The sequence below is a fragment of the Amborella trichopoda genome, chromosome 4 (genome assembly GCF_054954075.1).
Source record: "Amborella trichopoda isolate Santa Cruz 75 chromosome 4, AtrichopodaSantaCruz75HAP2 v2.0, whole genome shotgun sequence".
NCBI lineage: Eukaryota > Viridiplantae > Streptophyta > Magnoliopsida > Amborellales > Amborellaceae > Amborella > Amborella trichopoda.
The window spans coordinates 603,512-675,600 of NC_142339.1; the positions used below are offsets into that span (position 1 = coordinate 603,512).

The 72,089-nt window shown below is 34.6% G+C and overlaps 4 protein-coding genes across 7 annotated transcripts; all 4 read right to left on the bottom strand.

The window, feature by feature from the left end:
• Positions 1–6,567: 6,567 nt before the first annotated feature.
• On the bottom strand, positions 6,568–13,120 carry LOC18439514 (P-loop containing nucleoside triphosphate hydrolases superfamily protein). Of its 3 annotated transcripts, none has more exons than XM_020670517.2 (5): positions 13,056–13,120; positions 8,450–10,726; positions 8,073–8,162; positions 7,097–7,155; positions 6,568–6,999 (listed from the first exon to the last, which is right to left on the bottom strand). In XM_020670517.2, the coding sequence occupies exon 2, from the start codon at positions 10,660–10,662 to the stop codon at positions 8,632–8,634; it is 2,031 nt and encodes a 676-aa protein (XP_020526176.2). In that variant the 5' UTR covers positions 10,663–10,726; positions 13,056–13,120; the 3' UTR covers positions 6,568–6,999; positions 7,097–7,155; positions 8,073–8,162; positions 8,450–8,631. The 3 variants fall into 3 exon arrangements, with proteins under 3 accessions (XP_020526176.2, XP_088720306.1, XP_011625330.2); XM_088864180.1 differs by having other exon boundaries at positions 7,726–8,162; XM_011627028.3 differs by lacking the exon at positions 8,073–8,162.
• A 3,247-nt stretch (positions 13,121–16,367) lies between these two features.
• Positions 16,368–19,071, bottom strand: LOC18439513 (benzyl alcohol O-benzoyltransferase). Its single transcript, XM_006849677.3, has 2 exons — positions 18,619–19,071; positions 16,368–17,388 (listed from the first exon to the last, which is right to left on the bottom strand). Exons 1-2 carry the CDS (start codon positions 19,069–19,071, stop codon positions 16,501–16,503), a joined length of 1,341 nt encoding a protein of 446 aa, XP_006849740.2. The 3' UTR covers positions 16,368–16,500.
• Positions 19,072–24,089: 5,018 nt separating this feature from the next.
• On the bottom strand, positions 24,090–28,353 carry LOC18439512 (putative LRR receptor-like serine/threonine-protein kinase At2g16250). Its single transcript, XM_011627027.3, has 2 exons — positions 27,750–28,353; positions 24,090–24,990 (listed from the first exon to the last, which is right to left on the bottom strand). The coding sequence occupies exons 1-2, from the start codon at positions 28,316–28,318 to the stop codon at positions 24,543–24,545; spliced, it is 1,017 nt and encodes a 338-aa protein (XP_011625329.1). The 5' UTR covers positions 28,319–28,353; the 3' UTR covers positions 24,090–24,542.
• A 4,115-nt stretch (positions 28,354–32,468) lies between these two features.
• Positions 32,469–48,902, bottom strand: LOC18439511 (double-stranded RNA-binding protein 2). 2 transcript variants are annotated; one of them, XM_088864184.1, is made up of 4 exons: positions 48,667–48,902; positions 45,915–46,174; positions 35,529–35,751; positions 32,469–33,201 (listed from the first exon to the last, which is right to left on the bottom strand). In XM_088864184.1, exons 2-4 carry the CDS (start codon positions 46,170–46,172, stop codon positions 32,678–32,680), a joined length of 1,005 nt encoding a protein of 334 aa, XP_088720310.1. In that variant the 5' UTR covers positions 46,173–46,174; positions 48,667–48,902; the 3' UTR covers positions 32,469–32,677. The 2 variants fall into 2 exon arrangements, with proteins under 2 accessions (XP_088720310.1, XP_011625327.1); XM_011627025.3 differs by lacking the exon at positions 48,667–48,902 and adding an exon at positions 47,971–48,636.
• Positions 48,903–72,089: the final 23,187 nt, after the last annotated feature.

Here is a 72,089-nt window from a genome sequence, read left to right on the forward strand (position 1 = left end):
GCTTTTTCCCGATTAATGTTGCCTAACGCCCAATAACTTTACAAAATAATAGTTTCCTCCCAAAAAGAAGTCAAAGCCATAGCTAAGATCGAAACCTTTGATATAGTCAAAACTTATACTACCACCAATCGGACTGGATTTTAAAAAATTATAAAAAAAAAATAACAATAAAAAAATACGTAATATATTAAAAAACAAGTTGCCCGTATTCTTTGGCCGATTGAACCAGTCGAAACTGAACGATAGAAGTGGCCAAAACTGATCAAACACTGATTTTGACCGATTTTTTTTACCAAACTCGGTTTTTATTCTAGACCAGACCAGCCAAGGCACCAGTCGGTGTTTCAACTACTAGTTCGATCATGTCTTGATAACGATGGTTATTAAGAATAGACCAAACCAGTGATCCAGTCCAACCGATGCTTTAACTGGCTTGGTCCAGAATAAAAACCAGATTTAGTAAAAATCAATCAAAACCAATATTTGACTGATTTTGATCAATTGAACCGACCGATTTTAACTAGTTCAGCTAGCTAAATGAAGTTGGCAAAAAAATTCTAATATAATTTGTATTTTTAAATTTTTCTATTTACTTTTCTTTATTATCCCTTTTTTTAAAACAAAATCTAGCCCATTGACTTTGACTAGTGGCTAGAGGATTTTGAAAAATCCAACCCTGATTCCATGGCCGGCATGGTCAGGATAACACTGGTTAAACCATTCCATTGCCCATTTAATACTAGGATCATCATCTTTTAAATTTCATCCTCGTATACATCCTTAAAAAAAAATACGAACAAAATAACCAAATTGTCTTGTTCATGATTGAAATCCTAGACAAGTAAGGAATACATGTGAATACTTTATTGTCCCCTAAGGGGTACCCCCATGTTTCAAGATTAGCAGCATAGAAATTGGCAAGTGATGATAATGGCCTTGGTTATTCAGAGTTAACAACACGTCACTCATTTTTCATTCACCCTTGTTATTCAAGGTGAGCAAAACAAAACTCACTTTCTTCATTATAAATCCTGGTTCCATGTCGCTAATGATCAAGGTATTAATGACAACGTATTTTCTACCCTTGGCTTGAGCCATTTATGTGGGCCAAATTACCAAAATACCCCTACTAATTTAGGGTTATCAAATACTAAGAAGGCCAATTAAATCAATTTTTACTTTTCCTAAAGAGGCACCTAAGTGAAATGAAATTTAAACAATAACAATCAAAATATTAAAATGGGATGATTAGACCATCTAAATGATTTTGTAAGATAATTTGACCAATTAATTGATATTTTCTATTTCCATTATTGAGTCATTTTGTGCATGGGTCATCTTAAACAAATATATAAACCTTTCACCTTCATATAACATAATAGGAAGGGGGTGTTAGTGTTATAAGAACTGTTATTTCTATAACTATTTTATAAACCATCTACTTATTTCTGAAAGGTAGTATAGTCATTCTCTCTCTCTCGCAAATCTCTCCAGAAACCCAAAATCACCAAACAAGGGATTTGTAAGAAAGCATGTTGCTAAATGCATCCCTAATTGAAATCTTTCAATATAAGCATAAAAAATCATCCTTTCCTAATAGACCTTCAATAGCAATGCAATATTAGGATTATCTAAAGCAACATTGATCTAAGCCCTAATTGAGAGATAGAGATATTCTCAAGTCACTACAGAAATACTGAAACACTATGAAAGTGTACAAGGTAAGAACATTCTAGAGAGAGTAACAAAGTCCCCTGACCATTGGGCCAACAGGTACTAGCCTTTAGAAATTTTTTTTTTAATGACTCGCTCAAGGGCTTCCAAGTTGTATTATGATCAACCTGGGTTTTCCGTGTTTAGAGCTTTCAATTAAATTTAAAAGAATTAACAAGCTTGTGTTTGGGCTTTCTATCTTTTTCACTTTTTTTAAATGGCTTTATTATCATTAGATTAGATGAACGACGTTAAAAAAGAAAAACATGATTTTGAATTTGTAAAGGTTAATACCTTGATTTTCACCAAATGAATGGTCTAGATTCGTTGTTGGAGGGGATTCATTTTGACCATTTCTAAAGTTCAAATTAAACTTTTTTTTTTTTTTTCGGATTGATTATTGAGATAAAAAGCGTGTATACGCAAACTTTTGAGCTAGACAAATACCGCAAACATGGTTTTCTAAGAGTGTGGTTGCATTTTACTATGATACAACCGTTATATTAGATCATTGCCCAAAACATTAGGGCAGTATATTAACCACGTGGCACCAATTTGTAAGCTGCTCAAGAATCTAAAAAAACACCTAGAACCACCCAATAACTTTACAAAGTAACAGTTATGATCCAATCAAAACTGCTGATTGAATCGGTTTGAGCAGATTTATAAAGAATTGAAGAAAAATCGATATCAAGTTTAAAATTATGAAATATATTAGAAAAAGAGTTGCCCCTTAACCAATTGAACAATCAAACCCATCGATCAAACTGGCCAAAACCGGTCAAACATTGATTTTAACTGATTTTTTAACAAACCCAATTTTTATTGTAGACTAGACCAACCAAAGTACAATTGACAGACCGATTGCCAATTTGATTGACTTGAACAAACTAGTGATCCAACCGGTTGTCTTGAACAAACCAAACTAGTGATCCAACCGGTTGTCTTGAACAAACCAAACTAGTGATCCAACTGATTGGACTACCGACTGGTACCTTGAATGATCTGGTATCGAATCATAACTAGATTTCGTCGAAAACCAGTCAAAATTAATGTTTGACATGTTTTGACCTGTTGGACCAACTGATTTTAATCGATTCAACCAACTAAATGAAATTGGCAAAAATAATTCTAATATATTTTATATTTTAAAAGTATTATATATATTTTTATTGTCTTTTTAAAATACTGTCCATTTGGTTTGACCAATAGCCAAAAAATTGTGACTAAATTGATCCCCTCTCCAATGTTGAGTCCTAATAATTGTAACTGAATCAAACCTCTTACCAATTTGCTGGCTGGTTAGGTCATGATAACACTGGTCAAACCATCCCATTTCCCATTTAACACCAGATCATTGTCTTTTAAATTTCGTTCTTAAATACCTCCTTATAAAATATGATAAAATAACCTAATTGGCATAGACATGATTGGAAACCTGAACAATAAGGGAGACATTTTATTTTGTGGCTACCTAAGGGGCCCTAATTAAATGATGAAAATGCCCCAATTTTTTAGCAAACATAGAATTAGTAAGTGATGATACTGGCATTGATTAATCAGAGATAAACACGTCACTCTATTTTTTGAACATTGAGATGAAAATATCCTTCTCGTTCAAGGTCAGCAAAACAAAACGCACTTTTTTCATTATAAACCCATGTCCTATATTTCTGGAGTGTTTTCGACCCTTGGTTAGAACTACTGAAGCCAAATTACCAAAATTCCCCAATTATTTACGTTATTTTCTATTTCCTTTATTAAAAAGGTTTGGCTTCTATAGGGTTGCAACTTTAAACAATCCAATTAAGGCACACCACCAAATTTTACCATAACATATAATTTTGGTGAAAAGATTTCTTAGAATTATCTTAAAATCTATTTTTAGATCTAATTATAAAATTTTAAATTCCAAAAATTGTTAAAATCAAATAGATCTATAAACATATGAAAGTCTTGAAAATGGACAACCTAACTAATGTGTAGCAAGATGCACTTTTCTTGAGACTCAAATCTTTTTTTTTTTTCCATATTCATATATCTCGATGTCGGACGTCGAGATGATCAATTAGAGGATTTTTAATATTAAAATAACATTTTCTGACGAATTTTTAAGGTGGATATGTAATTCTACATTTTAAGGTTGCAACCTCATATAAACTCTTTCCTTATTTAAAAGTCCTTACTTTGTGCGCGGGTCATTTTAAATTTTAAACTCATTCGGACCTTTTACCTTCATGTAACATAATAGGAAGGGGGTGTTAGTGTTATAACAGCAGTAAATTACGTCCAGCAGTAAATTACGTACGGACACAAAAACAAATATAGAAAATACAAAAAAATTCCAATTTATCCAAAAATTACACCAAACGACAGCCCCCTCATAATTTTTATTTTTCCAATAATGCCCCTCAATCGGATCATAGTATCCTTGGACTGGGTTTTTTTTTATTTTTTAGTTTTTTTCGATAGTAGATCTGTGTCATTTAATTTAGAGCATTTGACAACCGGTCCAATATCAAGAATACCAGACTGGTTAGGAAATGCAGTCTAATACCACATTGATGGCGGTTTGAGGATAGAGACCTCGGACAACTCATAAGGTTGAACAAATCTCAGTCCATGCCGATGGTCTCTGTGGTGGTCCGAAATCCCCATCCTCAGACTGTATCTATTGTGATTTGATACCACATTAGTAGCGTTATGAAGATGGGGACCTCAGACCAGTTGTCTAAAATAAAGGACATCCCCCAACTGTCGAAGTTGACTAAAAAGAAATTATTAAAGGCCAGTCTGATGATGGTATAATTGGACTAAGGACATTATAGAAAAAATAAAAAACCGTAACACCGACCTGCAACATAATTTTTATGCAAATTGGACTATTTTTGTATTCTTTTTATTATTTTCGTATCCATCCGTAATACCATTATATTTGTCACAACGGCTATTTACAAACCATGTAATTCTTTCTAAAAAGTAGTGTATGGGAACTTCTGATGCTACTTGACTCTCTCTCTCTCTCTCTCTCTCACTCTCTTAGAGAGAGAATTCTCTCAAAAAACCCAAAGCCACCTAACATCAAAGGAATTGGTAAGAGGGCACATTGATAAATGCATCCCTAATTTAGTTCTTTCAATATTGTCGAAAGAATCATTCTTTTCTAATGGACCTTCAACAGAAAATGAGATATGACATTATATAAAGCAACATTGATCCCAGCTCTAATTGAAATCCTGAAACACTATGAAAGAATCCAAGGTAAGAAGAACATTCTTGAGAGAGCAACAAAGTCCCTGACCATTGGGCCAACAGGTGCTCTTGTTTAGATTTTTTTCATTTTTTGACTCATTTGAGGGCTGCCAAGTTCTATTATGATCCAACTTAGTTTGCAGTGTTCGGAGTTTTCAATTAAATTTACAAGAATTAATAACAGAACATATTTATCAGACGAATGAAAAACATATAGGAAGTTTTTGGTTGATATACGTTTTCCTATTTAGGCCTGCTGCAGCTGAGTTCAAGTTCCTAAATAATGTGTCCAACCAGAAGCTCTCTAGTTATCAACCACTGAACCAGAGAAAGAGAAAATATTTAAAGGACATGCCTATCTCAATATCAGTAGGAGAGGAAGATAAAACATTAAGGGACTATCAACCATGTGGCATGGCCGCTCAAAAATCTAGAAAACCCCTAAAATCACCCAATAATTTTACAAAATAATAGTTTCCTTCCTAAACGATGTAATCACCCTATGATTCAAGCACTCGCTCACTGTTATGGTACGTTTGGTTCACGTGAAAAAACTCCATCATGTGATTAGGTGTAGGAGTATTTTCACATCAAATGACTGCCAATTGGTGTGAAAAAATACATTGGAACCAATTGATGTGAAAATACTCCCACACCTAATCACATGATATTGTTTTTTCACATGTAAATGCTTCCCGAGAAATATTTTCACATGAACCAAACATGCCCTAATAAAAGGAAAACCCACTTAAACGAGTGGGTTCAACCTTCCAAAAGACGACTCCTCAAAAAACATCTCTTTCTACAACCTTTCTACATATCCCCACACATAATTTGCCTCTATAGACATCCAACCCCCATGATTGGATAGTACTAGTCTATAAATGTTCTTGGCCCATTCCTTGCTGTCCCACTCAAAGATTGAACGGCTATGGGTCCTCGGACACATACTGATTATATGTGTGTGGACCATTGTTCGTAAAATCACCTGATCTAACCGCTAACCACCTGGTTAGATCAAACCAGCTAGTGGCCAGTTTTGATTTTGAGCGGTTAGGGGGATCAACCGATATTTAAAAAAAAAATTCAAAAAATTGTATATAAATTCTTAAAAAAATAAGAAATTTGATTTGTAATATATTTTTAAATATTCTTTACATTATGGTAAAGATTAAAAATTGTTTTGATCATTAATACTCAATTTTATATTGTCCCGTCTTTTTTAGAAAATTTTAAAAATAGCCTTTGAAAAATATAAAATAGGTTAAAATCTATTTTTTTTCCATTAATTTTCAACTTCATTTGAATGTGTTTTGTTTTAATCATTCTTTATATGCTTTTCATATTTTAGTAGATTTTTTTTTTGTATATTTTTATTTTTTTTTAAAATTTTCAACACTTTTTTGACTGCCCGGGACTTGCCCGATTAGAGCGGTTGAATAGACCGGTTTACCGATTAGGCCAGTTAAACCACTTCAAGATCCATATCCGGTTAACCGTTCCCGTTCGATTTTGTGAATATGGGTGCGGACACACAGAAAGGCTTCCCTTGTCTAAATCCAAAACGTCCCTTAGATCACTCCCAAACAAGAGACTAAAAGGTGAAGCAAAATCGTTGTTTTAGATTGCTTTAGTTCACCTACAAAGTACCCTCAAACAAGAATTGTGCTCTACATGAAAACACAAACAAGAATTGCGCTCTACATGGAAACACAAACAAGAATTGTGCTCTACATGAAAACACAAACGAGAAAGGGCTTTTTGCTACCTAGCTTAACCTTGCAAAGCCCTCTAGAGTGCTTTGACATTGCATGCCCTTGCAAACAGACAGAGAGAGAGAGAGAGAGAGAGAGAGAGAGAGAACTCAAAAGTGCAGTACCTACAGCATCATAGAGAGAGAGAACTGAAAACTCACAGTTAAGAAGGTGCTGCATCATGGACAGCACTGAAGCTGTTATCCCTGGTTTTGGAAACAACGGACCTTTAACACATTGAACTAAACAATCTAACAGCTACTGTAGCTACCAGAAACTCCTGGAAAAGCACATACAGAAAGAGAAGTAGAGATCAAAGACCCAATGATAAAATAACAAAGGAGTGGACATCACACTAATAACCTTTCTGCATCTACCTCTCAGATAAACACGTACAGCTAGGTTTTTGGGTCTCAGGTCCAGTACATGGCTCTCTCTGTAAAGAAAACACAAGAAGGGTAATGACATGGACATGCTTACGAAACAAGTAAAACAAGATCAAATACTTTGTTTTTTTTCAAAGCAAGTTGTGTATATTCACTTTTAAGTTCTAATTTTAATGCACTACATATTTTTGTCAGTAGGGAAACATGGAATGGAAGTCCATTACACCTATTATAATTATAACATAGAACATGATATTAGAATACTGGAGTATGTGTCATGTAGAGACCATATAAATTAATAAAAGCTAAGGCCAGCAGTAATAAATGTTTACTTCTGATATTGCCGAGGTAATTGTCATTATATTTTCTTTGAGGCTTTCAGATAGCACATTACAGATATGACCAGAAAACAAATAGTAAAAACATGTTCAACATCATAAAGCCTGCCTAAAATAATATCGCAATTGTATAGCAAATGCTGAAGGATAATCATATACATAGCACCAGCATTGATAGGTGACTAAAGGATGCGCTTTTGGCTAACACCTGGTAGATGATGGAAATAAGGTGCACATCATCCTATATAAAAAATAAACAGAACATGTTCACATCATCCTTACATGTGTCATGTGCAACTGTGACAATAAGCAATGTCAAGCAACTGCAGTTTTGTGCAAAGTATTCCATGCAATTTGGCACTTCAAAGCTTGGCACTTGATAATGAGGACTGGTTTATGATTAATCATGGACTCTCTCATGAACCATCACCATTTCCAAGAGGAGCTTAAAAGCAAATCTCTTATTCATTCTGGGCCAAGTTTCTCTATCCCACAGAGAATATGTATGCACTGGATAAGTAAAGAAGGCCCAATCCAGTAAAGATTAGTAGAAGAGCCCAATGGAATTAGAATCCACTGACAGCATAGAGAGATATGTCCAAATAGAGATGAATGTTAAGGGCAGATACCAAGCACAAGCTGCGGTCCTTGTGAGGTTCAAAGTGTTCAAATTTCTTGCCCCCTTAGTAAATTTTGATTAAGACACGCTTCTTGTACCACTGTCAACAAAAGTTAACCAAAGAAGAAATAAAAAAATGAAACACACTGAACCACGCATGAGAGATGATAACTACAAAACTATCAGAACAGCAAATGCCCTTGGATTTCAATTATTCCAAGTTCTGATAATTAAGAATAAAAAGGTTCGTATGAGCGAAATATATCACTGGTACCATTTCCAAGAACAGATCAACTACAGCCCATATATGTCCCATCCAAAATACCAGAAACAATGTTATGAAACCATCAAATGAATTTCTATGAAAATATGCAAGAAAAAGTTTACCTTAATTCCCATGAAATGATATCAGCCCCAGTGATGAGAAATCAGCAGAAAATATCCAAGGGTGATAAAAGAACCAAAACCAACCCCAATTACACAAAACAAGGGATTTGAACCAGCAAAAAAGCCTTCCTTCTGCTCATACTAGGTAGGATTGGATCACAAATCGTTATAACTGATCATCCTCAATGTGTAAACACAGTATCATTACGCCTAGGAGGCCTATCTGGTATGCTCCCAGGCTTAAACTTCGAAGCCTCATGCCTTGCCAACTCAGGAGGCACCGGGCTATTGCTCTGTACAAGCATCTGCTTCAAATCATAGAATACCTCAGTATCACCGAGCGTTAAAAACGTGGTTGCTACACCAGTCTTCCCTGCACGACCAGTACGCCCAATTCTATGAGTGTACATCTCTATGTTTCCTGGCATATCATAGTTAATTACATGGGCAACATCAGGTATATCAATCCCACGCCCTGCGACATCGGTGGCAACCAGCACATTAAACCTCTTCGTCCTGAAACCCTCGAGGCTTATCTCTCTCTGATCTTGACTCTTACCCCCATGCAATATGGTCACCCTATAACCCGACTTATCGAGCTGTTTTGCCAAAGTATCTGCTGCTTTCTTTGTATTGATAAACACAATTGCCGTCTTATCCCCAAGCTCATTGAGAAGCCTTTGCAATCGAAACAATTTCTCTGATTCCTTAAGCATAATCACATGTTGGGTTATGAGTTCGGTGGCCTTACCAGCTGTGCCTATGGTAACCACAACAGGGTTCCTGAGGTATTTTCTTGCAAGCCTTTCAACTGCAGGTGGCATTGTGGCACTAAACATGTACGTGGTTCGATAGATTTTCTTGGCATCAAGCTCTTCATCCTCATTCTCGGGCTTTAGATTGCTTGAGGGCATGGCATCAAGAACACCAACAACCTGGGGCTCAAAACCCATATCGATCATTCGATCTGCCTCATCCAATACAACGTAATTGCACTGGTTCAAAACAGCATACCTTCTTTCCAGGCAATCGATAAGACGACCAGGTGTCGCGATCACAACCTCACATCCTCGTCGTAGCTTGAATCCTTGCTCTTCGATTGATTGACCACCAACAACCGAAACCACCCTAATATCCAAGTAATGAGCAAACTTTATTGTCTCTTCTTCGATTTGTTGGGCGAGCTCTCTAGTGGGTGCCATAACCACAGCATAAGGACCTTCTGCCTCATTTTCTTCAGTCATGGGAGGAAGCCGAGATATATAAGTAAGCATAGGAAGCACAAAAGCAGCTGTTTTACCAGACCCAGTTTCGGCTATGCCTATAACATCTCTCTGTTGAAGCCCTAAGGGGATAGCAGCCATCTGAATTGGCGATGGGGTCTTATAGTTTGCCTTATAAACGGCTTTTAGAAGCTCAGAACTCAAATTACCTTCTTCCCAATTTCGCATGGGTCTTGGGATCTTGGATCCCTTGTAAGAGATATTAAAATCCTCTCTAAAGATCCGCCAGTCTCTCTCTGTCATCTCCTCAAGCTTCTTCTCAGACCAGTGGCGATCAACTCTCATATCAAAAGTATCGTAAAGGTTTGCTGCCTCTTCTTTTTGGCGTTGGGCTAAAGCCTCTTCGGGTTTCTCTTCAACGCCATCTTTTTTGCGAATCTCTTCTCTCAAGTCCTTCTCATTTTTGGCCGCCAATTTCTTTTGTTCTCTCCTATCCATTCCAGCACGAAAGCCACGCCCAAACAAGAGCTGGGCTTCATGAGGGTTTTGGTAAAGGGCATTCATGTCTCGAGAGGTGTCCTCCGTGTTCTCCCAATCAAAAGAGAACCGGAACTTCTCACTAGGCTTTATGACCCGCTTCTTTGGCTTCTTGGTGCCCAAATATTGCTCCTTTATGGATTCGAGCTCCTTCTCGCGTTCTCTCTCTGCTTGCTTCTCGATACGAGCCTTCTCTCTATTCTTTGCTTCCTCATCTCTCTCTCTACGACGATCAAGCTCACGCTCGCGTTCCCTTTCTCTGTCATGGTGGCGATCTGAGGGAGTGGCTTCAGTGGGTCTGGCAAGCAATAGCTTTCGCTGCTCTTCAAGATGCTTCCTTTGCTCTGCTGCTTCTTCCTCTCTCCTCTGCAACGCTAATTGCTCTCTCTGAGCTTTAGTTAAGAAGACTGGCTTCTTGGGTGGAGGTCCAATGTCTTCGAGAGCTCTCTTCATTTCAAAGAGGAGATGTTTCTTTCTGGCTAGTCCAAGTCTCTACCACAAAGATGGATTTGAAATTCTGCAAAAGATACAAAAGAAACGGCATTTTACAAAACCAAAACCGGAAAAGTTGTCTAAGTGAGTTCATTGATGAAGAAATATTTGCATTTTTTTACGAATTGTGACGATTAAATTGCAGATTCAGAAGCAAAGCGCAAACAACTAAATAGGAGGAATGTGAAAAAGAATGGTTTGAACTGAAGAATTAAAGAAGCCAATGCACAATATGAGTACAAAGAGAAATGCGGAAACCAAATATACATGAGGGTGCATGTGCACATATCACATGTTTGTGTGGGTGTGGGTGTGGGTGGGGGTGTGTGTGTGTGTGTGTGTGTGTGTGTGAGAGAGAGAGAGAGAGAGAGAGAGAGAGAGAGAGAGAGATCACAAAACTTTCTTGTTTGTAGTAATAGACAATCAGAAAATACTAGGGGCCGTTTGAGTGCCTGGAAATATATTATCTTCGAAATACATTATTGGCGTAATACATTACCTGGAAATGATTTTTACTGTTTGGGTAGCATCTGGATGCAACCTAAAAATACATTGCTATTGTTTGGCTACGTCTGGAAGAACTTTGAGAAATGCATTACCGCCATTTTGGCTTGGAAATAATGCATGAATTTTACCTGAAGTAATGTGTTTTATTTGTACAGTTCTTAATATTTTTCCTTTTTTGGGATAGAATATCAATTGAAATTATAATTACTGTGTTCAAATATGTGAAGGCAATATCCACATGAGTTTTGATGAAAGGTATAGATGTGGATACAAAAATCCTATTAAGGACAGATTTGTTTCAATTGTTTCTCTTTTTTTGTTTTTGATCATCAAGTTTGATTGTTTGTGTCAGCTTCAACTTCTGAAATAATGGAGTATTCATCATGTATATAGGGAAGCGAATCATGTGGAAAAGAAGGTCATAAGTTTAAAGATAGCTACTGTATGGAGAACATGAGTCCAGAATTTATTCATTATTTCTTGATTTCAATATATCTACTGGCCCTTTAGTTAAGCCTTTTGATCGTATGTAATTTCTTAATTTTTCCGAATTAATGAAAATGGGCAGGGACCGCTTCCCCTGGTTGTTTACTCAAAAAAGAAAAACTACAAAATCCATGCTCCATAAATCCTTTGGTAAGTGAATAGTTTTCAATAGAACTTGTAACATGATAGAACCATTCTTCCTTGACAATGCTATGGGGATAAACATAACCATGAATCATTCTTCCTTGATAATGCTATGGTCGTAAACATCAGGCAGATCCTAATATAACACTCCTTACGAAGTTCATAGAAAAATTAAGCACGTCCAAAGAATATAATATTGATATTTAAGCTAGCAAAGGAACAGATAAAGGATATTGACACATAAAATAGACCAGTCAATCAAGCTGTATCACTATGAATTTTCTCAATACTTTTGAAAAGATGAAGTAGCTGCAGGAACCAAAAGAAGCTTGGTTATAGTTGCTTCACCAAGAAATGAGTAAGAATTTCATAACAACATCAACATTTCCACAAAAGAAGTGCCAAAAAAGACAACATCAAAACAAGGAAAAAAAGAAGGAAGATAATTTGACAACAATAAAACTGTTCAAACTTCAAAATGAGAATGTGAAACAACAAAAATTAAGCAACTCATGCTATTGCAGATGCACAATTCAGCACTTATTTATTACAATTCAACTCCGTCAACCTCAATTCCTCCTAAGTGGAAGAGATCTGCAAGTAAAGGTCTCCTTGAAACCTGATCTCTCCTTGAATCTCAGAGAGAGATGAACAGTTATCATATCTTTTAAACCCCTAATATGACCAAAATGTATAGGAGTCTCCTTATTTATGTTTCCAAGTTAACCAATAACACATGGAGGTTTCAAAGGTTCAGAAGATAACGCGGACCAACAATCCAAAGCCCAAGAGAGTGAGCAGTCACAAAAATCTCAACTTCTTATACTTAAGAAATCAATAACCACTCATCCCTGTACAGAGTTTAAACTCGTGAAAAACTAGAGAGAGACGAATTTTCCAACAATCCAAAACCCTAAACTTATTTTTCAAGCTGAGAAAGCCCCATAGCAATACATGCATGGCTCGAAACACAAAAAAGCTCCACAAAATCCCAAACCCTAACCCCAAAAAAGAAAATAATCATATACCATAGCATCCATGCCCTAGAAGAAGACTCAATTTATTGCAGAAAAAGACCTAGAAAAACCCTAAAAAGCAAGTAAAAATAACTAGAAACCAAAGTAACAAACTTATCCATCAGATTAACAATCTTAATAGAAAAAATAATAGCTAAATAATACCAAAAACAAAAAAAACGTAAAGAAAATCGATCATACCTTCGACGAAGATTAATGGGCTCCTCGCTAGGAAAACTTTGGTGGGAACAAGACTACTTTTTAACGGGAAATGAAAGTGCGCAAAACGGCATTAATGCCCCTCCTACACTAAGCGTAGGACGATAATACCCCTCGTTCTAGAAGTTTACTGATTGCCCAACTGTATGCTCCCGCGGGAGCACTAAAGAAAAATATCATATTGTAAAAACTTTTTATTTCTGGAATAGAGAGACAAAAAGTTAGAAAAAATTTATATAAGGTTGCCACCTTAAAAATCCATTAAAAATATTGTTTTAATATTAAAAAACCTTCAATTGATTATCTCGAAGATGTATAATTATGAAGAAAAAAAAAAGATTTTGAGTAAAAAAATAGAATATCTTGCAACACGTTATCTACATCCGTTATTTTCAAGATTTTCATATGTGGTTTTAACTATTTTTAAAGTTTATAATTTTATACTTAGATATAAAAATAAATTTCAGATAATTTTAAGAATTTTTTACACTAAAATTATATGATGAAATTTAGAGGTGCGCCTTTGGATGGTTTAAGGTGACAACCTTATACAAATCACACCCTAAAAAGTTACCAGAACGGCATAAATACCCCTCCTACAATAAGCGTGTAAGACGATAATACCCCTCGCTCTAGAAGTTTACTGATTGCCTAACTTGTATGCTCCTGCAGGAGCACTAAAGAAAAATACCATATTTTGGAAACTTTTAATTTCTTAAATAGATAGATAAAAAGTTAAAAAAAGTTTATTACCTCAAAAATCTATTGAAAATATTGTTTTAATGTGGAAAAAACCCTCTAATTGATCATACATCGAGATATATGAATATGAAGGAGAGAAAAAGGATTTTGAGTCTCAAAAATAGTGCATCTTACAGCACATTATCTAAACCGTTTATTTTCAAGATTTTTTTATGTGGTTTCAACTAAGGGTGTAGTTTCTATAAGGTTGCAAACTTAAACAATCCAATTAAGGCGCACCTTCAAATTTTATCAAAACATGTAATTTTGATGTAAAACATTATTAGGATTACCCCAAAATCTATTTTCATATTTATACATCTTGTTCTTGATCAATTATATTCAACATTAAAACAACTTTTTATGATGGATTTTTTAGGTGCATATGTAATTCTACGTTTGAAGGTTGCAACCTTATGTAAACTTTTTCCTTTAGATGATCCTAATAATTTTTTACGCCAAAATTACATATTATGATAAACTTTGGAGATGCGCCTCAATGGGATTATTTAAAGTCGCAACCTTATACAAACCGCATACTAAAAAGTTAGGCTATTCATTTTGTGTTTATTGAAAATTGTATTCCTTCCTCTATTGCCTTCTGGATTGCCTTATATCATTGAAGGGAAGATTTATTTTTAGGAATCACTCAAAATAGATCTACCTAATCAGTTAGTATTTTAACTATTTTCAACTATTCCAATTCATTATTATGTATATTTTGGATGGGATTTTTGAGATTTTGTCTTAATTTATTTTTATAAATTTAGGCATATTCACATTAAATATGAATCAGAAAAAGTGAATATTGAGTCTTAAAAATGATTTTGTATTTCTTTGTTGGATAGTTACTTTTAATTCTTTAAAATTGTCAAACACGCATATTTTTTAGCTCCAAATTTATGGATCTAAAGCAAAAAAGATATAAAATGATTTAGAGTATATTTGGTCTTAAATCTTTGGAGAAGTATGTGTCAACTAACTCACCAAATATTTCTCCATTAGTAATTATTACTATATTCCTTGGTGGAAAAATTACATATGGACCAGGTTTCCCCCAATTTTCCTGTTTGATCATTTGCCAAATTTACACGAATATTAGCCCATCCCCAAGCAGGAAATTCAATATTTTATGCTATTTTTTTAGTTTAAAAATTATTTTTTCTATTTATTTTCCATTTTTTTAAAAAAAATTCTTCATTGAATTTTTGAGTTTTTTGAAAAATGACGCCAAATATTAAAAAAATAAATAAAATATCACATGCACGTGTCACTAGATTGTGGGACTTCTATGAAAGGGAGGTTTTTGGGCTTCTTTTGTGGGAGAGAGAAAGGGGGAGAATGGGGCTCCACAGGAGGTGAGAGGTTTTCTATTGAAATTACATATCATATCCTTTTCTAATATAATGAGATGGAATAAATTCATGTAATTAGATTATTTCAAGGGCAACTCATTGTCCAAAATTTTGGATTAGAGTTTTCAAAATTCACCATTAGTACGGTGAATTCTAAAATAACCCATATATATATATATATATATATATTATAGATGCGCTCATCAATACGCACCTAATAAAAATATCAAAAAACTAATTTATACAAAATAAATTGACCAAAATACCCTCAAAACTTTTCGGGGGTATTTTGATCAATTTATTTCATGTAAAATATTTTTTTGATATTTTTATTAGATTTGCCTAACTTTGAAGAACAAACGCCTAAAATTTAAAGTGATTTAGATTTGTGAAAAAAAATTAAAATTTAAACACGAAATGAGGTCGTGACCGTCAAATCGGCCCACATTCAAATCTAGGTTATTAGGCGTTTACTCTAGCAGTACGCATATGGGCGTACACGATCTTTTCCTATATATATATATATATATATATATATTAGCAAGCGATGGTCTACAATGAGACCATTTACCTTTTGTATAGGGACCTGATAGCTTGGGTGTGTCGCAAACTTCAAAAACATATCTTTTAAACTTTGAAATTGGTCAATGAAATAAATATAGCCACTCAATGTAACATCCAATTATCAAGATTAATTGTGATCACCTATTACCAAAGGTAAATGGTCTCATTGTATACTTTCCTTTTTAGCAAAGGGTGTGGTTTGTATAAGTTACGATCCAAGTAGGGTGTACGTCTAAATTTTATCATAAGATGTAATTTTGGTGTAAAAAATTCTTTGGATGGCCATATAATCTATTTTCATATCTAATTGTTAATTTTTAAACTTCAAAAATGGTTCAAATCAAGTAGATCTATAAATACATAAAAATCTTAAAAATAGATGGTCTAGATAATGTGTTGGAAGATGTACTATTTTTTGGAATTGGAATATTTATTTTTTCGCATATTCATACACCTCGATGTCCATATTATCAATTAGAGAGATTTTCAACATCAAAACAACATTTTTCGATGAATTTTTGAGGTGCGTCTTAATTCTACATTTTAAGGTTAGGACTTTATATAAACCTTTTTATTTAGCAAATTTGGATACTTTATTCCCAAACAAATCAAGAGAAACTATACTCTACACATAAATGCAAGTGTAAACATTTATTCATACAGACCTCAAATGTTACTAGCAAACAAATGAAATCAAAGAAAACAATAGTCCTACACACAAACCGTCAAGACCCAATCTCTCTCTCTTCAAGCATATGGAGAGGCCCTTAAAGCTTTGCATCAGGCCTCAAATCTTCTCTCACAGCCTCCTCAAACGCCCCCACCTGCTCTCTCTCCAAGCTCACCAAAGCGACTACTCCCCCATTGTGCCCCACAATGGACGTGACCATGCCCGGTACGGGCCCGGTCCCAGCCCTCGCAGCCCCGGCATAGACCGCTCTCCCCCACCCAAAATCAACTCCCGCAAATGCCAACCTACTTTGATCTGAAACCACGAAAACCCCCTCTCTCCCGAACTCTCTCCTTCCCCTAAGCTCCAAAAGATCGATAACACTCGCCCTGTACTCATCATCCACCTCTCTCTTCGCTCCACTGATCAACCTCGCCGCATTTGCCAGCCCCTCTGGCCTGCATAATGCATTTGCGTCAACACGTGCACACACAAACACGACCGCCGTGCCATAGTAGCCATTGGGCAAAGGAGGACTGCACCTAAGCCTTGTGTCTATTGGGAAGAGGAGGCGCAGGTCGCCCTCGAGGCCTAGAGCCTTGGTGCGTGCACGCCATAGGCATGAGGCGACAGCATCGAAGGTGGGGGCGTTGTGGGCCTTGCGCTTTAGTGTGGAGAGATCAGCTTTTGAGAAGAAGTATGAGTTTTGGACCAAGTGTTTGAAGTGGGCCTCTGAGAAAAGAGGGGGGTTTGTGAGACCTTCATTGGGGTCGTGGTATTCAGGGTGGGGGAGGGTGATGCGGGGTGGGTCTCTGGGGGTGAGGGCCTCACGTGCCCACGTTGGTGAGTTAGAGAGAGAGGGGAGATTCGGGTTTCGGGCGAAGAGAGAGGCAGTTGTCATGAATTGGAGTGCGCCAAATGCATCACACATGCAGTGGTTGAAGGTGTAGGCCAACACGAAGCCACCACACAGGAGGCGGGTCACCTGGAGGCAAAGGACATGCGAGAGTTGGAGGGAGAGAGAGACAGACAGAGAGAGATTTTATTTAGATAGGAGGGACAGAAATTCTATGGGGAAATAAGATGGATAATTCTATTTAGACATGGGAGATAGAAAAGCTCTAGTAGACATGAGAGCGAAAGAAAGATGAGGGCGAGAAATATTAGAGATGGGAGAAGGAAATTTACGTGGAAACTGGGATTTATGGTATTAACTTTCGGTCGAGATTTCAGAAATTTTTAGGGAGGGATTTTTTTTTTCAATTTTGATATTAGTGTGATCTTACAAACATCGAATAACTTTATTTTTCATTTTTTACTTTTTGGCATTTATGGGACAGTCCCGTGGATAAGATATTGGACTGCCCAATATCTTGGACAGTTTGATAATGGCAATGTTAGACCTCACTATGATATATTCTATTATTTTTTATGGAGTAGTGAGATGTTCCAATCATCGGACCGGCACACTTAAAAGGTTAAGTATGGATCATTTTGATGTATGGAACATTGGGCCTAGTGCTTGATTTGGGAAATGCTATTTCCTTGCAAGGGAAAAATTTGGTCGCCTCATTGCATGCCAAAAAAAAAAAAGGATCTTATTCACTTCCCCTTCCATATGTCTGCAATCTATCGGCATTGGTCAGTCCCGCACATGATCGGCGACCCTAGTGCCTGACCTGGGAAATGCTATTTCTATCCATATACAAAAGGGAAATATTGTTGTTGCCATTATCGGCCCCCCTCCCAAAAATGGGGCGGTCCAATAAAATTATCCATTAGACTGTCTGATGCCAAAACAAAAAAAAACAATTTAATGTTTGTGACACCGACCTATGGGCAAAATTAGAAAAAATTTAAAAAGGATCTCAATGTAAAATTTCTGAAAACATCAACAAAGGGTAATTATGTAAATTTTACCTACTATGTAGGTAATTTCCCTGAATTTTATGCATACGTAAGACATGAATTCAATATATAGAGAAATTCTAATAGGCATGAGAGAGATGGAATCTAGTGGGATAGGAAAGAGAGAAATTCTTTTATACATGTGAGACACAGAAACTAATAATGGCATTGAGGATGTGACCCTTAATAGAGCAAAGTGACATAGTAAGATTTATGTAGTCGACTCCAATTAAATAAAAAAAAACTATATGATGAAGGTGATGTGAGATAGAGAAAAGATCCGATAGCGAGAGAGAGAGAGAGTCACCTGCACCCGGAGCAAGGGAGAGTCAGTGATGCAAGAAGGACCCCAGACATCATCCACCAACAACTTATCCAAGCAAGGAAAAGGAGGCTTCAACGTCTCTCCACATGCCGCTGTTATCTCTCTAAGACTCACATTAGCCTCAGCCTCAACAAATCTCACTCCTTCTCCATTGCACTCCACAACCAACTTACCTCTCACCCCATTCCTAAGCCTCCCAGCCAGAGGATAGTAGTAAACAAGAGCTCTCCCTAAGGCTTCTCTAATGGTGATTACAGGGTCTTGGCTTGATAGAGATGGGTTGTGTGAGAAAAAATGAATGAAGGGTATGTGGTTTCTTAGGCCTAACTGGTCATCAATGTTTGATAAGTACTTGAATTCATATGGGGTGGTGGTTTTGGGTTGGATTAACAGGGCTCCATGGACATGCACTGTGAATTTGAATGATTGGGCCATCTCTCTCTCTCGCTCTTTCTAAAGTGTATATTTAATGTCTCTATGGGCTGGTGTGTCTATAGGTGCTCTTATTTCTCACCCTTTGATTGTATATGCATGAGCACTATGACCTCTTCTTCTAAATGGCTTTTGGTCTCTCTCTCTCTTTCAGCTTTTCCTTAGCAAATGGGTGAACCTTGCAAGAACAAGAACAAAAGCACTTGCTATATATAGTTGCCAGTGCATATGGATTAGATAGAGAGAGAAAAGGAGTTTTTAGAGAGAGAAGTGGAAGTTTTGGAAGTGGCCACGTCAAGTTAGTCAGTTGAAAAGTTGGTTTGGTAGAGAGATAGGGTCCAGGCCCTCATCTAATACTAACAGAAAACCTTTTGGCCATGACTCTTTTAAGTCTAAAAGCTACTACTGCGGTTTTAAGTTTCGGCTTTATTTCATAATATCAAATTTCAATTTCTCCATTATTTCAGCCAAATGTAGTTATAACGAAATCTAATGTGAAAATTGATAAATACGTATTTGGAGTTTCATTTATATGTATTTGAGTTTCATAGCCGTCAATCTTGAGAGAATAATCGGATAAAAAAAACCGAAAATAATATTTATAAATTACATTATAACAAATCTATAATACGTTGACATTATTGTTGACTTATTCTCAATAACTTGAATAAGAATTAAATGGTTGGATTTCACGAGACATATAAATTACAAGGATTGCATTATGTAAGACCACTATATGAATGTCACAATCATCCCCAACATTCACATGTGAAATTGAGTGGCTCGGCACAAAGTCGCACAACATTCGCATGTGGCTTTGCACAAAGTTGCATAGAGTCTGAGAAGAATTTTAGCGCATTTTGAATCCTGTCAAAGGCTCGTTTCTTGTTGTCTAAGTTTATATGAGATGGATAAAATGTTATTTGGAAAGTGTGCTTTGTCTTATTCGTAAAGAGAAAAATAATAGGTTATATTTATCACCCATTGAAGAATAGAATGTGGGAAGTATAATATCTTTTTCATTTGTATTTTAAACTCCAAAGAGATAAAAGATCTATACGGAGCATGCCTAGTGCGACTTCAATAGGAACTAGCTTAGCTTGCTGGCTTGATATTTGAGTTTGTTGAGGAAGTTTAAGTCTTTTTTTTTAAAATAACATAAAAGAGAAACTATCAAGGCTTGATATTTGAGTTTGTTATAAGCAAGTTTTGGAAAGAAAAAAAGAACGAAAAAGAACTACTAACATTTATGACATTCAATATTCTCAATCTTGAGTAGCGTCGATTCCTTTATGTTAAAAAAAAAAAAAAAGACTATTTTCAAATGTTCATGTTAAATCTATTGAAATTTAGGAACTATGTCAATTGTTTTTGCCAAGAAAACCTATTGAAATTTAGGACTATTTTCAAATGTTCATGTTAAAAAAAAAAAAGACTATTTTCAAATGTTCATTGCCATAAATGATGTGATATACAATGATGTGAGAGAGTCACCGTGTCTGTTAGTACTGCTTATATAATTTGTTTTCTCAATTTTTAGAAACTCGGGCTTGGGCCACATACAGCCGAGGTCAGCTGAGTTAATTGGGCGAGTCCCAGGAACTCGTTTGGGTACTTGGCCCAAAAATATAAAAAAATTTATTAAAATAAAATATAATAAGCACAAATATGCTTAAAAAGAACAAAACCAAAAAGAATAATAAGCCCAAATATGCTTAAAAGTATATAAATTATGAATTTGAAAAAAATTAATCCAAAAAAGAAAAAAATATAAGAATAGGGCATATGGCAAGAAAAACTCGCCAATTATTATTGAAAATATCCAAATTATATATGAAATACCCCTAGTTTTACCGAGGTACTTGGCTTGGTAAGAACGAGTTCGAGTAACTTAGTTAAGTGCGAGTGAATAATCCATCTTTTGTATAATTTTTTTTATTTTTATTAGCTTTTAATAATTTTTATTACATATTTTACTTTTTTTTGTTTTTATTTATTTTTAACAAAATTTTACATTTGTCCTATATAGAAACTATTCAAGTCATCTCCGACCTTTTTTTTTGGTAAGTTATTGGGGATTACAAGCTCTTGCACGGTTTTTTAGAGTAGTCAAATTTTTTTTATAGTGGCGGTGAGAATGGAGGTCGTGACCTTTTAACTGGAGCTCAAGTGATACTACCTCCACAACCCCAGCCCTATTCTCAACTTGGCTGAGTTACTCAGCTTAAGCTAGAGTTGAGACCCGAGCCGAGGTTTGGTGCATTACACATATATATAGTTATAATCTTATTATATTATAGAATATTTTGTCCTATAGATTATTCTTCTTCTATATCATTATTATATGTGAATACGGGTGCAGTTTCTATAAGGCCTAGGCTAATTTGGGTATCATAAATCTTCTTCATGGCTCCAAAATCAATTTTTAACACCAATTTTGAAATTTGAAGCTAAAAAAATTACAGATCCTGCAGATCCATAAAACTTATATTTAGAGCAAAATAGACGGTTTAGATAATATGTTACAATCTACACTATTTTTAGGGCATGGAATCTTTTTTTTTATTTACAACCGTAATGGTCAAGGCCGAGATGATAGACTTGAAGGTTTTTTTATGCCAAAACTACAATTTTGAGTCAGTTTTGAAGTGAGGCTTTACTTATTTTGATAGGGTTGCGAACCAAAACACTTTCCTTTTCAAATTGTTTGTACGCTAGGTGTTTTTGGTACCATAAATAAATAGTGCGCCTACCTTTGTGTGTACCATACAATTATTTTAAGGAAAAGAATACAATGAGACTATTTGTCTTTGACAATTAACTTTGACCATTGGATGTGAAATTAGATGGCTACATTTATTTCATTGACTAAGTTAAACTTCAAAAGAAATTTTTTCGAACCTTATATGACACATCCAAACTATAAAATTTCACATCGGATGGTTGCAAGTAATTGTGACCTCCTTGTATCAAAGGTAAATGATCTCATTGTATACAATCCCTTATTATAAATACAATGTGTATACTATATTTTGAACCTCGAGAAGACATGAGTTTTGTATACTACGATATTCGTATCATACCTTGTCAACTATGATATTTGTATTATACTATGTCAACGCCACCATGGCCAGTTCCAAGCCTAGGTCAAGGAGGATGATCGTTTTAGGTAAGGTAGCCAGTTAAGACTCTTACCGCATCTTTTAATAAATCCTGAACCAATAGGTGGAACAAGTTTTGATTAGCTGACTCTAAATAATTTGGATAAAACTGGGATGATGAAGATGACTATATCACCTATGAAGACTACTAATTTCAACCATTTACGAAGCGGACAAGTATCGTGATACTTTAAAACTAGGTTAAGTTCTCCTTGTAGCTTTTTGAGACAGTATGGGGTGGGGTATATGAAATTCCTATTGGATATAATTCGATCAAATTCTTAATAACTAGAAACCTTCCTCTTTTTCAATTAGAAAAATCTTACCCAAACATTTGTGTCACACTCGGTCATTTTTCAAATTGCGCCACACTCGATCCTTGCTCATTTATTGAGAGGTTAGAGATACATCTTTGTTCTACAAAAACGGGTTTAATAGAAAAGGTCATGTACTTCATTATACAATTTTATCTAACTCGATCATGGTCAGAAATATATCTCCATTCTATATAAAGCGATTAATTTGTTTGATATTGATCTTCGTGGAGTACAAAAGGCACTTTACTTAATATGCATGGAATCCTTGACCATGGACTTCTATAATTTTACTCCTACTTGGAGCACCATTTTTTTTTATTTTTTATTTTTTATTTTACTGCGACAAGTGTTCACCCCTTAACTGTAGCTTAATAATTTAGCATAAATATAACAAAGCGTATGTATATATTACTCTCTATATAAACTAGCATAAGCAATGGTGAACTTTATTATGTTGTATTTTTGGACTTATGAATCATGGTTATTTGAGTAATGGTAAGTTCTTTTTTTACTACAATTGAGAAATTATGGCCTATTGCTGCTATAAGTGTATCATTTAATACAATATTTTAAAACAAGGATTGGTGGGATGGATCGTTCACTCACAAATGCGTATCGGATCGTCATAATGGTAATATGGATTGGGTCTGAATCGGTTTGATTAAGTGATATAAACAATATTTTTTTAAAAATGGGGATTTATATTAAAGGAACATAAGAAATCATTAGACAAGTTTAGAAAAAGAAATTTTGTTTTTACAAAATATATGTCACGATTTCTCTTTTTCTTTGGTTATCTTTTGCATCACACTTTTACTCAATCTTATATTTGAAATATGTGGGAACTAAATTGGGATATTTATTTGATTATATGATATATTAATTATTCTAGTTACTTTCTCTCTTTCTGTATGTGATTATTATATTCATTGATCTAGCATAATTGTAGAAGTACACATTTTATATGATTGGATAAGTGAATTGGATTATGTATGGCACCTCCTATTTGACCCAAAGTCGTAAGCAAGCTTTCAATAAACCGTAAGTCACATAAAATTCATATTTATCAGGGAATATCACTCACGATGGTATGCTATGAGATCGTTTACTATTGTTAAAGGGAGGTCACAATAACTCTTAGTCATTAGTAAATTGGATACCGTGGGCTACGTCATGAAGCTCGAAAATTTTTTATTTTTTTTTGAACTCTGAGTCTAGTCAATAACACATTTACGGTCAGTCACCCGATTTAAAATTTAACATATAAAAGTGAATGTGACCTTTGATCTCTTTATATACCATATCTATTTTAAGTAGATTATTGAGTTAACAACAACTTCACGTATTAATTATAGATTGTTAAGTAACAAGTAGCTCCAGTATAATTTAGCATGAGCCCCATGATGCAAACATAAATTATATAAAATATAATTCATATGAGATTATTGCTTAGTGGGAATAGCAAAAGTATGTCCCCTCCAAATTTGGAGATGGTTTAATTAGAAAGAAAAATAAAATAAATTGATTTGGAATTTTGACCATCTTTCTCTATCCAAATTGGGAAACTTCCTCATATTCATGCATAAACTACGGCACTAAACAATGAAACTTTACATAAAACCTCCTCACCGTCCTCATTTCTTTATGACTCTCTCTCTCTCTAGACCAATGCAAACTTTACATCACCACTTCATTTCCTTATGCCTCTAGACCCCAAATGACCCACTTCTTTCTCTCTCTAGACCCATGCAACTTTACAGAAAATCTCCTCACCACCTCATATCTCTCTCTCTAGATCCCAATCAGCCATTTCTTTATCTCTCTAGACCCATGAGAAAATCTCTTCACCACCTTATTTCTTTATCTCTCTAGACCCATGAGAAAATCTCTTCACCACCTTATTTCTTTATCTCTCTAGAGCCATGAGAAAATCTCTTCACCACCTTATTTCTTTATCTCTCTAGACCCATGCAACTTTGTACAAACTACTTCAGCCTCATTTATTTATCTCTCTAGAGTCCAATAAACCATCACCAAGGTCCCACACTAGACCACCTACACACCATGAGGGCTCATCCAAGACCTGACGGACCACCTTCATGGTGAGCCCATCTTCTTCACTCTCACTCAAACAAGCCTTGGCTAAGTAAGCCACACCTGTGATCTCTTTGTTGAGGTCTTCTTCAACAACAAGGCTTGGGTCCATGGAAACAAGTGGGCCTTGGTCCTGCATGCAGACCAAGGCCTTGTGAGCCCAGGCTTGAGCGTATGGGTCCTTACCACCACTATAGTCTAGACCAGAGACGAGGTCCATGAGGACTTTGCCAAAGCAACGAACATCGTGTCTTAGTGAGCCTTGATGAGTCACCCTCTGGGCCTTGGTTAGGCTCCCAAGCCTCACATTGTATTCCTGGTCTAGCAAAATGCTGCTGCTCTTTATGTCACTGCGAAGAATGAACAATCTTGGAATGAGATATTGCATAGAGTTGGTGAAAGGAATGATATTTAAAAAAAAAAAAAAAAAGAGCTGGTGAGATAAGAGAGAGAGAGAGAAAAAGAGAGAGATGGCACATTGGTTATGCCGTATAAAGCTAGGGGTGACAACGAGTCGGGTTTGAGTCCAGACCGGACCCAAACCGGGACCTAAAGTCACGGGACTTAGACCGGGATCAAAACATATAATGTGGAACTCGAACCCAAACTTTGATGATGATGATCTAAATATTAAAAAAATTGATAGTCAAAAATTCCCTTATGAAAATGATTTATTTCCAAAAAAATAGCCATTGAACACCCTTGTGAGGCAATTGGTCCACTTCAACCTACTCACGAGTAAACTCTATTATTTTAAGTAGCTTATATGAGAATGAGAAATATGGCAAATCCCTCTTAAATTTACTTAAAAAAAACAAAAACGTTTACAGTAAGGTTCAACCTTATGTTATAAGAGTAAGGTGCACCTCAAAAATCCAATAGACAAGAATATTTCAAAGTTGGAAAACCTTCCCATTCCTTATTAAACCTCAAGATATATAGATATAATCAAAAGAATTTCAAGTCTTAAAATAGTACATCTTGGAAGAAATTATTTGGATAATCTATTTTCAAAATTTCAATTATAGCGCATCATAAGTTTTCCAACAACAGAACTAATCTTCTAACAAAATTTAGATGTGCACCTTACTTGTATAGTATAAAGTGGGAACATACAAACCTCACCCTAAAAAATTTTATTTTACTTTAGTTTTTCTATTAAACATACTAAAAAAAACCACACTCAAGAACAAAGGCCCCTCCGAACATGCCATGTTTCATTTCCTCTAGAATTGAGTTAACTCCATCTGGGCTCTAAATTAATTTTTAGAGAGAGAGAGAGAGGAGAATTTTTCCTTTTTGTTTTTTTGGTAGGAGAAAGAGAGAGGGGTTGGGAATCTAGTTGGGTGAAAATTGTCCCTTTTCTACTTTTCTTCTCTCTAAAATCCCACAAAAGAACAAACCCATTAAACATAAGAAAGCCATGACAAAGAGTCATGGACCCCAAAATTTCTCATCCAAGGACCAAAGGAATGAGAGACAAATATGAACCCCATAATTCTTATCCCAAAATCATGAGAGAGAATAGTGAACACGAAACTTCTCATCTAGAAACCTATAAAGAGATATTACCCACCCAATAAGACAAACTATAAAGAGATATCATGTAGCAAATAAACAAAAAAACAAAAAACATTAATGAGATATGCCTTGTGGTCCACAAAAATATCCATGATAATATGAAATGTACACCATGGGTTGTGTGTGGTGTATAGTGCACTACATGGAAATCCACATTTAGCCTCAGTGGTCTATATAAGTGGACCATGGATGCACCTATGGTGTAGCATATAACAAGGACTACGAGCTTATAGAATATTTCCCCTTTGGGAAAAGCCTTAAACTAATGTTTTTCCCACATAAGATATAGCATAAATTAAGGGAGCATGGAGCATGACATATGGTACACCATAAAGCATCACGATCGATGTATCTATAGTGTACTATACTGATGTAATACTATAATAACCTTATAGAACATTTTAAATGGATAACTCAGTTATATCTATGTTAACAAAAAACCAAAAAAGTAAAAACAAAAAACTGTACATCTATGATTCTTTTTTGTTTGATGAAATAAAGCCATGGGTAGGGGATAAGGTTCGCGAGCTTGTATTGCAGACGCTCGTTAGAGCACACTATACACTGTCTCCCTTGAGCATACCTATAAATAACATTCTTATTTATGTAGACGGTGCGGTTTGTATAAAGACGCAACTTTAATTATAGAAGTAAAGTTGCGATGTTTTACACCGTTTATTTTAATTGAATAGTATAGATTTGATACGTCTTTTACATTAATGTAAAAAACTGACACGTCTTTTTAAACATCATCAAATGTCCACCTTTCAAACAAAATAAATGGTTTAGATTAATGCAACTTTACTTCTACAATTAAAGTTGCATCCTTATATAAAATTTTCCTTATCTAAAATTTGGGGGCTTTATTTTAGAATATCAAGATGATATATATAGTTCCTGAGCACTTGTATCTAACCATCCAAAATTACTTTGTTCAATCCCATGGCGTTATTTTTTACCGGCAGACATAGAACATGTATCACTTTTCTAGAACACATCAACTTTTTTTTTTTTTAGGAATGGTTGATAGGTGATAGGTTGAAGAGGTTACATGCCCAAAAATTGATGCCTTAGATATACTCCCCCAACTAGGGTTTACCCTAGGGAGTAAATGGACATTGTGCTCCGCGACTACATATAATCTTTAAAATTTGGGATTATTTCTTAGAGCTAACTCTAACCACCGAGCTTATATTGCATCTCTTTTGTCATTCAAAAGATACTTTAAAGCATAACTACAAAAATAGCATAACCACAAAAATAAATAAAAGATTCTATACAAAGAGACCATTTATCTTTGATACAAGGATATCACAATTATTTACAACCATTTGATATGAAATCTGATAACTTGGATGTATTACAAAGTTCGAGAAAATTCTTTTTAAAATTTGAGCTTTGTCAAAAAATATAAATGCATCGATCTAATTTCTCATCCAATGATCAAAATTAATTGTGACCACCATGTATTAAAGATAAATGGTCTCATTATATACTTTTCCAAATAAGTAAACCATAACCTACTTACTTGTGGAGTATGGGAGGTATGCAACTATGATGGAGGTACACCAGAGCTTCAGCAGCCTGCACAGCGATTTTAAGCCGTACGATCCATGGAAGAGATTGATCTGACCGTCCATTTGCAAGAACAGTGGCTAGATCTCTGTTGGCCATGGGTCTGTAAACCAAGAAACCCATGCTCTCTCCTATGCATTGCCCAATCAATGGCACCAAGTACTTTGAACCAGTAACCAAGCTTGTGCGTATATCCAATTCCTTCTCTAAATGGCCTTCAAAAACCTTCTTCACTACAATGTGTTCTTCTCCATTCCAATATCCCTCATAAAACTCGCCGGACTCGCCGACCTTAATCACGTTTTGCGAGCTAAAATCATCAGTAGCCGATTTCAGACCTTCGATATCGAGTTCCCGAGTAATGATATAGGGGGATGAAGAGAGAGAAAACGGGGAAGGAGCTGAGTTTTTGGGGCTTTTTGCTAGAATTTTGGAGAGAGATTTGAGGAGGAGGAGGAATACCATAAACCCAAAGAGCCCAAAGACGCCCCATATCAGAACATTGGCTTTCTCAGCATCCATGACTGCTGTTCACTATAATTGCACAGGCCACTCTTTCTCTCTCTATCTAAGTAGATCAACTGTAGGGAGAGGAAATGGGGACATGTATTCTACTTGAGAGGAGAAAATCTGGGGAGGAAGAAGAAATAGGGTGCATTGAAGTTATGGAGTAGGTTAAGATGTTGGTATTTGGAGATGTTAAGGGGGTTACAGGCTTTTACCTCTTCTGGTGTCAGGAAATATATGTCTTGGGTTCGAAACACAATTAAGAGGCTTTGATTGATGATGGGTCCTCTCATAGGAGTGTTGGAATTTGAGAGAGAGAGAAAGAGAGCTAAATTTTATGGCTCAAATGAGAAGAGAGACTGAGAGTAAAAGCCATATTGTATAGGAAAGAGAGAAGAGAGTGTGAGAAAGAGAAATTAAACAGCATAAATGAGGACAGAAAGAGAAGCTATAATATATGAGAGAGACAGAGGCTACTTCCATGTTTGTTTAGGGATATTCCATGTTAGATAGAGAGGAGAGGCTACTTCCATGTTTGTTTCAGGATATTCCATGTTATAGAGAGAGAGAGGCTACTTCCATGTGTTTTTTAGGGATATTTCGTGTTAGAGAGAGAAAGAGGGGTCGGGCGTTGTAGATTGTTGTTGTAGGGTCGTTTTGATGCATCGAAAACCGGAAATGGAAGGTACCCAAGGAATCAATCAAGGCTTCTTGGCCTGTCCTTGTTTGCCTTAAGATTGAAATTCTTCTATAAAAAAATTAATTATTTAATAAAATAAAAAATGGAAAGGCTTCTAGAAGGATCCCCATTCCTAGGCTAGGAGGCCCCACCAACTTTTTCCCTTGAAAGGCATCCGCTTGTTTTATTTCTCGTGCTTGTACTTCTAATAAAGTGAAATCATTATAGGCTGCTGAGGGAGCAAACTGTACACTTGCTTCCCTCTTCGAAAAACCTGCTCCCAAATTTTAGAATATAATCTACTACTACTAACATATAACTTCTAAAAAAATAAAAAAATAAAAAAAAAAAGAAGAAATGGAGGTAGACCTTGTAATCACCTAAAAAATCCATACGTGGGTTGAAGATTGTCTCATTTTTTGCAAGGGCCCTAGGTGCTTAGGAACTCGAAATCAATCTCTTGAAATTATACAGGTGATTCTTAGGTACTTCACATAATATCAGATTAAACAAATCCTTCTAAGTGGACATTTTCCCTGAGGACCACCTGTATAGTTTTCTCCTTGGGGAGTACGTAATAGAGCCCTTAAAATAAATCGAACTGTTTCCCAAACCAAGTTAATTATTTTCATAATAAAACTCTTTTCGAACATTTCCAAAACAATTTTTTATGTCTTATGGATGAGAGAACTATGAATTCTAGCCGACCATGGCCCGACTGGTTGCACTTCGATCTATAATTTTTCTCAAAGAACATTTTAGAAGGAAAATGGTTTGATAGGGCTGCAGCCCTATCAAAATAAATAAAGCCTCATCTTATAATTCATCAAAAATTCCAATTCAGGCGTTGGAAAATCTTTACATCCTTCATCTCGATTTGAAATATTAGTTGTGAAATTAAAAATTAAGATTTTAAGCTCTAAAATTTTTGTATATTGTAACAAATTATCTAGATTGTCCATTTCACCCTAAAAGTAAGTGTTCATAGATCCTCAAGATTTGTACCATTTTTTGAGTTTATTTAGATCAATCATGGAGATTTCTGTTGCTTAAAGTGCTTTCTAAATGAGGATTTTAGGTGAGGCATTATATTATTTTCATAAATCCTAGACCTTATAGAAACTTCATCCATTTACAAAATATTTCTAGTCATGTGTGAAAGGTCCCATTGATCTCCTATACCAAAATTAAAATAGATATACAAAAATATAATATTCAAAAACTATCGATATCATGTGAATCCAAAATTTATAGGATGAAGAAAAGAATAATGCTAGAATGGAGAAATGAATCCTCAAATAAGGGCCCAACAAAAGCAATGAAAGATATGAAGGAGATAATGTGTTGATGTTACATTCATTGAAATTCAAAGACATAATCCGGAATGTATGCAAATATTGGTCATAACAAGCAGTCAACAATTCTTAAATAACCCACAAGGACTCTATATTCTATGATCAACATGTGAGGAATACACTTTTTTCAATAACCCAAGGAGCAAAACTATAGCTAACCCTACTAGAAACCTTAGCTTACCATCTCAAGTAAGGTTGTAAGTGGCTGTACTCCGGTTCGCTCCCGACCCAAACAACCAATTAGGTTGGGTTAAGACTCGGCCCAAGGTTTGGGCCAGACCCGATTTGTCAAGTTGGATTTGGGTTGGATCAGGACCAGCTCAATATATGTGTACTAAGTTATGCCAGGCAGGGTTGACATCTATTCGACCCTAACATAAACTCATACCATCAGGTTCAATAATTGGGTCCAAACCTGACTTAATTGCCATCAAGAAAGATTGAATCTAGTCAATGCAATAATCACAACCAGCTAATTTGAAAGTTAATAGACAAAAGTGATTGTGACATCCTTTTATTAAAAATAAACCCAACCTAATTGAAAGTTGATACACAAAAGCGAAAGTTGATAGTTGATAGTCAGTGACGTAATCACATCCACCCAATTCGAAAATTGATAGAAAAAAATAATTGTGACCTCCTCGTATTAAAAATAAACGGTCTCTGTATATACTTTTCCTAATGTTACATGCGAGAGAAGGGTTTGCCTGCAATGAGATTGTTACTTTGGTCACAAAAATCTTTGCCTGCAATGAGATTGTTACTTTGGTCACAAAAATCTTAAGCCGTTATATGTAAAAGCCAATATCTAGGGAGCTCACGTGTCATCTCTGCACATCACTCGAAAAAAGAATTCGAACTTGGAGCCCCATGTTTGCTGCCAACCTTAAGTTTTATCATCCGCCCAATTTTAGGCTCATATGTTGTGGCCTCTTAAATGAAATTATAGATGGTCTTATTGAATATTTTTTTTGAGAAAAAAGAAAAATATAAAATGGGACCATTTATTTTAGTGTAAGATGGTCACAATTAATCAGGAGCATTAAATGTGAAATTAGATGATTGCATTTATTCCATTGACTAAGTTCAAACTTCAAAAGAAATTTTTCGAACTTTATGACACATCCATGTTATCAGATTTCATATCAAATGGTTGTAAAGAAACTAATTTGATAAAATAAAATGACTAAAATACTCTTGAACCTTGCAATATCATTTTGGATGTTTTATTTTTATTAATTTATACTTCTAATGGAAAATTATATAGTAGGACCGTTATTTTTTTGTTACAAAGTCATAATTACCATCGACCATCATATATTAAATTGGATAGTGAGAGTGCGTGATTGGGCACAAAAATCAAAATAACTTTCCTTAAAAATAAAATTACAAAGTACTCATTAATCTTAGTGTCACTTTAGTCCTTTTATTTTTATTGATTTGGGCTTCCAATGGACACAAGAATGTGATAATTACTATTAACCATTGCTGTTAAATCGGCCAGTAAGGCTGTATAGGGTTGTAATTGGCTGGGGATCAAATCAAAATATTTTTTGTCAAAATATATGACATACCCTGATTTCACATTAGATCCCTGATTTCACATTTGATGACTTAAGAGTGGTTGTGCCTGCTTTATTAAAATGAAGGGTCTTATAGCATCCAATCCATATTTTTTTTAGACATGACCAAATGAGGGCAGGTCTACATTCAAAATTTCAACCAGACTTGATCTTTAGGGAGGGGCCATTCAAAATTTCAACTCAGACTTGATCTTTAAGGGCGGAGGGGCGGGATTCAATTAACACTCTAAACTATCCAACCTATCCAACCAAGATCAGATAGTTGAGAGCAATAGCATTTTAATATACAAAGAACTGTCACATAGCTTCTTTTATTTATAAGATTAGCTTCCAAATGATGATCCATACATGTTCATTTTTGTCTCAGTGCGCAATATGCAATTCATTTTTGGAGAGAGAACATCAAAGCAAAACCATAAGATACTAAGTTGTCCTTTTAACATTAGTTTCCAATGATCTATACATGTTCATTTTTGAGAGCGAGAGAGAGAGAGAGAGAGAGAGAGCATATCAAAGCAAAACCATACAAGAATTCATGCAAAACCATATAGGAAACCATGTTGTCCATTTCTAACATAAGCTTGAACGAATCAGGCATCACAAAAAAGATAGTCATTAGAACAAAATGCATCAAAATGGAACTAGACTACAAAAGGATACCTGTTCCTCATCGCTCCACTTCTCCTTCCAAAATGTTTTCCCCTCTCTCTCTCTCTCTCTCTCTCTCTCTCTCTCTCTCTCTCACACACACACACACTCACTCCTTCTTCTTCTTCTTCTTTGATTGTTCCCTCGCTCCAGCACTCGTTTCGCCCACCCTCTTCTTCGCTTTCTCACTATCACCCAAATTAGAATCTGAGCTAATAATGCAGACCTCATCCACGACCTCTTCCTTCACTTTAATATTGTCAATCACTTTACCAGCATCTCCAGAGTCGGTTTCGTTTATTTCTTTTTCAGATGATTTGCCCGGTTCTCGTTTTATTACAACTGGGGGGCTTGAAGTAGTAGCAGCTTGCGTTTCTTTGCTAGAAGTTCCACAAATAGGAGCCTTCCCTGAAAGAACAGGAGGGCCTCCGCTTTCCCCAGCTCTACAGAGAGAGTTAATAGTAACTGGTTCATGAGTAGAAACATTGCTCAAAGGCTGAGGGGTAGTTCTTTGAGCTTCGGGCAGAAAAAGGGCAATGGGTGCTTCAACTCTCTTGGCCTTATCGAAGGTTGCATAAAGCTTGATCTTTGATTTTATGATCTCTGGCAACGGATTCCTCACAGTAGAGTCGCCTAGAAAAATGATTATGGAGAGATTAATCATCAAAAAAGTAGTGGGATATGGATTTTACACAATTTCACAAATCTATCACTCATAAATCTGAAAGAAAATGAAATTTGAGTCTTAAGATAATCCATTTTCTAACCTACTCTTGGAATGATAAATATAAAGTCTTTGAAGATCATCAGATCTACACCATACTTGGAGCCCCAAATTCATTATCTTATGCAGAAACGAAGTTGCAGCGGTTTATGATGTGTTTTAGGTCCAAAAAAAACCAATGCTGACACAAGCCATTGCATTCATCAAAAAAATCACAAAAAAGATTCCCCATCATCATTCCATCACATGAATCATGTTCCGTCATTCCACTCTTATCAAGGGCCATACCCTCAGTTAGCTTATAGGGAAGCCCTAGCATGAGCATATAACATTGGTTCGAGATTCATGAAAAGATCGGGGCAAAATTTTACACTGGCTATCCACCTAACACAACCCTCATTTCTCCTGGCTTGGGACCAAATGATCGACTTGGAATTGGCCATGGTGGAGTTCATCAAGAAAAAGATTCATCAACATCATCATCAGAGCCTTATCCCGATTATTTAGAATGAAAAAAAGATTAATGATAAAAAAAATTAAAGTGAAAAAGATCGACAATAAAAAACTTATTATTTTATTGAAAAAGAAAAAAATCTCAAGAACAGACATGAAATTAAAGTGAGGCATATGGTCTACTCAAAGGACTACAGAAGTCATAGTCCACTATGGGTCCATGACCAAAAAATAAAAAACAGAGGTCAAGGAGAGAGTAGGTCCAGCCATAGTTAGCAAAACGGGTAACAACAATACATCTGTAAACCAAAAGGTCATATCCAATTCAATCTTTGCTCCAAAAAAATGGAGCCAAAAAACAAAATGAGTAACAGAAAATGGAGCTTCAGAAAATTGTGGATCAAAAAAGTGTAATTAGTTCTGATTTGACTAGAAAAACAGGCAAATATGTGTGTATAGATGTGAACGGGGAGGCCAACACTTTAAAAAAAAAAAAAAACAACTCAAGTCACAAGCAATCAACTAATAAACCAATACTAACTTATAACCCAATGAACCACAAGATATTTAACAAAAATAACAACGAACAAAATTAAGGTAATCTTTAAAACTATTTTGAAAAGTGATTTAAGAAAAAACTAAAATAAAGTAATATTTTGTTTTATTCAACAAGTGAGTTTTTTTTTTTTTTTTAATATTCATTATTTTAGTATAGATCCTTTTAAAATCTTTTTAAAAAGATAAAAAAAATTAAATTCAAAAGAACACGCGTTATAGGGAGTTTTGCCAAATATGGGCTCAACACTAGAATCCTGTCCACCCCTGGTCAGTCCCATTCTCTCTCCATTGCAGTCTGTCGTATCAATGGAAGGTGATGATCCCAATGCAGTATGGTTTTGCAAGGTTCATTACATTGCCTTCTCAATGGAGGAAAATACAGTATGCTTGCCATCAAGTATACCATGGTCATGCAAATGGACAGTTCAGATTGGTATGGATAGAATTCAGCCATACAAGTGAGGAAGACGATAGTTTGCCTCTCATGACCAATTCTTTTGTAGGAAAGCATGGCATATCATATGCATTGCACCATTAGTATGCTACACATAATCTCCAAGCAAAGTTCTTAATGAGGAAGAACAGATCATTTCTGACACTGATCATCGTGAATGGATGATGAACTATATGGCATATAATGACTCAAATAATATACCACTCTGGGATAAGTATTATATGATCCATAAATAAGGCCATTATAACAGCATGAGCCAAAAAGGGTTATCACTTCTCTAGTAATGGACCAGAAGTGGATGGACGGGGGGAGGATAAACTAAATTAGTGACATGTTTGTGGTACCCACTCTCTCACTCACCATCCAACCTACTCACAGGATGGTGATAACCCTACTCAATTATGGGCAAATTATCAAGATAACAACATCTGCATTATGCATAATGGTCAGGGTTATTACCATCAAATCAATACGTTCGAGGGTTAGGGAGGGACAGTGGATCCCACCAAACATGTCACTGGTTCAAATTAACCTCCCATGCTCCATCCATCCTCGTCCTGTCCATTGAATGGATAGTGATAATCCCTTTCATTCACGTTGTTATTATGACATGTATAGATGCATCCTAGCATCCTAGAAGGGAATCAGGAAGCTCCACAATACATGTGCCATATTATTTTTATAAGTTTATGCCATATGCATATGTAACGAGAGAGAGAGAGAGAGAGAGAGAGAGAGAGAGAGAGATGCTTAGGAGAAACAAAGCATTACCAGCCTTTCGCAGAATCGATTGAAGGGCCTCTCGGGCTGCAAATTGCTCTGCCTCTTTCTTGTTCTTTCCAGCACCCCCATTATATTTGACATCATCAAATGTAACTGAAGAAAAAAACACTGGCAATGTGGAACTGTCACACTGAGCGGTTTGATATGTTGGCAGGGCCTTGTGCATCTTGACAGCATATTCATTTAGGATTTGCTTGCAGAATGTGGGATCCTGTGACCAAAAGAAAAAAAAACAGAAAAACAATCAAATGTTTCATAAGATAAAACCCTAAATGCACTGATGAATACCAAACAGAGAAGTACACAATCATCAAGGCTCATAATCTGAAAAGCCGTAATCTGTGAATTTATGATGGTCCAGAATTGCATGAAATGACATGTAACAAAGTGACACAAAACATAGCCACAAGCAATGAATGAAAATTCAGTCACCTTGCTGCCTAGGCAGCCCTTTTTCCAAATCGCCTAGTCGTGGGTAAGGCGGCATGCTCTATATGGGTCCATCCAGGCACCCACCTAGGCAGCGTAAAAGGCAGGTGGCCAAGGCACTGCCTCCCCTAATGGCAGAAAATGGCACTCGGCCAATGTCTAAAATTCCCATTTTGCGCCCAAAAAATGGGGGGAAAGGGTTTTGGGGGTCATTCTTGTCCCCAAAAACACTTTTAGTGAACTTTAGAGTGAGAAACAACTTGAAAAAAACGAGATTTAAAGATTTGTAGAGAGAGAGAAATTTCTTGCGACCTCCTCAAATGGTCACGAAATTAAAGGATATTCATCCCTAATCTTTTTGAAGCACATAGTAGTTATAAAATGTTTATGTTTGATCTGTACTTCTGACTTCTTAACTCTAGATATATATATATATATATATATATATAAATACTCACACAAAACTTATTAAATAAAAAAAATCAATTACATATACAATAAAATGGAGGGAGGTGTGGGAGGTCCAACCAGGCCACCTTTGTCTCTGGGTGCCGGCCTAGGAGGCCCAAACCCCAAACCACCTAGGCAGCTGCCTCCGCGTATTTTGAACCATGGCTACAAGAAGTCACCAAGTATTCAATCAAACAGAATTTTGGGGTTGCAGTCTTGTTGATGGCACAAAGCAACCGGAGAGACAAGGACCACATCTCCAAGAAAGTAGACGATTTGTTGCAGGGTAGAAAAGCGAATTCAACTAAGTACTAAAGTACAAATAGGGAGGGATAACAGCTAATCATGAACAAAAGCAATGACGTTTTGATGGACAAAAAATACATTCTGAGCATCATGAAATAAGTAAAAATCTGTAAGAAGTGTGCAGCACCCCTTTCTACAAAGACTGATTGCAGCCTTACATAGCCAATTGACTGCCATTTTGATTCAATCCTCAATACTACTACAATTTCAAAAAATTAAGTCAAGATCAGGAATGAAGGTATTTATTTCACTGAACTAGTGGGGGTTCATAGAAGTACCATTTCCCTTGTATTAAATTCAAAGAATTTGTATTAACCATGACTATAAACTCGATGGTTTATAGTCCAATTTGAAGTATGAGTAAGAAAGCCCATGTCATGAATCCCAAGTCTCATTTTCAGTTTGTTCACATTTCATACTTCTTGAGCTCTTTCTTCATAGCCAATCATTCCTCATGCAACCTCCTTGTGCCTAAATTCTGTTATCTTTCCAGATGCAACTCCAGCTCTCTGTCGTAGCAACTATCTTTCTTCTGCTCTCTCGTGCTCTCTGCCTCTTTTGTTTCTCTCTTTTCTCCCCGCAAGTATTTGGCTTTTGCATTATGCTTTTTAAAGGGTTTTGGGGAAGCTGTAGCATACTGTTTGATAATATTTGATGAGTAACATTCTGCTGTAAAGCATCTTGGTGGCATGCCGTCGGAGTAGCAGTATTAGCAATGTCTGGCACACTGCTCTTTTTCCTCCATGGTGCTACGTTTACCCTATTGGATTGCCCATGTACCTTTATTGCTACTAGTAGCATAGTGTACTGCACTGTAAACTTTATCATCTAGTGCGATGATCTTTTAGCAGTTCTTACTGTTGTTAAATTAAGCACGTGGCCTATTTATGACTGAATAATATTTTCTCTGCCTGCTTCATTCAGTAGTCCTTCCCTCTTGAGTTGCTTCCATCTGGACCCTTTAAGATTTGCCTTTTTGGGCTTGCTTAGTCCAAATAAGATTTAATTCCACCATTGGACTGCAAACAATATTAAAAATTTGAAGAGTTGATCCAATGAGAGGTGCGGATCTAATGTCGCACCTCGCAAGATTGAATGGACCAATATCATTGTTGAATCCAGATCTGGGAGTGTTTCAGCCAATGGAAAGCTTTGAGCACTTGTTGGCCGTCGGCTTAGCATTGTTGCCAAAGTAAACTTTAGGCGCCATTAGTTGTAATTTTCCCAAAATCCCATACTGAAATCTCCTTTCTTTTCTTATTCCAAAACTCATTATTCTGATAACCTTTATGCCTCTAACTTTCAGCCTGAAATTTTTTGTTTTCCTTTGTTTAGTTCAAACAGTCAGCATTCTTGTCCACAGCAGAGACATCAAGCTATGGCTATTTTTTTAACTTATATTGTGATTGGGATTCCGTTTTGGAATCCATCAGTGCACAAGTGCCCATGATCTGCATCCCTTCCAACGTATGAATGCCAAGTGGGTCGATCAAGAATGAGAAACAGGTATCGGTATAAAGAGTGGGACAGTCACTTACGAATCTATAGTAAATGCCATTAACATGGTGTTTGGGACAATGTGAATGAACTTCATCCTCCTAATGATGATGCAATTCCGTTTCTTCCACTTTTTTAGAAAATCTCAATGAAAGTGCCAAGAATATTAAGGGGCAAAGTTAAAGAGCACGTCGCCATAAGCTTGGTTAAAGATGAACAACTCACTCTTTTTTGGTACTGGTGCTCTCTCTCCAGTTAGGGGTGCCAACGGGTCGGTTCCGGCTGGACCCGGACCCAAACCCAGAGCCGAATAGCATCCGGGTCTAGGTTTTGGACCCGAACCAGGACCCAACCCGTTGGGTCCAAAAATTGGACCCATACCCATACCCGTAGTCGTTGAGTCCTGGGTCTACCCCGTCGGGTCTGGTTGGGTCCATTGCCACCCTCACTGTGAGTTCCTTTTTTTTGCCCTTTTTAACCATCATGTACCAATATTATTGGCAACAAGGTCACAAGCACTCGCCATTAGATTTCAAGCCGTCAAATTTGTCGTTTAAGAGCTAAAGATAACTACAAGTTCTTATTGTATATGAATCTTAATGCACATAAATGAATAGGGCTTAAAATAAAGGATTTTGTCTCCAATGGTTTACGGGGTACAGGTCCAACTGAACCCAGACCCGAATAGTGTTCAGGTCCAAGTTTTGGACCCGAACCAGACCCGTCGGGTGCAAATGCTGGACCCATACCTAGACCCATGTCGGGTATACCCGACGGGTCTCGGATCCATTGCCACCCCTATCTCCAGTGGATGGACAGTCTCTTAAATCTCTCTCTCTCTCTCTCTCTCTCTCTCTCTCTCTCTCTCTCTCTCTCTCTCTCCTCTTTTCGTATCTCAATGAGCTAGTTTATTTTTTTTAAAATGTAGAATGGTAGTGTGTCAGTATCTATTTAATTCTAAAATGATAGTATTTGTGTCTTGTATGCTTGTGACTTTTTATTTCTTATCTTCATTTTCATCCTCTAAGGTAAACTTATCATATACCTAGAAGGAATGAAGTACATTGCTTAAACACTTAGGAATGGTTGGATCACAGATAAAGAAGAGTGTCAGTGTGTGTTGGGAGGCAGTATGAGAGAGGGAAGCGAGAGAGATCCAAGGGGAGAGGGAGTGTGAAAGTAGGCCAAGAGAGACTAGAGAGAATAAAAATGGGAATATAAAAAAAATCCTTAATCGCCGTACATTTGCTATTCTCACAAAATCCACAGAACTGAAAAAAAAAAAAAAAAGATCAGGAAAAAACAAGAAAACTAAACAGAGGACAGAATAAATGCTCCCCGAGTAGAGAGAGTCGAATCTGGCACCCAACTTGTAGAGAGAGAAAGGTGAAACAGGCACCCCAACATAGGGATAGAGAGAGAAAGAACCGAATCTGGCTTCCAACATGGAGATATATAGAGATATAGAGTGTTTAAGCAATGTGCTTCATTCCTTTAAAATATATGTACATGGTACACATGATAACCCTACCTTAGAGAATGAAAAAGAAGACAAAAGAAATAAAAAGTCACAAGCACACAAGACACATACACTACTATTTTGGAATTAAATAGAAACAAACATACTACCATTCTGCAATTAAATAAAACAAAACTGGTCCATGGAGATACAAATAGAGAGGAGAGAGAGTGTGAGAACTGAGAGACTATCCATCCATTGAAGAGAGAGCATCAGTGACAAAAAAGAGTAAGGTTGTTCAGCCTACGGCGACGCGCCGTTGCCATATTTTTTATTCCTTCGATGCTCACCCATTTTTGCCCTTCACTATTCCTAGCACTTTTATTGAAACGGCTGAGAATCTCTAAGAAAGGTGGAGGAGGCGGAGGTTGATCATCATCAAGAGGAGGATGTTCACATTATCCTCAAACACCTTGTTTATGGCATTTAGTATAGATTCATGAGTGATTGTTCCACTCTCTATACCAATACCTAATTCCCACTTTTGGTCAAACCACTTGACATTCATACGTTGATGGCGGCTCAAAGGGATACAAATCATGAGCAATTGTGCACTGATGGATTCCAAGACGGAATCCCAACCACAAGAAGTTCTAAAAGCAACTATAGCATGATGTCTCATAATATCATGAGTACTCCTTTGCAAATTGTACCTTGTTCTGTAGCAAGGGCTGCTTAAGCTCCTAAGGGTTGGACCCTTCTACCGTGGCCCTCAACATTGTGTGGAAGCTTCTTAGGCAAGTAGCATTAAAAGCAATACCCACCTAATACATCCGCCAACCAATAAACTGATTTACTCGAGCCTAATATTTTTTTTTTTTTGAGAACCGTTAACATTGTATTACTAAGATAGTAAAAGTTTACAAAAAGTGTAGAACTGAAAGTGCCCTCACTGAGTGTCATTCAGAAAAAATATATTAGTCGTCCATGTTCAGATATGCGTATAAGATCCGCCCAAGTAACAAGGTATACAATTAGATTTACAAAAAATAAAAATGGAGTTGTGGCTTGCTCGTATGAAGGCGGGCTAAGTAGTGTGGTTGTGGTCCTGAACAAAAAAGGAGTTGGACCTGGCCGGATTATCCATTTCGAAGCTAGCTCCCACCTTTGCCATTAGATCTGCGAGATCGTTGGACGTCCTCCAAGTATCCTTCCATGAGACGCTCGTACCCCTTCAGATGTGGGTAATTTCATCAAAAATAGATGACAGTTGCCATAGTGGAGAGGAAAAGCCTCTTGCCCAAGAGATGGTGTTCAGAGAGTCTCCTTCCACAATCAGAATTGTGCCCCAGGATGGGTTGAGGTTTCTCAAGCCCAAAAGTAGAGCCATAGCTTTTGAGTATTGGGAATCATAGTCCCGAGGTACACAGAGAAGGTGAAAAGAACGTTTCGTTGGCAATCTCTGAAAACTTGTTTAATTGTTTTCAATTGTTATTCGCCCTTTCCTGTCTCTATCGCATCCTCAAGGTTGACGGGAAAAAAGACATTCATAGATCCCTTCATAGGAGGCTCCTTAAACCCATTTCCTTTCTTAGAACTTCGAGAGAAATCCACTTCATCATTATCTTCTTCATTATCACAAATATATTCACCATGGCCTTCAATAATGCAACACTTGCCTTTTTCTTTTTTCCACAAACAAATATTCAAGCGTCTCCTTTCCAACATCCGCAAAAACTTGTTACATAAAACATCCATGAACCATTAGTAAGGTGCTTTCTAAATCTATTCATCCCCGCATTTGAATCTAGGTTACAAAAATTCTACAGAATTTACTTTACATCATTTTTATGGGCAAAAACCATATTTCCATCCCAGAATCCCCACTTCTATTATGTAGGAATGTCAAATATGAAGATATTTGACTAATTATTATTTCCAATTTTCGATCATCAACATTTTGCATGAATATCATGCTCTAAATCACCAAAAATATCCTCTTAAAACCTCTCTTGATAGTTCACGATGAATCCAACACAAAACTTACGTCTGAAGACTCCCAAACTTCTCAAATTTTATTAATCAAAAAAAAAAAAAACCACAATTGATTTTTTGTTGGTTTTGGGGCCTTTTGTTGAGGCGCAAGCATAGTTGTTGGGTTCGAGAGCAAGAGCAATACCGGGATCAGGATCAAGAAATGCTAGAAGATCCCTATAGTTGGGAACACCGCCCGTACAATGCACATGTTAGGAATCGAGATTCCCAAATGTTAGGATATTCCAACCTTTTGGGGATCTTGATCCCGACCTTCTGGTATCTTGTTACCAACCTTACAGTGTATGATAATCTAGGATTATGAATACTCTTTAAAGTAGGAATCTTATTATTGATAGAAAGCAAGCAAGCAATAGTTGTGTTGCTAGTTGGTTATAAACAAAAAAAAAACATCAGTTTGATTGTTGTCTTGGTCTTTAAAGCTGGATCGAGATCCCTAACAGCAGGAATTGGATCCCTATGAGTGGGGTTCGAGATACCAAATTTTAAAAATCGAGATCCCTAAGAGATCTGATCCAGGAGCGATAGAATCGAGATCCTAGAAGGGATCGCCTACCAAAGTAGGAGATCCCGGTAACTATGGGCGCAAGGCTGCCTCAAGCTCTTGGGTTCCCACCTAGGGCAGGTCATCAAGGAGGATCGCATCGGCCTAGCGGGGTGCTTAGGCAGCTGCCTCGCCTCAATGTGGTCGGTTGGGTGCTAGACATGTCATTTTCAGAACATTAAATGAAACAAGAACTGTTAAAGGATATCGAATGGAAATATGAAGCGTAACACTATCCCTATTTCTATATCTCATATTTCATATAACAATAAATGCGACATCCTATATCAATAATACCACAATCATTCTTCATGATCATAACCAGCTAAGTATAATGAATCCCTTTCATGTCTTTATTTGCTTTGTAATCTTCTTTAACTTTTGCTTGCTATTCAACTTTTTCAACTTTTTTGAGTAAATAGAAGTAAAATCACACTATCCATCTAATGTCAAAAGTAATAATATGAAGACGTGCTCATACCAATACTTACTAGTAAGGGAGGAGGTAAAAAGTACTCAGGCAACCACAAAAGATACACACAGGATATGCACACAACCACATAGTACAACATAATATTTGGAAACTCGGCTCAGCCTTAGTCTCAACCCTGGCCCAAGCCAAGTCCCTCGAAAGAGTCCTAGAAATCCACTTAGTAGCGTACGAGGCCAAAAAGCCCTAAAAATAAAAAACAGAAAATTGGTAAAAAAAAAAAAAAAATAGTAGAAATCAAACTAAACCAAAAACAACAGAAAAAGTCAAATAAGCTGAAAAAACATATAAAACACAGATTTTAAATAAATTGATTTACAATTGGAGATGTTTTAGAAAACACACAAAAAGAGACGACAATATAAAAATAGGGCATAGGACAAGAAAAACTCACAAAATACTGTTAAAGAATCCAAATTACATATAAAATATATATACATTGATTCCACCATGTTATTTAATTTTTATGATTTTTATTTTTTTAAGGGAAAATATCTCCGTACACCCCATTTTGGTGTACCATTTCCCAATAGATCCACAGGTTTTAAAACTTACTAGCAACATAGAGGTTCCAGGAAACGTATCTTCTAGCTCCTTGGACCCCAATTGACACCCTTTTACCACACTTTTTTGCCTCAAACAAAGCCTAAAAAGACAGCTATATTTCTTTCTAAAAGATAACATCCTCTCTCTCTCTCTCTCTCTCTCTCTCTCTCCCCCCAAAACCTCTCTTTCTCTCACCTCTCTCCCCTAAACGTCTCTCTCTCAACCTCAATCCCCCAACCCTTCCTCACACTCTCTCATCTCTCTCCCCCAAACGTTCTCTCTCTATCACCTCCCTCCCCCAATAGAAATAATATTTATTTTTTGAAATTCATATTAAGAGAAAGGGAATTCCTTTTTTTTTAAAAAAAGGGACTGATTGTTTGAAGCTCCTTATTGAATCATAATGACAATTTGTAAGCTCCAGTTGATGGGGGCTTTTGTATCTAATTCACAAAACTTCGAAACAAATCGCATTAGTCAAAATGATCGAGGATGAAATCGATCAAAAGGAGGACTAGTTTTTCTGGAAACAAAAAACCACACGAACTCTGATCGTTTGAAACTCCTTACTGAATCACAATGAAAATTTATAACGTCCAAATAATTAGGGATTTTGTAGCTACTTCAAAACAAATCAAGAATCAGTCGAAATGACTGACTATTGAGGATGAAATCGATAAAAAGGCAAACTAGTCCTTCTGCAAACAAAAACCCTCATGAATTTTGATTGTTTGAAGCTCCTTATTGAATCAAAATGACAATCTATAAGGCTCCATCTGATTAGGGCTTTGTAGCTAATTCAAAAACCTTTAAAACAAATAAAGAATCAATCAAAATCACTGACTATAGATGACGAAATCAATCAAAAGGTGGACTGTCTTTTCTGGGAACGAAAAACCAGCAAGAACAGTAATTCCTTGACTGTTTGATGCTGCTTCTTACATGAGAGTGAGAGTGAGAGGGAGAGGGGTTGAAGGAGAGAAGCAATAACGACAGAAAGTGGGTTTGGGGGAGAGAGATGAGAGTGTGAGGGAGAGGGGTTGGGGGAGAGAGGCAATAGAGAGAGAAAGAGGGTTTGGGGGAGTGGGGAGAGAGTGAGAGGGAGAGGATTGGGGATTGAGGCGAGAGAAGGAGAGGAGGATAGAGATGTTTAGGGGAGAGAGGTGAGAGAAAGAGCGAGAAGTTTAGGGGAGCAACAGAGGGAGGCAGAAAAAAGATGTTATCTTTTAGAAAGAACTAGAGCTGTCTTTTAAGACTTTGTTTGGGGTAAAAAAGTGTGGGAAAAAGGGGTCAACTAGGTCCAGGGGGTTAGAAGATATGTTTTTTGGAACCTCTATGCCACTAGCAAGTTTTAAAATCTATGGGTCTATGGGGAAAAGGTACATCAAAATGGGGTGTACAGAGATATTTTCCCTTTTGTCCAATCAACCCGAGTTGTACCCCTATACTCGGCTCAGCAAGAAGCTGAGTCCGAATGGACTCGGCTGAGTTTGTGAACATTGGGTTGACATGCTCAAGTGTGTGCATGAGATTACATATGTGCACATACAATTGCAAACAAAAAAAACTCACATGTAGGAACATACAATGGAAAATTCTATTGCCTTAAGATGGATAGAAGGTTACATGCATGTTTATGCATGGGCTCCTTTAGCAAGTGTTGACCTTGAGACATGCAAGCATGAGCATGTCAATGTTTAGTTATGTCTAGGCAAACAAAGATATCAGTACATTTCTATTTGTGTTCATCTACCCAAAAACCTATGGTTACATGTACACCCATGGAAGGTAGCATATTTCCTACTAACAAGTGACCCCATGCATATCTGCATGCAGGTCTAACTGCTGAGGTCATGCATTTGTTCCTATAGATGGTAGGCATAGGTAATGTGTAGCCTACGGTTGCATGCACACCCATGGAAGGTAGCATATTTCCTACTCACAAGTGACCACATGCATTTCTGCATGCAGGTCTAACTGCCGAGGTCATGGATATGTTCCTATAGATGGTAGGTATATGTAAATTGTGTAGCAAGTAGGTATGCATGTACATGTATTTCTTGTGACAGTGCACGTGAAATCGTTCCATAGTGAGACATGTTATACACATATATAAAGTGGATGCTTTTGTTCGACATATATGCATCGGTTGTATGTATTAGAAAGCAATACCTAGGAAGCTATAAATGAGAGAGAAAGAGTCCTACAAACCTCCTTTTGGCTAAGTAATCAATCGTAAGAAGAATGTAAGCATTTCTTGGAAAAAGGTCACAACTCCCAAAAGTAAAGTAACCTAAATTGAGAACATCCATCACGAATAGAAATTGATCTAATAAACAATTCAACTATAACATTTCAAAGGAGAAGCTAAAAATTGCATGGACAACACCAACCTCAAAGAACAAAAATTAACAAACTCCAATAGGTGATAATTTTAAAGATGTCATCACAAATGTAACCTACATAACATTATTAGAAGCCCCAATAGGTGATAATTTTATGATTATGGTGACCCCTTAAGGTTGTTATATGTTCACACGATAAATACAATATAAATCTTAAAGATAACTGTCAATACAAACGCTCAATGCCACCAACCTCGCTAATGAGAAGCAAAGCCTCATTGTATAACTTCTGGTATAATCCTTCCAGAGCTATCTTAGAAACATCTTGTTCTGCGGCCTTTCGATGGGGAAAAGTGTGAGATGAACAGAATGTTGCTCCATCTATTATAACTGTTGAACGGAACTGCGGCGCATGCGCGAAGCCCTCATTACGAGTTTGGAACACCGGGAATGAAGTACCCAATCGTTGTGCCAACTCTTGCAAATTCTTCTTGAACAGTGTCTGCTCCATACCTGAAGATCATCAGAGAATGAGTTAGCTTAGGCATAAAAATATCATTCAAGATCACAAAGATTTTTATTGAAGTCAATGATCAGCACCATATACACAAGCATGTGCATTAAAAAAAAAAAAAACAGCTCACCAGAGCTCAGTCAGACCAATAACCAGTAATATGGACATGAAAGAAAGATTATGCAGGGTCATGGACATGAAAGAAAGATTATGCAGGGTCCCAAGGATTCAATGTGGTGAAATATGCAAAGAAAACTTAAAGCTCATACAAGAGAACAAACTGCAAACTTCTCTCCCTATATCATGAGAAAATAAGAAAGAGAAATGCATGCATAGTCCTTAGAAGGTGATTTTAGGTACCGTAACCAACCAAATTAAAATGAAAAACAGGAATTCACACCAGAACACTCACATCATTATGGGCTTCGACAGCATGACAACACATCAGAACTACTAAACTGAGGTTTTATCTTTGCTGAAAGTAAATTAAAGAAAGCAAAAACAAAAAAAATAAACATACGCTCTAAACCATATGATAATCTTACTAGTGTAAATAGCTTCATAGGAAAGACCAAGATACTCTAAATCTTCTCTTGAGAGAAGTTCCTCTCTTTCATTTGAATCATAATCTACTAATTTCTTGGAAATGAGTTTCGGAAAGAGAAAAGTAAACTCGGCAGAAACTTGCCAAACAAAAAACTCAATGAGAAACTCAATATAGATATTTCACGAAAAAAAAACCACCATTAGGAGATTACCTGAAATATCTCACTTTCTCAGCAGTGTCCTACCAAACATATTGAAATATATCAAGGAAACTCAATGGCCTGATCTTTTTAAAGATGTTTTGATTTCCAACTGTTTGAAAGAATCACTAGAGAAAACTCCCTAACAAATATTTTGAACATTGCTAAGAAATCAAGAGGTATAAGTAACTAAAAAATAAAAACACACATCTCAATGATATTCCAAGCGATAAATACAACATACTACGAACCAAAATTCCATTCAAACACCGATAAGCACTAAAGAAAAGCGAACCATTTCATGTGAAGAGGCTACCCCCACCCCCCCACCATGAGCAATGGACAGTGTATGAAAATTCCATAGACCTTTCAACTAATACTACCTAACAGAGGAAAAGCAACAAGAGCACAAAGCAAAACGCATTTCAAACTATACATTACATTTGAACAGATCAAAACTTCCCATCTCCAATGAAATACCACAGAGAAGATTAAACCCAAATTTTGTGTAACCTCCTTTTGAAGACTCAAAGAGGTCAGTATATGAAAATCAATGCACCTGTCAAATAATAATACCACCACCTAAATAAACCAAAAAGAGTACCACATAGCATGTAGTTCTTTAATCATATATGTAACTATTTTCATCGTATTTAGCCATCATAGATCATCTATCCCTTAAAACAAACTACAAATCAGCATCAAAACCCCAATTTCATAAATCATGTGCAGCTATTCACCCAAAAAGAAAAAAAAGAGAAAGTTCAGAAGCTTGGAATCAAAAGCATGTAAGACTTTGCATCCACTCTAACAAAAGCAATATACAATTCCAGCAAAACCAACCTGACCTTTCCCAACTGCATCATACACCTCTAAAATGGGTAAAAAACGCACGCCTGACCTTTCTTGTGTGAATCAAACACCTCAAAAATGGCTAAAAAAAAAAATGCATGTTGCAGGAGAAATATGCAGATCATCACACGTTCTACATCAACTTTCCTCATTTCCAACAACTAACAACAATTGCAGAGAAAAATTGGATCACTTACTGGAACTAGCTTGAGCAGAAACCGCCATTATGGAAACTAGCAAATGAGCCCTAGAACTTACTGTAGAGGACGTGCCCCAGGGTTTACACAGAAACAAGGAAGCCCTAATCTAGTTTTTGACTCGAAATGTAACCAAATGCGAGGGTTTCAAGACAAAAGGAGAAATATCTCCATGGATAATCGTGATTTATAGATAATCGTGATTTGTAGAGAGAAAAAAAAAATGGAGAGAGAGAGTGGCTTAGTGTGTGTGAGAGAGAGGCTCAAGGAATAAATATAGTTTGGAGATAGAAGAGAGATAGGTTTGATTGGGTAGGAACAAACCAACAAAGAAGCCCTAGCACTCAATCTAAAGGATATGTCCTGCGGTTTACACACAAACCCAAAGCCCTTTCCTGTGCTTCTACAGAAAAGGTCAACAAGGTGGAGGGATGAGAGAGAGAGAGAGAGGAGAGAGAGGTGTTAGAGCGAGATTTCAATGGATAATGCCAACAAAGTTAATGATTTCAAGGGAGAGAGAAGAGAGTGATTTCAAGGGATAATCATCGTGTAGAGAGAGAAGCAAATAGAGGACATGGGGGCGCAGTAATAACCAGGGTTCGAGAGATATGAGATAGACAAGAATTTGAATCGATAAAAATTAGGGTTTTACATCCTGTGTCTCATTCAACCGGTAGAGGAGAAGAAGGGTCTTACAGAGGTGAAGGCCGGAGAGAACAGTGAAATCACCAGTTGCAGCAATAAAAATGGACCCCTCCACCGATACCTGATGTACGGCCAGATGCGAGCCAGAGATGTCAGCTACGAAATCTAGCCGTTGACGGACTTGAACAAAACAAAATATTTCTTTTAGGAAGACGAAGGGGAAATTTAAAAGGTCAATTGTTTCACGCGGGGCTCAAGTGCATTTCTACATGTGCCGTCCAGAAACGATGGAAACTAACCGTTCAAATGTTTTTATAAGAATTATTATCTCTGGTTTTTTAAATTTTATTTATTTTTTTCATAATCTTCATATATCCTTAAAAATTAAGAAAAAGTTTATATGGAGCCGAGGGTCTAATCAATCAAATTAGATTCTACCTCCAAAATTTCATTAGAAGAGGTTGTTTTGATGCCCAAAATATCTTTAAATTGAACATCTCGACATCAAGATGCATGGACATGAGAAAAAAATGGATTTCAAGTTTGGGAAATTATGTATTTTGTAACTCATTTTTGGACAGTCAATTTTTAAGATTTTTGAAGTTTTTATAGATCTCTTTATCTACACTATTTTTTAAATTTTAAATTTTATAAATAAATATGAAAATATATTTTAAAGCTATCAAAAAGATTTTTAATATTGAAACCACATTTCTCGACATTATTTGAAGGTAGGCTCTAATTTGATTGTTTAGAGCCTAGTCTCTGTACAAACCGCACCCTAAAAATTAAATCTTAAAATCCATCTCAAAAATATATTTATTAGGAGACCCACATTTCTACAAATCGAGGCTTGGCAGCGTAGAAACTGGGTCCAAATTAAAAAAAGGAAAAAGGTTCATGGACAAGCTCTACGCTATAAGTAAGACCCACCTTAAAAATCTACCACAAAAGTTTATTAGGCGCTAAAAAACCCTATTAAAGAAGGTTCTCGATGTTAGAAAACTTTCTAATTAATTTTGAAAAATTTTACCGGAATTGTTAACTGGACATGTGGCTGGAAGCGGTTCAACCGATCTAATTGCTAAACTGGCATGTTCAACTTGTCTGATTGGGCAAGTCTCAAGCGCGGTCAAAAAATTATTACAAATTTTAAAAATAGAAAAAATATAATAAAATATGGAAATCTTATTTAAAGCATGATTAAACAAAGCACATCCAAATGAAGTTGAAAATTAATATAAAAAAATAGATTTTAAATAATCGATTTGTGCTTAATGGTCTTTTTGAATTTTTTTTAAATAAATGGGAAAATGTTAAAATAAATATTAATGGCCAAAAATTTTCAATCTTGCCAAAGTGATGAAAAACATTAAAAAACGCATTACAAACAAAACCCTTTATTTTATCGGATTTTATTTTATTTTATTGTAGTTTTTTAAAAATACCTACCAGTTCACCAAAACCAACCAAAAAGACTAGTTTCGATTAACCAAGCCGTCATAATTCTAACCTCCTGATTTTTCCTACGCTAAATCATCTCGGCCTTGAAGTGTATGGATATTGACAACAAGGATTTGAAGTTCAACAGCAATGCATCATATTGTATAGACTGACCATTCCCAAGATTTTCTAAGTATTTATGGAACTTACTTAAATCATTTTTAAAATTCAAAATTTTATAATTAGAAACGAAAATAGGTTTTTAGGTCTAAGAATTTCGACAACAATAAATTTACATTTTGCGACAATGTTAAGAGAGGCGGCTCAGTGTATGATCGGTTCAGGTTGGAAACTTATACACGCCAAACCCGTTAAAAAGTGAATTTTTCAGCTAATAATGTCCCCACGAAAATAGCATTATGTTGTGATTGTAGATTTCATCATTGCATTCATAACCCTAAAATACTCATCTAAATTCACCATTACATCGTAGCAATGAGATAGTTATAATTTAGTAAGTGCTTGATACATAACAAATTAAAAGGGATGTAAATCAACACGACATTAAATATCAATAAAATTGGCAAACAGAAAAAGGCGTTACTCCTTTCTCAAAAAAAGGGGTTACTCAACGGATCGTGCCAGGTGATCAAGCCTGGCCCGATTTTTTGTGATAAGGCACGGGCTTGGCCCAGGTTCGAACTTTTTAAACTAGGCTAGGCTCAAATGTGCTCGTGGTTCTAGTAGGTTGCCCTAACTCTGGCTAGATCGAGGTTGCTCTCGCCCGACAAGAAGCCTCACACTTGTAGGCTGCTGATAAGCCGGTTTCGGGCAAAGCTAGGTCTAGTTTGAGCCAATCTGGGCTCTCATACCAAGGCCCTAGACTCGAACATTTAAAGCTAAGAGAGACCTGACCTTGGCAGATGGGTCTGATAAGGTTGCCTAAGCCAAACCGTTGAAAGCCTATAAGCAGGACGAACTTGATTGGCAGCCCTAGTAACTAGTAGGGGCTGAAAACTTGTTGGTAGACTCAAAATGAGTGTTGTTAGATTTGCCTCGCTTGGGCCAAAGCTTTCGGATTTTAGACCTAGATCAAAGCAAATGAAACCTGGTGTTGTCACTTCGGTCAGCTTTGATGAGCTTCGGCCTGTTCAGCCAAAGCAAATAAATATCTATATACATTTTTTTGTGTGAAAAAAAATAATATTTTTATATAAAATATCTAATTTATTTTTATTAAATAAAAAAAATCCAAACCCTTCCCTCGAATCAGCTGAGGCACCGAATTGTTTTGTTTTTCTTACCAAATCGAAAAAAACTTCAATGCAAATCCGACGGCATTGCTCAAAATCATCAAATGTTGTCAGAATCATCAAAGTCAACTATGAATAAAGGGGTATCCAATTACAGAGGCTTCGAAACTAAAGAAATGCCATGGTTGGACTGCAACTTGCCGGTTTAGCATGAACCTACCGACGGATTCCTATAGGGACTCGGTAAAGAGCATCAGTCTAGTCGTGGGGAATTGCTCGAGTTTACCGATTCCTATTTCTTCAATCGGATCTCATTCATGGCTATTTCAAGTTTCAACCCTAAATTTGAGCCTAAAAAGAGCCCTTTTTTTCTTCATATGCATCCACAAAATTATTGTTTGAAAACAATCTAGAATTGGAGTTATTATTTTTGTTGAATTCCAGCTCAATGAGGTTGGTTCTCTTTAATTTTTGGAACCTAAACCCCAATAAACCCTTCGGGTTCGATGTTTCACACTTTGTGTCCATCGATAATGGGTATTTGCTCACGCATTTTTTAATTTATGTAGATTCGTCGATTAAGTTTCGAAGTGGGCTCATTTCATGCATTGGTTCGATAGTGATTTTATGAAAAAAATCTTCAAAACCGTGTTAGGGCCATTTTTCTCACCTTAATTTTTAATATACGCACTTTTTATTGGAATAAACAGTGGCGAGGTCTTACATAGTAAATAAAAAAAGCTAGCACAACAACAGTAAGCACTCAAAATGAATCCGTAGTTATCCTGAAAAATGTTTACCATAGTTTGATGAGTTTGGCTACTCAGTAAGTGATCATCATAATCCTAAAAATAATCATGATTGAAAGATATCAATATTTTTTCAAAATGAGATCTATTAATAGAAATGCATCAACAGTTTCACTTTTAATAAATGCATAATTAAGTATAATCCGAGTAATTGAAATGCTTATAACACTTTTAATGGCGGTACATGATTCAAAGGATTTCACAAAATACCCTACTGGCGTCCCAAGTAGGTCACCTATATACCCCATCAGCGTTCTGATGGGTCCACTTAATCCCTATCAGCGTCCCAGATAGGTCTACTTAATCCCTGCAGGTCCACTTATACCTCACCGGCGTACCGGATGAGTCCACTTAATCCCTATCGGCGTCCCAGATAGGTCCACTTATACCTCACCGGCGAACCGGATGAGTCCACTTGCATACTTAAATTATTTCTAAATCTCTTTAAACATTCGAAAACAGCAATATCATGTACTCAACATATTACTGAAATCATTAATATGAATTTCACTTAAACCATTAATAACAGTCACTCTCTATAACATTTCAAAAATAACCAATCAAATATTTTGGGCTCAAATTTAGAAAGGTAGCAGTTTGTAAAGGCATTCTAGCATAATTGCCAATTTAATATGTATAGAAAAATTCTTATAAAAATTCAAGAATACGGAATTATCACAATTAATGGGATATCAATCCACAAATAAGCATTTCAAAACAATACTATAATCAATTGCAAAAATATCAATTTTTTTAAATAATAAGGCAGTCATTTGCACATGAATTTTACAATGTCTAAATATTCAGAACAATAGAAAGAAATATCACAATTTTTACTAAAAGCAGAAATATCACATTTATTTCTAACAATAAACAAGAAAAATAAATAAATTTATTTTTCTAATTTACAGCATTCAAAATTTATAACATAGATAAAATATCACAATTTTTATTAGAAAGATTATTTTTCAAGATAATGAGGTCACGTTCGCATAAAATTTATCGCGCCTAAAATTCATGATAATAAGTAGAAATAATTATTTCATTTCATTTTTAAAAAGAATGGATTATTTTTCGAGACAATGGGGTCAATTACACACAAAACTTATAAAATAAAGATCCTAGACGGAAATATCACTATTTATTAAAAACAGACTATTTTTCAGGAAGACGATGTCACTTACCTAAAATATTTGAGAGGGAGCTTCCGATAAAAATTCGGCTAAGGAGAGAAGCTCACTGTGTTTCGACCAGAAAGGGAAAGATTTCAAAAGTTTTCTAGGGTGGGAGTCCTCGCCTCTCGTATTTAAACTCTTACGACACCTTATTATAATATTTTATTAAGTGACACCTCATAAACGAGGTGTAACCGTTACAATACCCCTTATATGCTTAAAGCCCACGTCCACTTGACGTGGCAAGGCAGGAGCAAACAAAAGAAACTTAACCAAAAGATTTTGAAAACAGTGATGGTCCCTAAGGACCATCATGCTCATATAGACCATCACTTATTAAGAGTTTCTTTCCTTCTTTTTTATTTTTTACTTTTTTAAAAAAAATTTAGAATTATTACATTCTTCCCCCCTTAAAGAAATTTAGTCCTCTAAATTTGTGTACCTGATTATTGAAAAAGATAGAGATTTTTTTTTTTTTTTTTTTTCTCATATTCTTTCAACTTCATTATTATTTTAAGTACATTTTTTTAAAAAAAAATTCTTAATAATCTTAAACCTATTACTCTGATACCATATTTGTCACACCCCAAGAATTTACAATACTGATATTCCTGAGATGTGACAGTCAAAACATATATACATCTCTTGATAGGACAAATTTACACTGACGAATTCTTACAAAGTAACAAAAAAAAAGCTTAGACACAACTACAATATCTTCCAAACTCATCAAACTATGGTAAACATTTTTCAGGATAACTGCGGCTTCATTTTGAGTACTCGTCAAGGCAACTTTGGAAGATATTGTAGTTGTGTGTAAGCTTTTTTTTTGTTACTTTGTAAGAATTCGTCAGTGTAAATTTGTCCTATCAAGAGATGTACATATGTTTTGACTGTCACATCTCAGGAATATCAGTATTGTAAATTCTTGGGGTGTGACAATTATGGTATCAGAGCAATAGGTTTAAGATTATTAAGAAATTTTTTTTAAAAAAAATGTACTTAAAATAATAATAAAGTTGAAAGAATATGAGAAAAAAAAAAAATATCCCTATCTTTTTCATTAATCAAGTACACAAATTTAGAGGACTAAATTTCTTTAAGGGGGGAATAATGTAATAATTCTAAAATTTTTAAAAAAAAAGTAAAAAATAAAAAATAAAAAATAAAAATAAAAAAGAAGGAAAGAAACTCTTAATAAGTGATGGTCTATTTGAGCATGATGGTCCTTAGGGACCATCACTATTTTCAAAATCTTTTGGTTAAGTTTCTTTTGTTTGCTCCTGCCTTGCCACGTCAAGTGGACGTGGGCTTTAAGCATATAAGGGGTATTGTAACGGTTACACCTCGTTTATGAGGTGTCACTTAATAAAATATTATAATAAGGTGTCGTAAGAGTTTAAATACGAGAGGCGAGGACTCCCACCCTAGAAAACTTTTGAAATCTTTCCCTTTCTGGTCAAAACACAGTGAGCTCCTCTCCCTAGCCGAATTTTTATCGGAAGCTCCCTCTCAAATATTTTAGGTAAGTGACATCGTCTTCCTGAAAAATAGTCTGTTTTTAATAAATAGTGATATTTCCGTCTAGGATCTTTATTTTATCAGTTTTATGCGTAAGTGACCTCATTGTCTCGAAAAATAATCCATTCTTTTTAAAAATAAAATGAAATAATTATTTTTGCTTATTATCATGAATTTTAGGCGCGATAAATTTTATGCGCACGTGACCTCATTTTCTTGAAAAATAATCTTTTTAATAAAAATTGTGATATTTTATCTATGTTAGAAATTTTGAATGCTGTAAATTAAAAAAATAAATTTATTTATTTTTCTTGTCTATTGTTAGAAATAAATGTGATATTTCTGCTTTTAGTAAAATTGTGATATTTCTTTCTACTGTTTTGAATATTTAGACATTGTAAAATTCATGTGCAAATGACTGCCTTATTAATTAAAAATTGACATTTTTGCAATTGATTATAGTATTGTTGTGAAATGTTTATTTGTGGATTGATATCACATAAATTGTGATAATTCCGTATTCTTGAATTTCTATAAGAGTTTTTCTATACATATTAAATTGGCAATTATGCTAGAATACCTTTACAAACTGCTACCTTTCTAATTTGAGCCCAAAATATTTGATTGGTTATTTTTGAAATGTTATAGAGAGTGACTGTTATTAATGGTTTAAGTGAAATTCATATTAATGATTTCAGTGATATATTGAGTACATGATATTGCTGCTTTCGAATGTTTAAAGAGATTTAGAAATAATTTAAGTATGCAAGTGGACTCATCCGGTTCGCCGGTGAGGTATAAGTGGATCTATCCGGGACGCCGGTAGGGATTAAGTGGACTCATCCGGTACGCCGGTGAGGTATAAGTGGACCTGCAGGGATTAAGTGGATCTATCTGGGACGCCGATAGGGATTAAGTGGACCCATCAGGACGCTGATGGGGTATATAGGTGACCTACTTGGGATGCCAGTAGGGTATTTTGTGAAATCATTTGAATTATGCCCTACCGTTAAAGTGTTATATGCATTTCAATTATTCGAATTATACTTAATTATGCATTTATTGAAAGTGAAACTGTTGATGCATTTCTGTTAATATATCTCCTTTTGGAAAATATTGATATCTTTCAACCATGATTATTTTTAGGATTATGATGATCACTTACTAAGTAGCCAAACTCATCAAACTATGGTAAACATTTTTCAGGATAACTGCGGCTTCATTTTGAGTACTCGTCAAGGGCAACTTTGGAAGATATTGTAGTTGTGTCTAAGCTTTTTTTTTGTTACTTTGTAAGAATTCATCAATGTAAATTTGTCCTATCAAGAGATGTACATATGTTTTGACTGTCACATCTCAGGAATATCAGTATTGTAAATTCTTGGGGTGTGACAATTATGGTATCAGAGCAATAGGTTTAAGATTATTAAGAATTTTTTTTAAAAAAAAATGTACTTAAAATAATAATGAAGTTGAAAGAATATGAGAAAAAAAAAAATATCCCTATCTTTTTCAATAATCAGGTACACAAATTTAGAGGACTAAATTTCTTTAAGGGGAAAAGAATGTAATAATTCCAAAATTTCAAAAAAAAAGTAAAAAATACAAAAAAAAATAAAAAAGAAGGAAAGAAACTCTTAATAAGTGATGGTCTATATGAGCATGATGGTCCTTAGGGACCATCACTATTTTCAAAATCTTTTGGTTAAGTTTCTTTTGTTTGCTCCTGCCTTGCCACGTCAAGTGGACGTGGGCTTTAAGCATATAAGGGGTATTGTAACGGTTACACCTTGTTTATGAGGTGACACTTAGTAAAATATTATAATAAAGTGTCGTAAGAGTTTAAATACGAGAGGCGAGGACTCCCACCCTAGAAAACTTTTGAAATCTTTCCCTTTCTGGTCGAAACACAGTGAGCTCCTCTCCCTAGCCGAATTTTTATCGGAAGCTCCCTCGCAAATATTTTAGGTAAGTGACATCGTCTTCCTGAAAAATAGTCTGTTTTTAATAAATAGTGATATTTCCGTCTAGGATCTTTATTTTATCAGTTTTATGTGTAAGTGACCTCATTGTCTCGAAAAATAATCCATTCAGGCAAATTTTGAAAATGCATCCTAAAAAATATTTTTTAGTCTAAATATGTAGACCATCTATTTTAATGAGAAGCTTACATCTAGGCCCTATAAAGGTTTTTTTTCTTTCCAATATTTTTAGATAGCTTTATTATCATTGGATTAACAATTTTAAAAACGAAAAAAATAATTTTCAATTTGTAAATACGTAGATCTTAAAATTCGCTAAATAGATGATCTATATTTATTGTTAAGATGACTCATTTTGACCATATACGGGGCACAAATTAAATTTTATTTTATTTAAGATTGATTGTTGAGATGAATAGAATGTTCATTGAAAAATTTGGGGATATACAAATATCACAAAGGTGGTTTTTTAAAAGTGTGGTTTCATTATATTACAATGATACTAATGTGAAATCATTCCCCTTTTTTTAAATAATGAAGTTTCTATAGGGGCTAGCCTTTATGAAAACAAAATAGCACCTCACATCAAATCCTTATCATGAAAGCATTTTGGGCATCAGAAATCCTCATGATGGCTCTAAATACAATGTCCAACACAAGCAATAAAAATTGAAACTAAAAAAATAATACAAATCTTGCAGATATTTGAACACTTATTTTTAGTGTATATTGCAACAACTATACATTCTCTATAGTTTTTTTTTTTTTTTAATGTTTTCATTGATTAATGAAAAAAATACAATAGAAAAACCAAAAAAAGAAAATAAGAGACAAAAGAGGAAGAAAAATAAACATACAAGAAAAAGGAGAAGGGGGGGGGGGGGGGAACTCTCGCAAGAGCATCCGCAGCCGCATGACAGAATTGGATCTCACGGTTTCTCAAAGCAAAGGCAACGCAATCGAGAGTGCGCATCCTCTATAGTATTATAAATCACAACAGTTAACGTCACTAATTGGAGGGTGATTACTTTTATAATATACAGTCAGTATGGTCGTATAGATCACAGTCAATAACTACATCACAGTCAATAACTACATCCGAGTATACAAACTGTCATGTGTCCTTCATTTGATGCTATTATGCCATACCTACCATATTGTACAGTACAGGTAAAACAGAACCAATTTAAGATAAAAACTAAGAAATTTTTTCCTATCGGTAAGACTCAAAGAGTAAATTGTGCTATTACGCTCCTACTTAGCATATTGTACACCAACTCTCTTTGGCGCAGAAGTTCTACTTCAAATAATGTCACCACCCCGCTCCTGACCGATGTACCTTACGCGGCAACAAGCGATATTAAGCAATAGGATTGGCTTAACCTGATGGATAAGATTTCTACTACGGGAGTAGGCGATATAGGGAGTGAGTGATTAAGGATTTTAATTCTTATGTATTGTATGTTGGTATTGCAATAATTGAATGAGTTATGATCTCACTGATAAAATGCTTATGATCATGCTAACTTTATAGTAACTATATGCTTATGATCATGCTAACTTTATAGTAACTGTCGCTTGAAAGAATATTCTTATTCGCTGCTTCGATTTGACATTTATATGTGTTAAATTACGATTTTATATTGATGAATTGAACTGTTATCACACATGGATGGAATGATCATAGATGCCTAACACTAGACTTGCTTACTGGGCTTTATAGCTCATCCCATTTTCTTTCTCCTTTCCTTGTAGATTGATAATGGCAGGATCAAAGCTTGGAGCCTGGTTTTCATTGTGGAAGGCCGGAGTGGGATTTCTTGAAGAAGGTATTTGGTCTTGTTTGTGTCTGGGCCGTTCGGCCCTAGATTTTTTTTGCTGTAATTGTTGGTAATATGTAAATTTTGGGCCTTGATGCTTCGAACCGAATGGAATATTTTGGAAAAATTTAATATAACAATTTTTGGTGATTGGGATTTTCTTTATGTTTCCTACTGGTTGAGTTGTTGCTTTAGTTCTTTTCCATGGTTTACTCGATTACCGATGATAAAAGCGTTGAGTCCACTCCTTCCTGAGTGACAAACGTTGCCTTGGTTCACGAACCCGCGCTCGATCGGTTGTTGCCGTGTAAGGTACGGCAGTCGGGAGCGGAGTCGTGACAAAGAATTTGTTTCCATCATAAATTTTGGAAACCACTTAAGAATTCCCATATGAATGGTTTGAAAAGGCCCTCTTGGGGAGAGAACTGCAAATTATGTCGAACTCTATGCACTTTTAAATGGCCTGACCTTATTATATTATTGAAGTTGATTCTTTAAATGTGATTAACTAGTATAAAAGGGAGCAGAAGTCGCCTTGGGAGTTGAGATTTGTGTTGCTACAGATCTTAGACCTCTCTAGACTTTTTAATCTTTTTTTTACATATGTTTACGGGAAGTCAATGTATTGGTTGATTTCCTTGCCAAAGGGGGTTCTTTTTTATCTGAGGCAGATGTCTCTGACTTTGTAACATCGTTTTAGTTTTAATATAATATCTGAATTTCTATAAAAAAAAGATTAGTTTGAAAAGAAAAAAATTAAACCTTAAATATATATCAAGTGCAATTTGGAAATTTCCTGTTTTGAGACTAATCAATGGGTTTAAGACATTACAACCCCAAAATTTGGGGTCTTAAAATTATGGGAAAATATCTCCATATCCACTATTTTTATGTTTTATTTCACAATAGACCCAAGGTTTTAAAAAAAATCTTGGGGCATAAAAATTGTAGATTTTATTTCTTCTAACCCCTAAGCTAATTTAAACCTTATTTTTTTAGGCAAAACGAATCTAAAACGACATGACTTTTTTAAAAGCTATTCTCCCAAATCTCTCTTTCCCCGGATCCCTTTTTTTTTCTCTCTCTCTCTCTCCCCTCGCTCTTTCTCCTCCTACGCTCTCTCTTCACGTTTCTAGAGAGGGTGAGAGACGTAGAAAGAGAGAGAAAGAGAGAAGTTTGAGGTATATAGAGAGAACGGATTGGGTTGGATTTCATGAAGGTGAGAGGTTATCAGTATGAGAGAGAGGTATTTGGAGAAACACGAGAGGAGAGAGAGACTGAGAGACACATGAAGAGAAAGAAAGAGAGAAGTTTGAAATACATTAGTGAAGAGAGAGAAATGATTGGGTTTAAAAAAAATATTTATTTTTCACATTTGTTTAGATTAAAAAATAGGCTTAAAAGTAGCCAGATGGTTAGAAGATATTTTTTGAAACTTGGTTTATTAAGAAATGAAATCTAAAAACATGGAATATGAAGATATTTTCCCTAAAATTACTCCTAAATTGGGTTATTTTCAATAGAGTAACTGCATAGTTTGCTCCAGCACGAGCATGAAATCTTTTGGCAGTTGTACGTATACGACGAGGCATGGGAGCAAACCTGTGTAATATACTAATCCAGAAATTTACCTAGGGACCTGAATATAAAAGACAAATTACAAAATGGTCCAAAATTTTGTATATATTTACACATATATCCTTTTCGTGTTATTTTTTTTGTCTTTTTTTGTTTTGTTTTTGTTTTTGTTTTTGTTTTTTTTTTTTTTTTTTTTTTTTTTTTTTTTCCAATTTTGCCCCGTTTGGTGTTTGTAAAAGTCAATATATATTTTTTTTCTTTTTAAAAAAAATCTAAGGGCACAACCCCATCTATAGAGCAGTCCATTATTAAAAACCTTGGATCATCCCATAATTTTTTTTATTTAATATATATTTTATTTATTATTTACCTATGGATTAGCTCGAACCAGATTTTAAAAATAGAAAATAACAAATTGGGGACCACCCCTCAGTCCATATGTATAACATCAACATGCATATCGTCGCAAAAAAGTTTGTTTTCCATAGTTTAGAAAAAATTTATATAAGGCTGCAACCTTAAAATATTGAATTAAGGTGCACATCTGACATCCATCATAAAATATTATTTTGATGTTGGAAAGCCCTTTAATTGATCATCTCGAAATTGAAACATATGAATATGAAAAAAAAAAAAAATTATCTTAAAATTTAGTATTGTCAAATTCGCTTTGCTTCAGCTTAAGCCTTCGGATTTTAGGACTAGACTAAAGTGAAGTAAAGCGATGCTTGGTGCTACCACGCTTTGGTCATATTTGGGCCGCTTTAGTCATATTCAGGTATGCTTTGGGCAAATTTGGCCGAAGCTTCAACCCCTTCAGCTAAAACAACTTTATTTTTATTTTTATTTTTTATTTTTTATTATTTGTTATTTGTTATTTTTATATAGTGGTGTTGTTGCTTCGGTCAAATTCGGGCCACTTCGGTCAGATTTGGGAATGCTTCGGAAGCTTCAACCTCTTCGGCCCAAGCAAAAAAATATCTATATAAAAATATATATAATTTTTTATTTTTTTAAATATTTTTCATTATTTTGATATATATATATATATATAATTTATTTATGTTTAATTATAAAAAATCCAAATTCTTTTCCCGAAGCACCGAATTGCTTCATTTTTCTCACCAAACTGATGAAGATCCCGAAATGAATCCGACAACATTGCTTAAAATAGTGTATGACCATCTATTTTCAATATTTTCAAGATTTTCAAGTGGTTATATATCTACTTGATTTGAACTTTTTTTGGAGTTTAAAATTTCATAATTAGAGCTGAAAATGGATTCGCAATCCATCATAAGAATTATTTACATCAAAATTATATTTATTATAAAATTTAGAGATGCGCCTTAATTTGATTGTTTAAAATTACGATATTTTATTTTTATATATATATATATATATATATATATATATATATATATATATATATATATATTAAACCACACCATATGTTATATGTATTGTCAACTATATTAACCTCAATATCATCGCAATGTAAAAAAATAAAATAAAGGATTGTTGCAAAGTTAGGACCACCTTAACTTTTTATTTTTTAACATTCGATCTTGTTCCATGTTAGATGTGAGACCAGTCCACACTTAGAAAAAAATCAAAGTCTCAGGGTAGTGTAATGTTTTTAATATCGGCAGCTTGATAGTTAGGTGTTGAATTTCCCTAAGATTCACAAAAATGACAAAAAAAAAAATGCAAGATTTGAACATAAAATGTGCAAAATATTGCACCATGCAGTATTTCGGCATTTGTTTTGTGGCCTTTATATGAATTTTCAAGTCCATGTTTTGTTATATTTATGTGTTTTTTTTGTTCCTGCTGTGACCATACTTTTTTATTTGAGAAAATATCTTCATATCCCGTATTTTTAGGTTTCATTTGTTGATAAATTCAAGGTTTCAAAAGATATCGTCTACCCTCTGGCCATTTTAAACCTATTTTTGAACCTAAATAAATGTGAAAAGACAGACTCTTTTTAAACCTTATCATTTATCTTTCTTCACTTATATACTCAAAACTTCTCTTTTTACCTCTCTTCATGTGTCTCTTACTCTCTCTCTTCCCTCGTGTTTCTCCAAATACCTCTCTCTCCTCTTGTTTCTCCAAATACCTCTTTCTCATCTGGTAACCTCTCTCCTCTCTCTCTTCCCAATTACCTTATCCTTTGTTTTTGTGGGTTTTGTGAAGCTCGTAAAAATGAGGGGAGAGAGATGGAAACGTGAAGAGAGAGCATGAGGAAAGAGAGTGAGGGGCAAGGGATGGGAAAAACAAAGAGAGAGAAAAGGGGTGCGGGGAGAGAGAAAGAGAGAAGTTTAAGAGGATGGATTTTAGCAAATGCATGTCTTTTTAGATTTTTTTTGGCCAAAAAAAACAGGTTTAAATTAGCTCATGAGGTTAGAAAAAATAAAATCTACAATGTCTTTTATGCCCCAAAATATATTTTAAAATGTTGGGTCTATTGTGATATGAAACCTAAAAAAAGAGGTATTGAGATATTTTTTCTTTTTATTTTTAAACTTTATATTTGTAGTTTTTGGGGCAGTTAACATTGGGCACATCGGAGCACCCCATATATATGTTTTTTAAATATATTGATTCTATATATTAACATCATATTATAATTTCCATTTAAAAAATTATAAAATTGGGTCAACCCCATATCTCTAGTATCTCTTGAGAGCCAATAAGAGATATTGGACAAACCAATTTTAATTTTAATTTTATTAAAAACTAGCCCAATATTAGAGACATCGGAATTGTATATTTCAAAAGAAAAAAAAAAAGGCAAAATATGGGGCTGGTCTAATGTTTCTTGTATTGGATTGCCCCAAAACCACTCCAATCGAATCTCTATGGCGTTTGATTGCCCCATAAGCCCTACTTTTAATATTTTAAAAAAGAATATGTGTATAATGAGACTACTTATCCTTGATGCAAGGTGTTCACAATTACATACAACTATCCAATGTTAAATTTGATAGCTTGAGTGTGTCACAAAATTCAAAAAATTTATTTTGAAGTTCAAGCTCGGTCAATAAAATAAATGTAGCCACCCAATTTCATATCCAATAGTCAAGATTATAATTGTGACTATCTTGTACCAAAGATAAATTGTCTCATTCTATACTTTTTTTTAAAAAAAAAAAAAAAAAGTTATGATGATTACAATATCACATTGAGGGCCAAAATATAAGGCCTCATTGTAAACTTACTGAAATATGAATCGAAACATGATTCCATGAAAAGAATTACGGTCGTACATAAATTTCCTAGAATAAAATCAATATAAAGGGCGTGTTTGTTTTGGGAGAACTTATTTCTCCAGCACAAATAAGTCCTTAACCTTGTAGCGATCTCATGTTTGACAAACAAGAAGCGGTACAGTATCTGAAACTTATTAGAACATTTTTATTTATCAACTTCCCCATTTTTTATTTAAAAAGTAGATTTTTTTTGTTCCATGCCTAAGGCATAAACTTAAATTTAGGAATATATTTTAGCCAAAGACCATGATATTTATTTTACTGATGGTATTTATAAGTAATATATTATTTTACATTATATAACATTAGATAATATATTTCAGTATAATATAATATTATAAGATTATCTATAATAATATTATTATTAGTATAATACAATATATATTTATATTAGATAATATTTACTATATATAATTATATATTAAACATATATATGTATATATAATAATATAAAGAATATATTATTTTATGTTATAATGCATTATATGACATTATATAATATATATCAGTATAACAAATATTGTAATATTATCCGTAAAAGTAGTATTATCAGTATAGTATAATATATAATATTATTGTAGTATATAATAAATATTATATTATATATTATATAAAATATAAATATAAATTAATAAAAATAAATATAATATACATTATATTATATCTTATATTATGTTGTATATATTATGTTATATATATATATATATATATATATATATATATATATATATATATATATATATATATATATATATATATATATATATTATAATTATTTTTATGTTTAATATGTGACGTAATATTTGATATTATAATGAATATTATATTATATATAATACAAATATACTTTAGTAAAATAAAAAATTATATTATATATTATATACTAATAACATAATACAAAATATTTATATTATATATTATAATATGTAGGGAAATTATCAGAAATATACTTTAATTTTTGACAAATTAGAAAAAAAAAACCCTTAACTTTTATAAACCTCGTCCACACTTCCAATTAGGTAGAAATAAAGGTATATTTCTGATATTTTTCCTAATATATATTTATGTAACATATATATATATATATATAGTATTATATAATATAATATATTTTATATATAATATATATAATAAATGATATATTTCTTATATAAGGGTGAGCCTAGGCTCTAAACAATCAAATTAGAGCCTGCCTTCAAATAGCCTAAAAAAATGTGGTTTCAAAACTGTAAATCTTTGTGATAGCCTTAAAATATATTTCATCTTTATTTATATAGTTTTGTAGACGTCCTCCCTTGAAATTCGGGCTAAGAGAACTCCTAAAAACCTTGATTCTGGTTCTAAAGGACTACATAAACCCTAATAGACCATAGACAACCTAGACCCAATTTAATTACCCAAAAACTTCCCAAAACATATTCCAACTTGAGGTAGAGCTTGAAAGCATTCCAACGGTACAAGAATAGCCTGAATTGAACTTATGGATAAAACGATATAATAAATGATGATTTAGTCCCTGTGAGACCCAGTGTCGCGGCAGGTCCAGACGCAGGTTGATGATGCAGTCAACGCATATGATGACACAGTAAACACGTTTTCTTTAATTAGATAAAGCTAAAACTTTAAGATAAATTCAAAAACTTCCGAAAAAATTTCAAAAAAAATTAAGAAAAATCACTACTTGAATCTTATAAATGTCCACTCTTCCTAACCCAAAATGAGACAGAAAAGGAGACTAAAAAAACTATAGAAATTACCAAAATTAGGAAAATTACCAAAAAATAAGAAAAACCCTTGAAAAATTATTAAAAATTTAGGAGAAATCTCAAAAAATCCCAAAAAAATTAGAGAGAATCTCAGAATTCATATTAAACATATGGAAATCTCAAAACTTTTAGAAAACTAAGAAAATTATCCTTAAAACCCTTAAAAAACTAATGAAATTCTCCTCAAATATAAAAAAAAACCTATGTAGATTCTACCTAAATTTTTCAGCTTTTCCCCCGGCCTTAGGAAGCCTAGGTAGACTCTTCCAATATTGGCCATTGAGCTCATTTTTTCTTGTTAAATATCAATTCATACATCGGCACGTGCCAATGTGGGAAATGACTTGTCAATATTCAAATCAAGGGTCGTTGCGAGCGAGCGATCGAATCATGCATGATTTTGGGCTGGGTTTGGTCTTAAGAAACCCGAAAAGTCTAAACGAGAAAAACAACTAAAAGGTTCAAGATCCAGGTTCTCACAAGGAATAAATAAAAACAAAAAATAAGGTCTTTATACTCTTCCCCCACCACTACTCTCTTTCTCTCTCCCCCCATTTACGTTTTTCATTCTTGAACTTTTCTATTTGTTTATTGCTATAGGCTTTTTAATTTTTTGGTTTATAAGTTTTTATTTTTCATTTTTGTTGATAAGTGGTGTTCAATTTAATTTAGATATTTAATTTTGTATTTATGATTTATGATTTTTTGATCGATTAGCGTGTTCAATTGATTGTAGATATTTAGTACATTGAATAAGAAGAAAATAACAAGGTATGTTCCGACTCCATGCATATGTCTTATGTTGTTCGTCTATTTTTTGTCTGTTTTATTTTGAGGTCTTAATAATATTAATAACAATTAATTTTTACAAAAATAATGTTATTATCATAATTATTTTTTATTTATGTCCTTTACTATGTTGTGCTTATACTTTTTTTTTACATAATATTGTCTTTAATATAAGGCTAATCACTATAAAACTAAAATTCTTTAAAAAAAAAAAAAGGTATTATGAATTTTTATGCTTATTTATCTCATTAATGACCAACTTTTAAAATAATTTTAAAGTAATAAAAAAATTATTTTCCAATGCATTATTTTTTATTAGCTCTTTTAAATGATAGCTTTATTTTATAATTTAATAATTATATATTTCTTAACAAGTAAGTTGTTTTTTTGTTTCCATGCTTTCTAAAATTGTACTAAATTTTAATTTTAATTAGATATCTTCAAATATTTAAATTCAAAATTTTATTCTTTATTTTCTAATTTGGACGTCTTAATAATATTAGTAATCATTAATAATTGTAAGTATAATTATAGGATTATTACCATACTAATTTCTAATTTACTTCCTATATCATGATATTATTGTACTTTAAAAAACCAAAAAAACAAAAAAACTTTTTAGTGTAGATTTTAAAAATTTTAAATAAATAGCATTATCTTTCATATGAGAGTCATCACTATAAAATTAAAATTTTTTAAAAAATAGATTATGAATTATTATGCTTACCATAGCTGTTGCAACATCAAACTCATTTTTGTATTTTAATTGCCGGGGCTCATTTTTCCTACATTCATCATGAAATGCTGAATAGTTTATCCGAAATATTGTTAATATAACTCAAAATATTGTAGATATGAGTCGAAATATTAAAAGAAATTTTGTTTATCGATGATATGCAAATATACATTGTGAAAAAGGATTATGCTTTTATGTGCGTTCTTGATGATATGAGATTATATGTGGGAAACTGTAAATCAGTAATCTATATGCTATGGCTATTTGTTAAGTAGAGTGGTGGAGGGGTTTCACGGATGACGTTCAGCTGAGACACCTGTTCCAAAATTTATTTTAGGAACGATTTTAGATCCAAATTTCCATGATCTTGACCATCACTATCAGGAATCTAGAAAAACATTAAAAATTTAAACTTTAAAATAGTCAATTTTAACCCTTTTTTTTTTTTTTTGTTTATAATTAAATTATATTTTATTGATAATTGAAAATTATCTGTCATATACTCATTTTACAAGTTTTTAAATATTTATCATCTGAAATGCGAATAATACTAAATATTTAATGTTCCGAATAATACTATATATTAATTCATCGAGAATATATTATTGATTTTTTTCCTCTCTTTATTTTTTTATTATCTTATTTCTTTATACAATTTTACAACTTTATGAGCAACGCATGTTAATCTACTTGGACACTCACCTATGTGCTGTTTTTCTTGTAAATCTCTTCTCAGTTTTTTATTTCTCTTTAAAATGAGGTTGTATATGCCAGTTGTTATTACAGGTAATTTACATAGTTGAGAGGTGAAGGAGAAAGAAGATAAGTTCAATCCCCATCACGGGTTTGCTCTTTAGCTTTCTCCCAGACGATGTAGCCATTGAAATCCTCTCCAAGTTGCATGCACAATTCATATTGAAGTTCAAGGCTGTTTCTAAACACTGGAATTCTATGCTCTCTTCTCATTCATTTGCTCGAGTCCATTTCCGCTCCCCTTGCTCCTGTCCCACTGCACTCGGCCTGAGGTTGGGTTTGTCCTGAATCAGAGTTGCATGAAACCCTAGCGTTAGTATGTTGTCACGATGTTGGCATTATATTGCACCATAATTTCGAGTTTCTCTTGAAGTTGTCTGAGTTTGACGTTTATCGCAACGGTTTGCAGCCATGGCACAAACATACATTTTGTGTTACTTAATGCCTTGCAAGGGAAATTACTATGCGAAACATGATGTTTTTCTCCTTTTCAACCCCGCCACCGGCGAATGCAGTCACCTCCAACATATCCGATATCCCAAATCAAAGAAGCAGCCTATGCGTCGAGAATCTGAGTACTTATGTTGACGAAATTGGCTTCTATTTTGATCCCGATGACCGCAGCTTGCTGCAATAACGATCAGGATCTGCTATGAAAATTATCTTATGTTCATGGACCGGGATCGAGAAACTCACAAATTATAGACATTCTCACGGAAGCCTCCCATTCAAATATAATGTGCATCGGCCGCAATTGTTACTGCATGAATGCGACAAATGTAGTGGTTTTTAATATGGAAAGAGAAGAATACGAGATCATTCCAATCCCGACATGGCTTCAAGAGAACAAGCCCTCGGATTGTAAGGTGGGATGATCGTTTTCAATGGTAAAAACTAATTACAGAGATTGGAAGGTTAAAATCTTGGTCCTAAACGATGATAACGCCTTAGTTGAACCTCAAAATTTTGATCTTGTGCCTTAGTTGAAGCTCAAAATTTTGAGCTTGGTGGTACATACGAGTTCTTTACTGATAAAGATCACAGAGATTATTTCTCGTAATACCAAAATACAGAGAATGCTTAAGACATTGGCATGTAAAGCCATTCATTTTGGTTGGGGAGACATTTATTTATGAATTGGCCGGATCCTATGCATATGATATGAAGAATGGGCGAATAAAGCCCATTTGCAAACTCGATTCGATTGGGGACTTCAAATGGGATCGAGTCAAAAATTTTGGGCCTTCAATTCAAACCTAGCCTCTTTTCATGGAGTTATCAAGGAATGTGTAGTTAGTTAGGCAATTGCGATCCTTTTATTTCTCTTCTTACTTTAAGAAATAAAATGTGTATAACCTAACCTCTTTTCATGGAGTTATCAAGGAAAAATTACGTATAGATCGGACAAGAAATGTGGAAATTATCACTGGGTTATTATATTTCACAATTTTATAAAGGGCAAGCTTTCTATGCTTCTCCTTACGGGATAAAATTTATATGCTTCATCTATCCAACCATCCGTCCCTTCCGTTCTAAATGTACGGTTGAGAGTTGAGATGGGTCCAATCATCAGATGGGTCCAATCATAATATCAGTATGTCTCTACACTATTTTATTTTTAATTTGAAATTTTGGGCTATAAAAAATATTTTCAATAAAATAAAATGACCAAACCCCTTACCCCTTAATGATTCAGAGGTATCTTGGTCATTATATTTATTGAATTTTTTAATATTTGTTTTAGGTATACCTCATTGAGATGATGGCACATACCAAATTTCATATTCATCTATTTTATAGAAAAAATAAAATAAAAATACTTTGCAGTCATATTCATCTATTTTATAGAAAAAATAAAATAAAAATACTTTGCAGTGTGGAATCTAGATCAAACGGTCAGATCTAAATTGGAAAACATATATCTTCTATACAATAGGGAAAGTATAGAAACCTTTTCCTTTTATACGCAATATCAATTGAGTGCCCTATACTAAAAGAAATGGGGTAGTTCCGTAACAATATCAATCCAACTAAAAAATTGGGGTAGTTCCATAGGAACAAAAAAGAACCGAGCGCCCTGTAGTTCCATAGGAACAAAAAAAAGAAATTAAACAGAAATTGATATAACAAAAAAAGGGTAATACTAGAAACAAAAAAAGAAATAAATAAATAGAAATTGATATAAAATTGAGAAATTGCTCAATAATTTGGTAGTTCTTTTTCCTCAATAATCTCGCATGCGTCTTGCCCTACTTGATTTTATGTTGGTTCTTATTATTTGGCATATGTGGTTCAGGATTGGTAGGTGGACTATCCACCGCTTGATTCCTTGCTAGTAACCATGAAATGCTCGTGGAGCCACTCGATTTTTTTTTTTTTTTTTGAAAAAACACTATTTTCTTTTCTTTCTTTTTTGTTTTTATTTTTTCTTTGCTCGGTCGGAAACCAAAAAAAAAACTCTATATTTGATATAAAAAATAATTATTTCAAAAAAAAGTATTTGTAAACTGTATTATCATGGATAACGTTTTGGGTTCCAGTTCCTCATCTAACAACATAAAGCACTACCTCTTGTTGTCACACTTACAGTGGGAATTTGTTGAAGATATCATAGCATCTTCTTTTTTTTTAAGATGCAGATACATACAAAATTATCTGAGATGAAGTTAATCACAGTTTTTTTTAAAAAATGCTCTTTTACTTATTCCAAATAAATTATTAAAAAATCACAATTTATTTAATTTTCCAAATAACAATATGTATTAGTACATCGAGAATATATTATTGATTTATTTTCTCTCTTTATTTATTTTTATTATCTTATTTCTTTATACAAATTTATGTGCAATGCACGTTAATCTACTAGTAATCTCTTATATCCCTACAGATAGATTGATGGTCTAGATGATCCGGGCTCATCCAATCGCCATTGCGCCTAGCTTATCGGATGATCTCCTTACAAATAAAAAGTAGAAAAGATTAAAAATTAAAGATATAAAAATTTAGTCCTGGAAAATAATGACATACTAACTAAATGGTCAATTATCTTGATTCTTGCTGAACCCCTTTGTGATTCAATTGTCCATTTTATGTTTAGCACCCATGAAAAAAGCAATAATTCTCTTAAGGTCAACAAGAGTTTTGAGTCAGAGTTCTATATGGTAGATCGGTGGTTGAGATTGTCTACTCACATCTATTGCGTTTTGGATTGTGAAATAACCGATTTGGATACTTTGGATTAGTGATCTTACAAAAAAAAAAAAAAAACAAGATTTACTCCCTTTTGAGCATTTGGAGGGATTTAAACCTTAAACCAAACACCTAGATCATATAACTTGCCTTGATTAACAATCTAATATACAATATTGTTATCAAGACTGTACTGAATCAGTCATCCGACTAATGTGAGAGCTGACATATGTCTTGACTAGTCTGATCCAAAGTAAATCAGATTTGGCCAAACTCAATCAAAACCAACATTGGATGAGTTTTGGCCAATCCATCCGGCCACTTTCAGCTAGTTTGAATAGGCAAAAAAAGTTGAACAAAAATTATTTTTATAATATTATATATTTGAAAATATTATTTATAGTTTTTTTTATATCGTAAGTTTCGATCAAATCGATTCGACGAGTGGTCAAACCTGTTTTTACAAGATGAGTCCCTTCTCTATTTCAGTGACCAGTCGTATCGTGATAACACACTGATATAAACTACCAATATTATTATATTATATATACTTAATGAACTGCCTTGATTTAGGCAAAGAGGTGTGCCTATTAACGCCCAGTCAGATATGGCCATTCGTTTTTCATATTATCAATTTTTAACAGCTTTGAACTTTGCAAAAATATTCCATACTCTTGCAAAAGCATACTATCCATTTACTCCTTTGGGCAAGACATGTGCTTAAGGATATTGTTTAGATCTCAAACTGTAATATTTACACCCACATACTAATCCCAGTAAAATATTTTCGAAATACACTATCTATATAAGAGAAGAAACTGTCTCAAGATTGAATAAAGACCATCCAATGTTTGAAGGGCTAGATCTAAGTATCACAAAATCAAAATTCAAAATTTTTCTTTTAAAAAGACTCATCTAATAACTGTTATGTGGTTCCCGAAATTTTAGGTCGAAAAAGTCTTCCTAAATAGGTGTAATATTTACACTCTCTACATACTAATCCCAGTAAAAGATTTTCAAAATACACTCTCTATATACGAGAAGAAACTCTCTCAAGATTGAATAAAGACCATTTAATTTTTGAAGGGCTAGATCCAAGTGTCATAAAAGTCAAAATTCAAAATTTTCCTTTTAAAAAGACTCATCTAATAATTGTTATGCGGTTGAAAAAGACTCATCTAATTATTGTTTGGTGGTTCCCAAAATTTTAGGCCGAAAAAGTCTTCCTAAATCGGTGTTTTGAGGGAAGGAGTAGATGCACACATTGTATACCATACTGTTAAATTTTATTTTAAGATAAAAAAAAACAACTGCTGCTCCACTGTATCGGGAAGGAGCAGATGCACACATTGTATACCATACTGTTAAATTTTATTTTAAGA

What these genes read in the sequence shown, in the direction of transcription:
- LOC18439514 (XM_011627028.3), bottom strand. Translation starts at nt 10,662, where the DNA reads ATGAAGAGAGCTCTCGAAGACATTGGACCTCCACCCAAGAAGCCAGTC.
- LOC18439513 (XM_006849677.3), bottom strand. Translation starts at nt 19,071, where the DNA reads ATGGCCCAATCATTCAAATTCACAGTGCATGTCCATGGAGCCCTGTTA. An exon ending in CTCCCTTGCTCCGGGTGCAG is followed by an intron (nt 17,389 to 18,618) that starts GTGACTCTCTCT and finishes CTTTGCCTCCAG; the next exon opens with GTGACCCGCCTCCTGTGTGG.
- LOC18439512 (XM_011627027.3), bottom strand. Translation starts at nt 28,318, where the DNA reads ATGGATGCTGAGAAAGCCAATGTTCTGATATGGGGCGTCTTTGGGCTC. An exon ending in ATACCTCCCATACTCCACAA is followed by an intron (nt 24,991 to 27,749) that starts GTAAGTAGGTTA and finishes CATTCTTCGCAG; the next exon opens with TGACATAAAGAGCAGCAGCA.
- LOC18439511 (XM_011627025.3), bottom strand. Translation starts at nt 47,998, where the DNA reads ATGGCGGTTTCTGCTCAAGCTAGTTCCA. An exon ending in CTTTGCTTCTCATTAGCGAG is followed by an intron (nt 35,752 to 45,914) that starts GTTGGTGGCATT and finishes TTTTGGTCACAG; the next exon opens with GATCCCACATTCTGCAAGCA. An exon ending in ATCGATTCTGCGAAAGGCTG is followed by an intron (nt 33,202 to 35,528) that starts GTAATGCTTTGT and finishes TCATTTTTCTAG; the next exon opens with GCGACTCTACTGTGAGGAAT.